At 43.2% G+C, this 68,374-nt stretch overlaps 9 protein-coding genes across 14 annotated transcripts in view; 5 read left to right on the top strand and 4 right to left on the bottom strand.

Annotated features, from left to right (window-relative positions):
* Positions 1 to 545, bottom strand: part of msmb (microseminoprotein beta) — a 2,407-nt gene extending 1,862 nt beyond the window's left edge. Inside the window, exon 1 of the mRNA XM_071521372.1 lies at positions 467 to 545. Within this exon, the coding sequence (XP_071377473.1) occupies positions 467 to 469 (3 nt within the window). The 5' untranslated portion in view covers positions 470 to 545. The remainder of the gene's footprint in view (positions 1 to 466) is intronic.
* Positions 546 to 910: 365 nt separating this feature from the next.
* On the bottom strand, positions 911 to 5,932 carry LOC139645594 (sphingomyelin synthase-related protein 1-like). Its single transcript, XM_071521354.1, has 6 exons — positions 5,844 to 5,932; positions 3,440 to 4,066; positions 3,156 to 3,251; positions 2,698 to 2,815; positions 2,354 to 2,504; positions 911 to 2,241 (listed from the first exon to the last, which is right to left on the bottom strand). Exons 2-6 carry the CDS (start codon positions 4,060 to 4,062, stop codon positions 1,937 to 1,939), a joined length of 1,293 nt encoding a protein of 430 aa, XP_071377455.1. The 5' UTR covers positions 4,063 to 4,066; positions 5,844 to 5,932; the 3' UTR covers positions 911 to 1,936.
* A 454-nt stretch (positions 5,933 to 6,386) lies between these two features.
* LOC139645582 (dual specificity protein phosphatase 13A-like) lies at positions 6,387 to 7,284 on the top strand. Its single transcript, XM_071521340.1, has 3 exons — positions 6,387 to 6,631; positions 6,742 to 6,956; positions 7,076 to 7,284. The coding sequence occupies exons 1-3, from the start codon at positions 6,387 to 6,389 to the stop codon at positions 7,282 to 7,284; spliced, it is 669 nt and encodes a 222-aa protein (XP_071377441.1).
* Positions 7,285 to 7,932: 648 nt separating this feature from the next.
* On the top strand, positions 7,933 to 8,850 carry LOC139645593 (dual specificity protein phosphatase 13A). The gene is made up of 3 exons (XM_071521353.1): positions 7,933 to 8,057; positions 8,263 to 8,480; positions 8,639 to 8,850. Exons 1-3 carry the CDS (start codon positions 7,933 to 7,935, stop codon positions 8,848 to 8,850), a joined length of 555 nt encoding a protein of 184 aa, XP_071377454.1.
* A 2,332-nt stretch (positions 8,851 to 11,182) lies between these two features.
* Positions 11,183 to 18,657, top strand: LOC139645581 (uncharacterized). Its single transcript, XM_071521339.1, has 6 exons — positions 11,183 to 11,307; positions 11,388 to 11,656; positions 16,575 to 16,791; positions 16,944 to 17,066; positions 17,158 to 17,375; positions 18,428 to 18,657. Exons 1-6 carry the CDS (start codon positions 11,183 to 11,185, stop codon positions 18,655 to 18,657), a joined length of 1,182 nt encoding a protein of 393 aa, XP_071377440.1.
* A 1,402-nt stretch (positions 18,658 to 20,059) lies between these two features.
* On the top strand, positions 20,060 to 21,069 carry LOC139645580 (dual specificity phosphatase 29-like). Its single transcript, XM_071521338.1, has 3 exons — positions 20,060 to 20,238; positions 20,384 to 20,607; positions 20,834 to 21,069. Exons 1-3 carry the CDS (start codon positions 20,060 to 20,062, stop codon positions 21,067 to 21,069), a joined length of 639 nt encoding a protein of 212 aa, XP_071377439.1.
* Positions 21,070 to 21,452: 383 nt separating this feature from the next.
* Positions 21,453 to 34,229, bottom strand: adka (adenosine kinase a). Of its 4 annotated transcripts, XM_071521326.1 has the most exons (12): positions 34,106 to 34,176; positions 32,899 to 32,907; positions 31,238 to 31,312; positions 27,336 to 27,389; positions 25,301 to 25,379; positions 24,489 to 24,661; positions 24,287 to 24,395; positions 23,952 to 24,122; positions 23,802 to 23,837; positions 23,587 to 23,701; positions 23,384 to 23,470; positions 21,453 to 23,270 (listed from the first exon to the last, which is right to left on the bottom strand). In XM_071521326.1, the coding sequence occupies exons 1-12, from the start codon at positions 34,174 to 34,176 to the stop codon at positions 23,146 to 23,148; spliced, it is 1,104 nt and encodes a 367-aa protein (XP_071377427.1). In that variant the 3' UTR covers positions 21,453 to 23,145. The 4 variants fall into 4 exon arrangements, with proteins under 4 accessions (XP_071377427.1, XP_071377424.1, XP_071377426.1 ...); XM_071521323.1 differs by lacking the exon at positions 32,899 to 32,907 and having other exon boundaries at positions 34,073 to 34,229; XM_071521325.1 differs by lacking the exon at positions 32,899 to 32,907.
* A 315-nt stretch (positions 34,230 to 34,544) lies between these two features.
* On the top strand, positions 34,545 to 40,866 carry ap3m1 (adaptor related protein complex 3 subunit mu 1). Its single transcript, XM_071521346.1, has 9 exons — positions 34,545 to 34,573; positions 35,002 to 35,279; positions 35,719 to 35,890; positions 35,982 to 36,119; positions 36,351 to 36,436; positions 37,623 to 37,756; positions 38,819 to 39,026; positions 39,287 to 39,431; positions 39,649 to 40,866. Exons 2-9 carry the CDS (start codon positions 35,007 to 35,009, stop codon positions 39,747 to 39,749), a joined length of 1,257 nt encoding a protein of 418 aa, XP_071377447.1. The 5' UTR covers positions 34,545 to 34,573; positions 35,002 to 35,006; the 3' UTR covers positions 39,750 to 40,866.
* A 104-nt stretch (positions 40,867 to 40,970) lies between these two features.
* On the bottom strand, positions 40,971 to 67,890 carry LOC139645571 (vinculin-like). Of its 3 annotated transcripts, none has more exons than XM_071521320.1 (22): positions 67,588 to 67,890; positions 59,579 to 59,649; positions 57,934 to 58,084; positions 56,649 to 56,757; positions 55,615 to 55,737; positions 54,993 to 55,153; positions 53,421 to 53,511; positions 53,171 to 53,318; positions 52,651 to 52,804; positions 52,089 to 52,264; positions 51,872 to 51,970; positions 50,707 to 50,897; positions 49,576 to 49,775; positions 49,105 to 49,233; positions 48,746 to 48,895; positions 48,503 to 48,611; positions 47,916 to 48,218; positions 47,626 to 47,750; positions 46,718 to 46,903; positions 43,402 to 43,605; positions 43,202 to 43,306; positions 40,971 to 43,101 (listed from the first exon to the last, which is right to left on the bottom strand). In XM_071521320.1, the coding sequence occupies exons 1-22, from the start codon at positions 67,753 to 67,755 to the stop codon at positions 42,955 to 42,957; spliced, it is 3,300 nt and encodes a 1,099-aa protein (XP_071377421.1). In that variant the 5' UTR covers positions 67,756 to 67,890; the 3' UTR covers positions 40,971 to 42,954. The 3 variants fall into 3 exon arrangements, with proteins under 3 accessions (XP_071377421.1, XP_071377419.1, XP_071377422.1); XM_071521318.1 differs by lacking the exon at positions 51,872 to 51,970 and adding an exon at positions 45,336 to 45,512; XM_071521321.1 differs by lacking the exon at positions 51,872 to 51,970.
* Positions 67,891 to 68,374: the final 484 nt, after the last annotated feature.

The following is a 68,374-nucleotide window of genomic DNA, read 5'->3' as shown; positions in this document are numbered from 1 at the left end:
ACTAGTCCTTTAAAAAGCATTTTGTAGTTGAATTTTGAAAAGTGCTATACAAGATACAAAGATAATTATTTATGAAATAATCATAAATAGTACTAGTACTACTGTACTAATAATAATAATACAAGTAGTAGCAGTAGTAGTAATTGTAGTAGTAGTATAAACAGTGAAGAGGGCCTAAAGTAGAATATTGCAGCAGTCTTTTACTGAAATTCAGATTGAATGTTATTAGAAAGCCAAACCATGCATCCAGTTTTACTTGGGCTATGAACTATTCACAGGTTAAAGAACTATATGAAAACATAGAACAGCTTTAAAATCCGTATTTTTATATTTACACACCACTTTTTAGAATATTCACAAAAGTGTAGCCATAATGTCCAACAAATTCTCCTAATCCCAAACTCTGTCACTCCATCTGAAACCTATAACCACACTCATAACTGAATGCAAGGTGCAAAGTACCTACCATCCTGAGATGTGATGTGAGCTGGCCAACAGGAAGCTAATGCCTGTGATAACTGTCAGATGAAGCCTATATATTGATGTGTCCACCCAGCATATCTCTATTGATAGATGGGTGGGACACAGATGTGACTTGTATTTGTTTTAAGGTGTGGACGGCTTAATACGTTATATAGGTCAAGTAGACAATGCAGTAAAAGGCACACCTCTTTTAATCTTGACATTTCCACCCATGATAAATGTTTTTTTTATCAAATTCACATTAAATATCAACCACATAAGGATGCTGGAATGCTAATTACATTAATAACCCATTTTATTGCATAAGTGCAAAAAAACAAAACAAACAAAAAACCCGCCAAAACAACCACATTAATGAACAAAGCAGTAAAGGAAATTGTCAATCTGAAATATAAAAGTTGTTTTCCTTTGTAAACTTTTATTGGTGTGCCAAAAGGCAAAGATAAATTACTTGCATTGCAAATAAATACAAATTGTAAACAATTATCATGACAATATAGTGTTGATCAAATATGAGATAGTAAACAGATGGGTTTCTTATAAAATAGTCCTCAACCTCTGTTATCCAACTGTACTGAGACTTAGGAAAACTCTGGACAATCAAACCCTTTCCTCCTCAAAGCCTTGTGGGACTGTAGCCAGGCACACTGTACTGTGCCAGGAGCCACATTTTCTCCATTTCCCATTTTGTATATTTAAAGCTTCACAAAAAAAAATCAGTTCCATACATTTGTTCATATACAGAAGACTAAAATCTTCTTGTTAAAAATACAAAGCTATAAATAACATGGTATCAAATGATGATAAATAAAGCAATTCCATAATACTGAGGGTTAATTGGCAAAAGAGAACATTACAATAAAATTCAGTCAAAATGGGAAAATAAACTTTTTGTGAGTGAGTGAAACAGAACTCTTAAGTGGCGAGAACAAAAAGTGTTTTTCCTGTTGCAAACCTGAAATATTATTCCTTTGGTAGTAGTTGCAAAACAGGCATTAAGTATCTTATTGCAGCAAACAACATTTCTGAACCGTCACCACAACAACCCCAAAAGGTGGCAACAACCAAGCATGAGTGCATTACAGTTGTGTGAAGCCCTTTCAGTGTATTAAAAATGTCCAGTTAGCTAAGCCTAACCCTGACCACCCAAACCATTAGTGAACATCAACCAAGTGGGACATGAATGATAAAAAGTGATAATTCAAAAGGCAAAATATGTGCCTGAACCTGTTTGGCCCTCTTGTCAGGAAATTCTGTACCGGCAGCTCTTAGGCCCCACAATAAACATTTACTTTTTAGTCAGCAGCGTGCAAATAAAATTAAAAACAAGGTAAAAATCATCTATTTATACAAATTTCCAAAAAACCTTGCAGCTGAAAAGCTAACTCAAACGAAAGTCTTCTCACTCACACATCAGCCTTTACAGTCCATACACATTCTAATCTTTAAAACACTATCCAATCAGAGTCTTCATAAAAGCAGGTCTGTTGAAGGGCCAGTGGTATTGGTTGGGCACCGGTCCGTTCACGTTGCACTCGAAGAAGGAGAACATGGGGAACCATATGCGCGCCCGCCGGCTCTGCTGGTAGGCGCGCGTGTTGGCCAAGGTGTGGTAGTAGAGGAACAGGCGGGTGGTGATGTAGAAGGCTATGAACACGTCGATGGAGTAGTGCTCATGAGCCGCCAGGATGAAAAAGATCCCAAACAAGTTCAACACCCAGGAGATGGTGTGGATCAGATTCCAGCTTCGTGGAGTGTCTGCAGGATTGAATGGCATCATTAATTAACCTCTTAACCTTAACTCACACCTATTCCAATTAAAGCTGTACACACAGTCGTTAGGAGCGAATATAAAAGCGTGAACACTCACATTCGGTGACAAAAAAGTTGAGCATTGTGATGACTACAGTATGGCCGCTGAACATGTAGTCTCCACACGTGTGGACGCCGGTCAGGGTCATGCCAAAGCCGCTCCAGATGGCGAGTGCCCTCTGTATCTTTCCCCAGGTGTCACCGTACATCTGGGGGACAAAGGCTCCAGTTATCAGTCATGCTACGTAACTCAGTGACAGCTCTTCATCAGTTATCATAGCTGTAATGCTGACTCAAACAGCATAATCGTACTAACAGCATTTCAATGAGCATTGCCAGCCATTCCAACTTACTGGAACTGGCATACCTTATCTAATCTGTACGTGCATGTGTGATTCCCACCTTACTAGCACACTGTAGATGCTGCCCAGGCACAGAGAGGGAGGTGACAAACATGGTGAAGCAACGAAGCAAAAATACCGTCCCCATCAAAGAGCACAGGCGCCTGAACAGAATGGACCTGAGAGGGAAAAATAATAAAACACACAAAAAAATGAGTTTGTTGTCGTTACCTGATGTTGTTATACTATATTGGTTGCAGTGCCTCAATACGCTAAAATCTAATTTATTTGAACTCATTGGGAATAAATCTCATTTGAGAAAATGAAATGCTCAGAACAAAGAAATGCAGTGAAACAAAGTCACAATTCATGCTCTGTCAAGCACTTCATAAAGTGTATGTAATAACAAGGTCAAAATCAATATCACATCACATCACATTAGCAGATATGTAACCAATTTGCACATATTCTTGTAGCATATCAGTAATGAGAGTAGCTGCAGCAGTGGGCTGTGCAAACCTGTGTTTGTGAAGCAGCAGGATCAACAGAAAGATGTAACACAAGATCAGGCCACAGGCTTCAGCCATTGCAAAAGCCCAAGGGATTCTGGGAACACTGTCGGAGGGCAAAAACATCTATATCAGTGTGTAGATTAGATATCAGTGCAGGAGAATAGTACATGAACTATGGAGTCTGGGTGGTTGCTCAATATACAGCAGAATCTTCAAGGAGATATTTACTGAAGTTATATCAGTGCAAGACTCTTCAAAGCCACAAGAAGACAAAGAATGAGCAGTTTATACCTGTCCAGAAATATGTCAGGCAGTGGTGGATATGTCCTCATGTCCGGGACACGCTCGTGCACGATGACCATGACGAAGGACGTGAATCCGAACACAAACATAACATAGACAGAACTGATGACCGTCTTCCAGACCTCTGGGTCCAGCCGGCCAGCCAGGTGCTGCCTACACTTCCCGTTGGAGTGTGTATGACACAGCACCCCTCCTGAACCGTATCCCGATCTATCACCGTCCCTCAGGCGCAGCTCAGTCCCGTTACACAAGCGATCACCTCCGCTACACCTCCTGTCAACTCCGTTACAGCCCCACTCGAGCCCCGCGGCCCCCAGTGTGGCCCCGGCAGGTAGGCTGTCCGTTGAGCTGAGCCCCAGCTCCTCCAGCTGGGCCTGGTTCTGTCTCTGGAGCCGCCGAAGGGCCAAGGCCAGCCTCTTGATGTCTCCCAGCACACTGAGGCCCAGCGGGGGCCCGCGCAGGTCAGCCTCAGTCAGAGCCAGCAGGCTGGTGCCATCCAGGCGGTGCTGGGTACACAACAACTCCACATACTCCCCGAAGCCTTCTTCCCTCAGCCACCGGGCCACGCGTTTACAGCTCCAGGCACTCACACTCTCCTCTGGCGGAGCCATAACACTGCAGACAGGCAGAGATAGAGTCAGGCACACAGTAGAAATGTTGCACTACGCCTAATCTGGATGGCAGTCAACCCATTCTGTGAGAGGTAATCTGCTGAGCTGACCGGTTAGTCTAGGGCAGCTTGTTAGTGCACTTAGCACTACATAGGTTACTTGGTGTTATTACATCAGCTGTGTTCAGGTCAGTAACTGTACAGTAGGGCATTGGCCTATAATCATGTGTTGACATACTGATCCATATAAAGCAGGCCTACAGTGTGTGTCCCTCCAAAACAAACTAGAATACAACCTAGCTAAGTGTAACTAACTCTATTATATCTACAAACTTAATATGCTTAACTGTTTACTCTGTCTCATGGTAGGCATTACTGCCAAATTAAAACCAAAATAGCAACAAACCATACAGGCTGCTCAGTGGAGCTTCACTCAGTAAACAAGCAGAGTCTATTCCACTATCATGGAGGCTATATGTTCCTCTGCAACAGGAGGATTCAGCTACTGATGAAACACACTCCTGTCCTCTCCCTCTCGCTGCCCTTTGACCTGCTGATAAGCTCACCACAGCACCGCTCTCCATACTCCCTGCTGCTCCAAAGGTCTGCAAGGCTCAGCCAATACTACTGCAGCTTACAGCTGAACTTGAGCAACAGGCTACAAGCTGGCTTGACAGTAGATAAAGACTAAAATAACACACCCAAGAAGGTTTCTCATCAGCAGCAATCCATGAGACATCACAAGGCTTTTAAATGAATATTACACTTATCAATAAGGACTATTTTGATAATAATATGGGAAAACAGAACTCTTCATGAGAGAAAAGTCAATGAGAGTAGCTGGTTAGTATTAGAAAGTGACAGTAATTGGCTGAGCAGACTTACAGACCAGGTCGACTGCATGGTTACCTTAGGTTATGGCCTATATCCAAGAGAAACGCAGGCTTAGATTAGCGCTGATGAAAGCTCTCACTGAGATCAGATATAAGCGCAGCTAGGGATGTCATATATGCAAACAATCATGCAAATAAAACAACTCCAGGGTGGGTGGATGCCAGGACAACTGATCATGCAGAAAGACAAATAACAGGCCCACTAACTTCACCTCATATGTAACAAGCGATAATGTCAGGTTTTGTCACAGTCCCTCATGAGTCAATACCAATCAACTGATAAGTCAGAAATGACAGCTGTCATGCTGAAGCCCACAACCCCAACTAATGTAACTCACCTCAGTAGCTGCTGCCTGTTCCCTCCTCATACACTCTCCAGCTAGGAGACAGATAGCTGTTTCCTTTGCCAAGCCTCACAATAACAGTAGCAACATGCAGCTTCTCTAGCCTGGGGCTTTACTTGGGATTCATAAGTGCCATGTCAGCTTCCCTGGCGGGCTTACAGTGAGTCACACAGAGCAGTGACACAGCTGTGGGAAAGAAAGCCCTTCAGTTTGTGAGTGTGTGAGAGAGCGAGAGAAAGAGAGAGAGAAACTCTGACAAAGGACTGATAGTCTATTCAGTGGGTCAATGTTAGGCTACATTGTAACGTCGAGCTGCTACATTCCAACCAGAGATAAACACTGGGTAAATCCTTTGGGTAAATCATATCAGTATTTGAACGTTGACAACTTGGGATATTATTAAATTAGTTTAGCAATAAAAATGATTTTCTTGACATTAAAAAAAATTAGAATATATGTCAAAACACAAACAAGTCAGAGAAATAGAGTCAGTCGCTTAAATTTTTTTTTTTAAAAGACCACATACAGTAACAGTAAAGTCTTACCAAACTCCACTGTCACTTCGCTACTGAAGGCTGTGGGCGTGCTGTCTGTCCGCGGGGCTTGACGTTAAGCTCACGACAATATTTCATCGCCAACATGCTTCTGACAACCTGGCAACACCAAACAGGAAGAGACGACAATAATAAACAAAATGAAGAAGAGAGCGTCGGGGCCCACGGCGACCCCATGGAGGGTCACACTGACATCTGCTGGTCAAATGCAGGAAGAACGTGGATTTAGTCAATTGACAGGCTACAGTTATATCCTAAAGAGATGGATTTCACAGACTATTTTCTCTTAATTTGGTAACTAATACAGGAAACAGTTCTCCAGTCAGTGCTATGAGTGTGTGTAAAGACACCTAGTCCATTACTGAGTGTTGTCACTTTGCCCAGCTGCACCACCTGTCTTTGACAGTCACAGGCTGTGGAGCACAGCTGCAACAGTTTTCAGTATCAGAGCAAAGGCACAGGGGGCAGCATGAATTAGTTTTAGGTAAAGAACAGAGTGTGTATACCCTAGGCTACTTGCTTAGACTTTCTGAAATGAGTGGCGGAGGGCCGTTTACAGGTGCTGCGTCCGCTGTGAGACACGATACGAGAGACTCTGAGCAGAAGAAGACCGACTCAGAAGAGAGAAACAGGTGTATGTGTGAGACAGAGGATTCAGAGAGGGGGAAGTGTGCGTGGGACATCCCATCTCTCGAGGAGCTGGAGGAGGTTTTACATTCAGCCCCACGCTCCTGTCGCCACGGAGATGAGGTGTGGCCCAACCTGTATCTAGGAGACATGTGGGTATCTGTGCATGTCCTCATGTACTGTTTTTGAAGTGCATATATATACTGTATATGTGTGTGTGTCTGGTTTCTTGTTTATGAGATACACATGCTGTCTCTGCCAGGTATATGTCCCATGACAAGTTTGGGCTGTGGCAGCTGGGCGTCACTCATGTTGTGAATGCAGCTCATGGTAAGATGTGCTGCAAAGGCAGTGATGATTTCTATGGAACCACAGTGACTTACAATGGAGTCCCAGCCAACGACCTGCCGACATTTGACCTTTCACCTTTCTTCTATCCCGCCGCTCAGTTCATTCACCAGGCTTTGATGTCCGCAGGTACCGTAAGCCGTCACATACGTTTTCACACAACTATTGCAAAGGACAGCATACACACACCTGTTCTGTCCTTCTGACACAAACCTGAGCTTTCAGTCTGCATGTGTGATGTTTTCCAGGCAAGGTGTTAGTGCACTGTGCTGTGGGTGTGAGCCGATCGGCCGCGCTGGTCCTCACCTACCTCATGATCCATCACCGCCTCAGCCTTCTGTCCTCTGTGCGCTCTGTGCAACAGAAACGCTGGATTTTCCCAAACAGAGGCTTCCTGCTGCAGCTTATTACTCTGGACCAAAAACTGCAGGAGGAGAGAAATAACTTTGTTGACTGAGCCATGATAAAATGGAGTGGAGGTGGGGGTTAATTGGAACATCCTGCCCACATAACGAGTACCCATAAGGCATGAAAATAAACTAATCCTCCTTATTAAGGTCCCTCTATCATATTTCATACAGTGTGGACTGGAGGAATGGCAGTTAACATCTTCATTTTACGCCATGCAAGTCAGTCTCCAGTTGTACCACTTGCACCATTATGAGTCACGAGCAGTACTGTATGGCAGTCAGATACCATCAATATAACAATTCAACTCTGTTCACCCCCCCGCCTCGTTGTAATCTCCTGATGTGACCTCAGTGGCGACAGAGACTTGCCCTGTCTTTCTGTATCTGGATCTTTGGCATCACTGAACAGCAAAGACCATGACTACACATCTAGTGAGCGAGAACACACTGAACGAAGAGCTAATTTTGGAGCCGGCCGGCATTCAAACAACCACCTGCTCATGTCCCTCACTGTCAGACTCCACACACACACACACACACACACACACACACACACACACAGACACACACGCACACACACAGAGACACACACACACACACACACACACACACAGTTGCAGACTCTGGCATTGAGCGTACACAGACAGTGGAGTCGTATTGAGGTCTGTTGGAGCAGCACTGCCTCTCTGAGCAGAATGTCAGGGAGCAATACGCCGCAGGACCTGGCGCTCATTAAAGAGCTGGAGTTCATCTTGGATTCCTGCACACTGGAGCTTACACCAGTGGACGAAGTCTGGCCCAACCTGTACATAGGAAACGTGTGAGTGTCTCGCCTGTTTGCATGTTCTGTTGCAGGGATCAATACAGAGGACTGACACTGACATTAAGCCTTATCGATCAGTTTTAATGGTCTGAGAAATTACAGTTGCGGTTACAGACTGTGTGTACTCTGTGATACGTTTTCAGATGTTTCCTTCTCATTCACTGTGTTGATCTTTTTGCGTGGGTGTGTGTGTGTTTCCCAGGGCCGTAGCGCAGAACAGAAGCACATTACATAAGCTTGGAATCACGCATGTCCTGAACGCAGCACACGGCAAACAAGGCAGCATTGGTGACCAGAGTTTTTATGGTAACACCTGTTTGTACTGCGGCATTCCTGCAGAGGATTCAGACCACTTTGACCTCAGCCAGTACTTCAAACCTGCAGCTGACTTCATACATAAGGCCCTGAAGAGCAAAGATGGTATGATGTGTGTGTGTGTGTGTGTGTCTTTACAGCAGTGCAGCTACACCTACTGCTATGAAAGTGCAACATTCTCCCATCAAATTTTTTACTTTTCCCCCATTACTTTGCGTCCATTTTCCTTCTCATCCTCTCTCCCCTCTCACCCCGCTGTACAGGAAAAGTGTTGGTGCACTGCATCATGGGTATGAGCCGCTCAGCTACGTTGGTGCTGGCATACTTGATGCTGCGGCGGCGGCTCCCTCTCTCCGATGCTCTTAAGCACATGATCCAACAACGAGCCATTTACCCCAACCGGAATTTCCTGTCCCTCCTCCTCAAGCTGGACACACAGCTGGGACGCAGGAGGAGGCTGTGTCCTCTCCTCTGACACCCCTCCTTCACTCCTTCCCTTTCCTCCTCTCCTCTATTACATCAGCCACCGTCACTTCACAAACTCTCTCCTTCTTCATGTGTTGCATCCCACTCCACTTGATATAAACAATAACTTGTAAATAATGATTTTGTGTGCAGTGTAAATTAGCTTCCAATCAGTGAAACGATACACATTTAAATTCTGTATTTTTATATCCTTGCTCTCAGAACATTTCATGCAAAGGTTTGACATGTCTTGCTGATATGTTGTTGTAAATACCTAAGTACAGAATTGTATAGTACAGGTTCATCTTCATATTCAAACTATAGTATTTACCATTGAAAATGTTACCAGACAAGTCAATCATCTCAGTCATGTCCATAAGCTTTGTACATAACAGCTTTATGTCTTCTGTTGTGAATATCCATTAAATATACCTTTTTATGAAGTTTCATTGAAATATTTTGTCTGACTTGTAGTAACCTATAGTGGAAATAATGAGTTTAAAGATTATATTTTTAGATATTTTTTATGTGCAGTCCATTTTATACAATACAAATCTTATTATCAAGCAATAGTTTGCTTAATTAAGTGCCACAACATATCATTCTTCTAATCCTTTTACACAGGTGAAGCTTTTGCTTTTAGGTCTACCATATAACATCATACATTTATTTGCTGATCCAAAATATTTTTTTCCCCTTAAAATATGACCTAAACATATTTTTCTACCTTTGTCAGGGGACAAGAGTAGGACATAGAAAAGATGAGTAGAAGCAGGAGTGGGCAAAATTTTTAGCACACAGGCCACAAGGGACTTTGTAAATTTGCTGCAGGGCCATACACTTTTCAGTGGCACTTATCAATCGTACTGCGGTTTTTAAATGTGTGTTCTGTTTTCACTTAACCCAGACTATGGCAGCCTATCTTCCTGACAGAAGCCTCCTCTGTGGGCGACAGACAGAATGCAAATAGATAGTGCTGTTAAATATTTTATCTAATTATCTTTTTCATGAGGCAGAATATGTTTGACAAGGGGAATGAATGCAGATCTCTAAAAAGAATACTTACATGGATTCTTTGTATTATAACCAAGAGGTGAATCACTGATAATAAATAACTAATCATTTGACAGTATTTTAAATCAGGATGTAATACCAGATAAAAACACAGTTTCCTACTCGTGTGCACAATGAATAATGTCAAAGCAAAGGAAGAAAAAGGTTGTAATGAGGAATTATTATTATTATAATATTATAATATTATTTATTTTACAAAATCCAATGCTTTTAATGTGCATAAACTACTCTTTTAATGAATTCTAAATAGCTCATGATTTTATCAGTATGCCAAATGGAGCTAAAGTATCCACAGTTCTGGTAAATTTTCCACAGATCATATTTCTTAAAGGGCCAGACCAGCTGGCCTTACTTCACTCCTGGGTGGCAGCAGAGACACACACACTATGTTACATAACAATCTGAGGGTCATGGAAACTGAACAAGTTAACTTTTGTTAATGTTCATGTGTGATGATACCATATTTTCCATATGCGTTCACTTAAGGCATGCAGCTGCAGTTATAATGCATAATAATGTGTTGCACAGGGCCTGCGCTATGGATGAATACAATCTGCGGGATGTTTTTGTCACTAACGAGTATTTGATTACAGAGTTAAAAAAGGAAACAGGCCACAGTTGTGTGTGAGTGTTTATAAAGGAATAAGAACCGGCACAGTAGAGTTTGCGCTGCCTCAGGAAGGTAAGTTCCCATGATTGAATGTGAAAACAGGTTAGTTTTGGGATCTTTCAGCTCTGTTTGCTCAGTCTGTCACCTCTGGCTTTACCAGTGAAGATGACTGTCTGCATCAAGTAAACAAGCTGATGAAGCTGTCTAAGAAAAGAGCTAAGAAAAGAGCATTCAAAGAAGTGTTATGTATCTATATTGTGAAGAGAAGGAATAAAAATAAGAATAATAACACCTTATTTTCTATAGCAACTTAAAAACAGTTTACAAAGTGCCTTTGACAGTCAAAATGAAAGCAAAATACTTGAATGAATGTATAAAAAAGAAAATGAATTTATAAAAGCAATGGAACAGTGTGAAACAGGAATTAAATTAAGAGAAGAGAAGAGGAGGAGAGATGGAGAAGAGCAACATTCAGAAGTGGTAGCGGCTGAGGGACTATATATATAATATATATTTTGATTTTGATTATATATCTAGGGAACATACTCAAGTCATGGTGAAAGCCTATTAGAAGCCTCCTTACACTCACTGAGTGTGTTTGTTTGTTTGTTTGTGTGGTTGTTTGTTTGTTTGTGTGTGTGTGTGTGTGTGTGTCAGTATGTCTCTTAGGGAGCCTCCATACGAACCTCCCACTGTCTCCGAGCTGCAGGACTTCCTGCTGGCAGACAGACGGCCGACTGGGCATCTCAACCAAGTCTGGCCCAACCTTTACATAGGCAACGAGTAGGTTCACACACAACAACATGCATGCACACATGTATGCATGTAATCATTCCCCACTCATATGTGTGGATGTATTTCAGGGTGGCGGCTCGGGACAAGCCCACTCTCCACAGTCTGGGCATAACACACATTGTGAATGCAGCCCACGCTCCGCCCAGCCGCGGCCCGGGACCCTGTTTCTATGTCAACACTGGCCCGCGTTTCTACAGAGACATGTCAGTGGACTATTATGGGGTGGAGGCTGATGATGCGATAGGCTTCGCCCTCAGTCCGTTCTTCTACCCGACAGCACGATACATCAGAGCCGCACTGGCCATGGGAGGCAAGTCAGTCACACTTAGAGCCAAGGGTTGAAGTAACTAATTACATTTACTCACGTTACTGTAATTGAGTATAGCTTACAGTGTACTTGTACTTTTTTGAGTATTTTTTAAACCTTTAAAGTTGGTAATTTTACTTTTACTTAAGTACATTTTCACTGAAGTACTGTACTTCACTACATTTTAAATCACATCCATTCAGTGGTGGAAAAAGTACTCAAATCCTTTACTCAAGTAAAAGTATCAAAACCATAATGGAAAAATACTCCAGTAAAAGTAAAAGTTCTGCATTCAAAAGTTTACTTCAGTAAAAGTATAGCAGTATTAGCAGTAAAATGTACTGAAGTATGAAAAGTAAAAGTACTCATTCTTTCTGAGTGTTAAATTGATGCGTTAACCTGTAAGAAGTATTTTAATGTTGTAGGTCAAACTGCTCCATATACTGTTGGGGAGTTTTAACTCTAACAATGCAACATATTTTATGAGCTTATTGTATGTTTTGCATGTAAAACCGTATTCTGCAGAGTAAGTAGTAACTACAGCTGTCAGATAAATGTAGTGGAGGAAAAAGTACAATATTTCCCTCTGAAACGTCTCATAAAATGGAAAAACTACTGAAGTACAGTACAGTACAGTACAGTTGGTGAATTGCGGAAGTGAAAAGTTGCATTGCTTTGGCTGCTGTCAGAGAGGAAGAAAAAACTTGGAATGAAGGCAAATGCAAATTAAGCTGACATTTCTATAACGCAAGAGTATTCATCATCATCATCATCACCACCATTTTTCTTCCTCTTCTTCTTCTTCCTATTCATGATTACAACGGGACATTTAATAATACATGATCATTCTGGGATAGCAGGGATATTTTTTTATATTTATTGTGGACCCTTAAGCTCAATATTTAGTTGCTTATAATGTTGGCAATTTAAGAATTTAAGGTTCCGCCCTGTTTTTCTCATTATTTTCTATTGGTTGTGATTGGTTGTCATATTTTCGAACTTCACCCCCCTACTGCAAAGTTAAAGTTAATGTACCCATCTATATCAAACTTCATCAATATATTAAGACTTCTTTTAGAGCTGCATTATATGAGTAAATAATTTTGGACTAAATTTTTGGATTAAAATGTCAACTGGAACGTTAAAATAAAAGATAAATGTAGAGTAACATGGAAGCTCCACTTCCATTTCTGAGTTTGATCATTTAGGAGAGAGAGAAGAGATGGCTATGTTTTTAACAGCATTTAAATAGCAAAACCACACAAACAAACAACAATAGTCTAGTTACACGTACACTGTTGACTGTACTGGAACTTACAAATCTCTACAGAAATAAAACTATACAGGCCGCACATTATTTTAGATATCGTTGTTGATATCATTTACTGAGAAGAAATGCAAGACAAAGGGTTTGTGGAAATTTGGGGGATGTGGGGGGGGGGGGGGGGGGGCAGGGGTTGGAAATGGATGGATGGGGGTTGAGTGTGTGAGCACAGGTGTTAATGTGCTCACATTGAAGAGTTGGAGGATTTGTTAGAGTCTGAGTTGAAAGTTGACTCCATCTTGTCCTCCTTGTTCTTCTTCTTTTTCTCCTTACGCTTTGGAGTAAAGGCATCAGCGATTCTACGCAGCAAGCTACGCTTCTTTTTCTTCTTCTCCAAAAGTTCATTGAGTTCCATCTCCAGAGCAGCAAGCTTATCCGCCATGAAGGCTTTTCTCTTTGCCCACTCTCGCTCTTTCTCCTCCAGGGCCTGCTCGTTGTCAATTTTGGCCCTGAGGAGACCGGCCCTCTCCTCCTGCTGCTGGAGGAGGCAGCTCTCTAACTTCTGCTCAGTGTGCTTCAGAGCAGCTGTGATTCTGGTTTCAGCCTGTGCCTGAGCCAGTTCCTGGGCCTGGACCTGGACCGGGGCCTTTTCCTGGACCTGTTCTTGGGCCTTTTCCTGGGCTTTTTCCCGGGCCTGTTCCTGGGCCTGGACTTGGGCCTGTTCCTGGGCCTTTTCCTGGGCATGGACCTGGGCCTGGACCTGGACCTGGGCCATTTCCTTGGCCTTTTCCTGGGCATGGACCTGGGCCTGGACCTGGATCTGTGCCTTTTCCTGGGACTGTTTCTGGGCATTTTCCTTGGCCTTATCCTGGGCCTGGACTTGGACCTGTTCCTGGGCCTTTTCCTGGTCATGGACCTGGGCCTGGACCTGTGCCCTTTCCTGGGCCTGTTTCTGGGCCTTTTCCTGGGCCTGGGCCTGTTCCTGGGCGTTTTCCTGGGCCTGTTCCTGGGCCTCAACTTGGGCCTTTTTCTGGGCCTCGACTTGGGCCTTTTCCTGGGCATGGACCTGGGCCTGGACCTGGACCTGTGCCTTTTCCTGGACTTGTTCCTTGGACTGTTCCTGCACCTGGACCTGTGCCTTTTCCTGGACCTGTTCCTTGGACTGTTCCTGGGCATGGACCTGGGCCTGGACCTGGGCATTTTCCTTGGCCTTTTCCTGGGCATGGACTTGCGCCTGTTCCTGGGCCTTTTCCTGGGCCTTTTCCTGGGCATGGACCTGCACCTGTTCCTGGGCCTTTTCCTGGGCATGGACCTGGGCATGGACCTGGACCTGTGCCTTTTCCTTGGCCTTTTCCTGGGCATGGACCTGGGCCTGGACCTGGACCTGTGCCTTTTCCTGGGCCTGGACCTGGGCCTCTTCCTGGGCCTTTTCCTGGGCCTGTTCCTGGGCCTCGACTTGGGCCTTTTCCTGGGCATGGACCTGGGCCTGGGCCTTTTCCTGGGCACGGACCTGGGCATGGACCTGTTCTTTGGCCTGTTCCTGTGCCTGTTCCTTTGCCTGTTCCTGGGCCTTTTCCTGGTTATGGACCTGGGCCTGGACCTGGACCTGTTCCTGGGCCTCGACTTGGGCCTTTTCCTGGGCCTGAGCCTGTACTTGGGCCTGTTCGGCCAAGCCCAGGAACATGAACTGGAGCTGGGTCTGGGCGGAAGAGTCCAGGTCAAGAATCTCCTTAAGATGTTCATCTGCCTCCCTCATAGTCTGGTATTCCTGGCTGGTCCATTTCCTCTGGGTCTGTTGCTGCTTCTCGGCAGAAGAGTCCAGGCCCAGAGCCAGCATAAAATATGCTTCTGCCTCTATCATCATCAGATGCTCCTGGCTGCTCCATTTCCTCTGGACCTGTTCCTGGTCCTGGACCTGTTCGGCCAGGCCCAGGAACATGAACTGGACCTGGGTGTGGTCAGAAGAGTCAAGGTCCAGAATCTTCCTGACATATTCATCTGCGTCCCTCATCGTCTTATAGTCCTGCCTGCTCAATTTCATCTGGGTCTGGGTCTGTTCCTCATTCTGGACAGAAGAGTCCAGACCCAGAACCAGCTTCAACTGTTTTTCTGCCTCTATCAGCAGCAGATGTTCCTCGCTGCTGGAGACTGGGTCCAGGAGCCCAGTCTTCTTCTCCACAGGGAATTCCAGGTAGATCTGCCGTGCAGTGCTGTAGGCGGGGCTTACCTGGGCATCCTCAGGCTCTGTGTTGTGCTTGATCTCCATGTATTTATTTCTCTTGTCTCTCTTTCTCTCTCTTTTTGTCTTGTGTGTCGCCTCCATTTTGCCAAAAAGTGAAATGCATCTGTGCTCTGTGCACATGGAATTCTAACCTCACACTGCATTCACTGGCCTCATTGTGACACCACAATGTATGAAGTTAGTAAGATACCAAGTTCCCCTTGATTGACAGGACTATAAAAGATTCTGTGTGTTTTGATTTGATTTTTTTATGTGTCTAGCTTCAGTTAAGTGAATAAAAGTGTATTTTCTGGGTTTAATTACAAGAAGTGTAATGTGACTTAAGATCATTCCAGTTAGTGAGTGTTTGGGAAGAGTATTTTGGTTCTTGTTGAGAACCACTGCACTATGTCATCTAACTAATGTCATCTACACACAGAGGTGGTAGAAGTACACAAATTCCTTCCTCAAGTAAAAGTGCAAATACTCATCTAAAAATATACTCTGGTAGAAGTTGAAGTACCGTTTAAAATCCTTTACTCAAGTCAAAGTATAAAAGTACATGGTCTTAAATTTACTTAAAGTATTAAAGTAAAAGTCGTTCTCCAAAATTCATTTCTAATGTTCTAAAATGGTTCTCTGTTGAGCGTTCCTCTGAATGACAGATGAGAAAGAGTCTGCAGCTCAAATCACAAACGATAATTCTAGCAGCTGAATTCACTAACGTTAATTTTCTCTCTCTTATTGCTTCTCTCTTGTTTGTGTGGCTTCTCTCTCTGTCCCTTTCCTTCCTTTTTGGTGTCACTTTGCTGAACAAGCAGCCAATCTCATTTGGCTCTTGATCAGCTGCTTCCGGGATGGAAGCTGTCTGATGTGGAAATTTTTTTTTTTAAATCAGCTGATGATTTCCCGAGAGTAACAAGTCTGTTTTGAAAATGTAGTGAGTAGAAAGTACAGATTTTTCTTTTGAAATGTAGTGAGTAAAAGTAAAAAGTCTTCAGTGAAAGAAAAACTTGAGTAAAGTACAGATACTTGAAAATCCTACTTAAGTACAGCAATGAAGTATTTTTACTTTGTTACATCCCACCTCTGCATCCATTACAGAGTATAAATTTTGTACTCTGTAAGCAACAGAAACAAATTGTGGGCCCTTTGCAGTGAACAGTCAGTCAGCAAAGAAGATAAGAGTAATCTAGCTTTACTTTTTATTGCACTTTATTTTATAATTTCCAAATTTTCCAATTTAAAGAATCTAGTTTGAAGTCTGTCCTCTCATTCTTTTAGAATTCAGATCTAACAGTGTTCTCTTTTCTAAAAAGTTCTTCTATTTAAGTAAAATATCAGCAACATAACAATACTTCTACATATAAGATATTTTTGTACGCACCACTGTGATTGAATCTCCATTTGACTGATGCTGCATATCTGGTGGAGAAAGTGACCCTGGGTGTGTCCTGCTTCAGGACGGGTGTTCGTCCACTGTCTGATGGGCGTGAGCCGCTCTTCAACACTGGTGCTGGCCTTCCTGATGATCGCTGAGGGCCTGCGGCTGCAGGAGGCGGTGGAGGCAGTCAGACCACACAGAGACATCTGCCCCAACCCGGGCTTCCTGATGCAGCTCCGCAGCCTGGACACCGGCCTGGAGAGGGAGAGGAGGAGACGACGGCAGGCACAGACACTGTAAAGACACACACACACACACACACAGTTATTGGTGGGATATCTGAGACTACATTTACACTTCTACATAGACACAGACAGACACACAGACACAGACATGGCATTAACATAGACACACACACACACACACACACACGTCTCTATCACTGCAGAGGTCAGTCAGCCCAGCAGGAGGAAACACCACCTCTAATGGAGTTGCGGCAAATTCTATGGCACAACCGGAGGCCAATGGGCCCTGTCAATCAAGTCTGGCCCAACCTGTACATTGGGAATGAGTGAGTAGAGAAATCACAAGCAACAGCATGAAATATTATGAACTATTAAGATATCATAATGTATCAGTGTGTGTGTGGTGTGTTCCTGCAGGTCTGTGGCGTGGGACAAAGCCATGCTCTCGTCCCTGGGTGTAACTCACATACTGAATGCAGCGGCAGGGCGTCACCGGATCAACACAGGCCAGCAGTTCTACAGCGAGCTTCAGGTGGAATACCACGGTGTCGAGGCTGCAGACCATCCCCAGTTTAACCTCCAGCCTCACTTCAGCCCTGCTGCACAGTTCATAGACAGCGCTCTGAAGCAAAACGGTCAGTGTGCAAATAGACCAACTTTCCCACATCAGTAATTGTAGACAGGAGCACAAGAGCATCTTGCAGCTTTTTCACACTAAAAACAGTACTACCTACAATACAAATCAGTAGAAAACAGAACTGCTTGTTCTCTGGTGGTGCTAACTTATTTGTAGAAAAAACTTATACTGAGGAATGAGCTTAGAATCATCCTTACTAAATATTTCAAATGAACACTACACAACAAAAACAACAAAAACATCCCCATTTATTTCATGTTTGAGAGATGTTAGGTATAAGTATCTGAATGGGCATGACACTAGTTATAGGCATCTGTAGCAATGTTGTACTATTCTGAAATTTTCAAGAAGTTTTTGCACCATATCAATACAGTAATTACATCATTATTTCCATGTAAGTATTATTAAAGAAGGATTAAATGGGAAACAGACCTGGATTACATTTCTGAGAATTTTGACTGGAAGCTGATGTGTGAGAGTGCTCAGGATTTCTCTCATAACAGTTGACATAAACTCTTACACAGGATTTATTTGGCCCCTGAACGCCTCCATAACAAATATAATAGTTATTCCAAATACTGTCCCAGATGCAAGACTGGAACAGGGAGGCTTTTACATATATGAGTGACAGAAACCATTTATTTTTCACCAGTGTTGGGGAGGCTTTCTGACCTGAATGCAAAATAGAGAAGATAATACTGGGTTGGCAGTGGATACATAGATACATATTTCTTGTTGATGCACCTGTGGTGGGAACGTGAATTTTGCCTGACTCACTGGGGGAAAGTAAGAGGGGCGAGTCATACCTTTAAGCTTAGGGATGACAGACATTTGATGCATTCTGTTGAAGGTTATGACTGTGTTCTGCCTCTTTGTTGTTTTGGATGGGGTTATCTAGATACTTGGTAGGAACTGTTACCCCAGTCATGTTAATTCTGTATGTGATGGGTTTGGGATGGGGAATGGGACTGACGTATGATGCAGGTTACAACCTGGCTGTACAGAATCTAAATAAATATATTGTTCAAAAAGTATTACTAAACAGACTAGGGTCTGTGTATCCTCCAGGGAAAGTATTGGTCCACTGTGCCATGGGCGTCAGCCGCTCCGGAGCGCTGGTTTTGGCATATCTGATGATCTGCCAGGGCCTCCGGCTGGTCGAAGCCATTGTCGCTGTGCGTCTGAACCGAGACGTCGGACCCAACTCTGGGTTTCTGGAGCAACTGAGACAGCTGGACCTGAGCCTACAACCTCAGTCTACAGAGGAGGAAGCAGACTGACACATCATGAGGACGGACACACACTCACAGGAACATGCCACTTCACACATACGCACCGGACTCACACTCAGAAGACTGTTTTGTTCGAATACACGTTTTAATAATAATTAAAACTGACAGGAACAGAAATGTGTTTGCTGTTTCATCTGTTATAACAAAAGGTCAAAGTTCCAGTCTATTAGTACCTTGTAGAGTAGCCCAGCAACAATGAGTAAAATAAGCCAGATGAATGCTGTAAGGTCTTTGTGTCCATAAATAACTCTGCAGTGACAAACCCACCCTGATCCCTACACCTGTCGACACATTACTGACATTGTGATGATGACAATGATGCAACCCGCCACTCTTACTAAACCTTTTTTCACTGGCAGTGTGTCTCGTGATTCAGCGGTTTTCTTTTACCATCGGCTGCAGTGAATATGTTGAACTCACATCCAGGAAATCATTGTCACATTAGAGGTCTCAGATCACATTACAGAGGCTGAGATAGATGAGGCACAGGCTGTGTGTGTGTGTGTGTGTGTGTGTGTGTGTGTGTGTGTGTGTGTGTGCTTTGAGTCATGTTGTGGAGGTCAGGACTTGTAGCTCAGCGGCCTAAAAATATCATCTTAAACACAGAGCCTGAGAGAGCAGTTACCATTCTGGATCTGTACTTCACCCTTCACTTTACTGAGTAGTGAGGTCTCTCTAGGCAAACACACACACTCACACACACATACACACACACATGCACAGTCTCCTAAAGAAACATTCACTTGCTGGTCTCTCTGCATACACTCCTGCTCAGCAATTCAAAACGTCTGTAACAACTATAAGAGAGAGGTAGGTTATATTTATTTTCTATATCATTATAACAAAATAGCATCTATTTACAGTAGAGTCTTACTTGTTCTATATTTTGTGTTGCCACGGAGCAGACGGGGATAGCAATCAGTGTATTTATGGATTCATTCTTATTCTGTGAGCCTTAACTCTCTTTACACAACCACTTCACAAGTAGATCTGACATAAAACCAACACTATGGCAGTGTGTATATGAGTCTACACCTTCAGAGTTAATTTGCCACTTTTTGATGGTTTTGAACACTTGCCCCAGAGCCAGATCAGGTCTATGAGGGAACAAACAACACTCCAGTTAAAAATTCTCAACTTCAAATAACTGTCACTGAAAAATCAAAAATCAAAATCATATTTGCTGTGTACCTGTTCCCCCCCCCCCCCAACTGTGTATCTGAGAGTGCAGGGGATAGCAGAGGTGAAGAATGAGACACAAGCTTGAAGTGTCACCTGTGTATGGTGTTAATACATTTTCAGTCTTCATGTTTTGGGTTATGTTCAGCACCTGTGGTTGAAGATTGAGATGTGTGTGTTTGTGTCGTTCTCCAGAGAGCGGAGGTGAACCATGTCGTCCTGTGTGGTGAAGCCCAGAGGGAGGAACCCATACACAGCAGTGCAGGTGGACCCAGACAGTGACTACATCACACCGGGCACACTAGACCTTGAGCAGCTGTTCTGGACTGGCACCAGGGCTCAATACACACACGTCGACCAAGTCTGGCCCAACATCTACATAGGGGATGAGTGAGTAAACACACACACACACACACACACACACTCCAGAGATGTTTTCATGTTTCTACACACTCCCACACACTTTAAGTCACTCAGAGGTTTGTGTTCATGATGACAGCAACATATTGAGTCTGTGTGTGTTATGTGGAAACAGGAAAACAGCTCTGGAGCGGCCTGGCTTGATGGAGATGGGTATAACACACGTCCTGAATGCGGCAGAGGGCAAGTGGAATAACGTGTTAACTGGTGCGGATTACTACAGGGACATGGACATCCAGTACTATGGTGTAGAGGCTGATGACAAACCCACCTTCAACATCTCCCAGTACTTCCGTCCTGCGGCCGAGTTCATCCACAACGCCCTGATTCACTCAGAGAGTACGTCCTTGAGAAAGGGAAGAGTGTGTGTGTGTTTCATTATGGGTGGAAAATAGAATAAGCTGCATATAAACATAAGAAGAAATGCTTTAGCACCTGTCTCTCCCATTATTAGATTAGATATTAGATTAGATTAGACTTTGAGATCATCCTCTAGGGAAGTAGTTTGAATACTTTTCCCCTCTCAATCTGTTTATTTTTGACTGATATTTGCTTTTTGTTCCAGACAAGGTGCTGGTGCATTGTGTGATGGGTCGGAGCAGGTCAGCATCCTTGGTCCTGGCGTACCTGATGATGGAACAAGGCTTAACCGTGGTGGATGCTATTGAGCATGTGCGACAGCGCCGCTGCATCCTGCCCAATCACGGCTTCCTCAAACAGCTCAGAGCCTTGGATATAGCGCTGCAAGAGGAGAGGCTGAGACAAAAGAGAGAGATGCAAGCCAATAATATAGTTAGATAATATGCCAATGTTTACTACTTCAGTTTCTTTCTCTGAACAGATCTCATGTATACTAGCGTTGTCAAATTTCTATGTTTTTCTTTATAACTATTTTTTAATGAAAGTTTTTCACAAATATGTCATTTAATTCTTATGGATTTCATTCAAATTAAAAATTGGAGGATGACGATTCAGGGTAGATGGCAGCAAATTGAAAAGCCTAAAAAAACATTCACTACCATTGACTTTTATCATTGTTGTGCCATAAATTGCAAAAACGTATTTATTTAGCAAATATTTGGTCAGAGATCTATGCAAGGTACTCATGATAAAAGTTTACAAGAAACAAAAAAAACAACATCTCAAAGTATTTAATTATGACATTTAAAGTCTCAAAATAAAGAAATCAAACAGACCATTGAGATTAATCTTGTTATTTTTATTCAGTTATAGTCAGTTTTAGGGCATCAAACAAACCTGGTCTAGCACAAGGATGGGCAACTTACAGCTTTGAGGCCAGAAACAAAACGGCACAGGGCTGTGGGCGTACTAAGCATGTAAAGAAACTGACTAATACTGTGGCTATCTATTGTAGTCATTTGTATTAGTGTGCCGATGAGACACTCAATTCATGACAGAAGATTATATATGCACTGCTTGCCTATTATCATGACATTTTTTTTGGAATACTACTTCTACTCCAGCCAGCGTGGAACATGTTTCAGTACCATGAAGTGTGAGCAGCGCTGAAGTTTACCCTGAGAATTGCTTTCTTGTTGCGCATACCATTGTACAAATTGAGGGAGGCATAAATGGTTTCAGATGTACGATGTAAGAACAGTATTTTTGCTAATAATCTGAAAATCATGAGTTTCGAATCTGTAGCACTTGTATAGTACAAGGTACTCAGATAAAGTAACGGAATGTCAGTTCTACTGACTGCTGTAGTCCTGACAGAGAAAATCAAATCAAAGATAATGACCTTATATTTCCAGCTACATGCATATTGGAGATGAGGTTATGGATCCACTTACACCCACGAGCCACCAGTTGCCCATCACTGGTCTAGCTTGTAGGTTTCCCTGCATTATCAATAGACACACCAGAGAGAAGATGTTAACATCTCACCCTCTAGGCCTCTGCACACCAAGTCTTCAAACTTAACATCATTTACAGAGAAAAAGAAAAAGGCACTCATTACTTTGTGACTGACCTGTTTTGAAACAGTTCCCCTTGAACAGCCTGGGGAAAAACAAAAACCTCCACTGAGGCTGAAACCTGACATGGTGACAACATAGGACTTGGTGGGCAGAGGCTTTGACACATTAAGAAACTGTGCGCTTAAAAGGAATCCATTTGGTTTAAAAACTGGCCTGTTAAATCAACTTAGAGCAACATAACCCATAATCAATAATAATTAATAAAAAAAAAAGTCCAAAACAAATCATCACTGCACGTTCCAATGCAGTATCCATAACCTCCCTAAGATAGTGACATTTCATTGTTTAGTCCTCCATTTATACATATTCTCCCTCCATGGAATCAGCCTCTTCTTCTTTAACTCTGTGTCCAAGGGGAAGAGGCAACAGACTCGTGAGTAGATGTCAACACCAGACCTGTCAGTTGGACGGCAGTGCAACCAAGTCCTGGCAGTGTCAGAGTCATACAGTACAATCAAAAGCAAACTGTTGCTTTCACAAGAATCATATCGACGTTCCATGATAATATTTCCCCATTCAGATCCTTTGTGTACAGCAATATTATTACAGCTTGTGGTGTTAGCATGATTCTCATTTAGTATTTAAACTAACCCCCCTGAACTTTGGCTGTGGGTTGTGTGATATTAGAGCAGCCCCAAGTGGAAGACACAGAAACAGGCACAGATGTCAGCAGGCACCCTATTAACAGCTGACGAGTTAAAGCATGGGTGGGATCAAAGATAAAATGGACGGATTGTTGATTTTTAAAAAACAATTGGGGTAGATGCTGTAGAGGGTGGTAGAAAGTATGGGACAGAGTTGTGTATGAGTGGGGTGGGGCACGTTAGGAGTAAGAACTATGAGGGTTTAGGCTGAACAGAAAGCGGTCCGGGTGTCCTCAGTTGAAGTCAGGTTTGTCTGGGAAGGTGCAACCTGCTCGTCTGATGATGACGTTGGCAGCGTAGTGCCCCGCCTTCACGCACTGATCCAGGGCTTTGTCCTGGACGAGCTCAGAGAGGAATCCTGCAGGACAGAGGTGAAAACTTCTCAGCACATCATTCAGAAATACACACAAATACAGGGAAGACACAAAGTAACCTAAAGTTCTATCAAGTGCAAACACAGGGAGACCTTACCGCCGACAAAGGCATCACCAGCACCATTTGTGTCAACAATGTTCTTGGGGTCAATCTCCAGTACGGGGAAAGTCTCCACTTTGTCACCTGAACACACAATAAAGTGATATTATTCCTCTAACAGAGTGAGAGAGCAAGAGAAATAATAAAGAAAAAAATGAAGAAAGAAAAATCAGAGGGAAGAAAAAGAAAGCAGATCTTACCGTGGGCCATAATTGTTCCGTCCTTCCCCTGAGTAAACACTATGACCCTCTTTCTCTTCTTGTTGACTTTGGGCAGAGCCTGGGTTTCCTTGGCAATCTCCTGAAGGTCCTCAGTCTACAGACAAATACACGTTAACACAACCAGTTGCTAATATATGAAAATAATGCAGCAGTAGCCGTGTGCACATGCTAGATTAAATTGTAAATCTACTCACCTCAAAGCCTTGCTCTTTACCGAATGCTGCTGCCTCCTGGAAAAAAAAAGAGATTCCAATGTTTCAACCACAATGATCACACATAAGCACAACTGTTTCGTGTGTGAATTAGCCAATATGCAGAGTGTCTCAAGAAGCTCAGTGCCTCACCGTCTCATTGCTGAACAGTATGTCCACGTAGGGCATGACCTGCATGAGGTTGTCCTTGAAGAACTGGCAGATGAAGGGTGCGGAGAGGTTCAGACCGAACAGCTTGTTATTTTCAGACGCGTGCTTCGCCACTTTCAGGATGGATTCCAAAGAGACAGTCAGGAAGAAACCCTGGAAGGAAGCAACAGCATTTGGTCAAGCTTGTTCGTGTGGCCATGGGCACAGATGTGAGACCTGAGGGCCATGAGCCAACCTGAATTATACAGGTAAATGGCTATAAATACAGTGATTCATGTCCCAATGCACCACACAGAGCTTTGGTACCTAATACTCACAGCGATGTAGTAGACTTTAGCTTTTTCCACCAGCGCCCAGTTTTCTTCCAGGTCTAGATGCTTATCCTTCTTATAACAGTTAGCAGCAGCTAGGTTAGCTACCAGAGACCTGAGAGGAGAAAGCAAAAGAGACCAAGAGTTACAGACAGATGAGATCCTAATCAGTCAACATACAGTATGTTTAATCATGTTATTAACCTACCTGTTATCTCCGGTGATGCAAGCGGCACACGTCCCTGTGGGCTCTTTGTCTTGCTCGTAGTAGTGGGCGTCGACGTGCGTCTCCTCGGCCTTCTGCTTCAGAATCTCCCCAAACTTGTCATTGCCGATGCAGCCGAAGAACGTGCCCACCTTATGGGGCTCTTGGATCATCCACTACAGACGTCAACGATAACAGCTCTTAATAGGCAAAATTGACAAATTCTACTTCTTGTGGCAGTTATAGTGGAGTTACACTGAGTATTGACATGGTGACAGTACAGAAATTTGGTGAGTTTGTGGTAGGGCTGGGCAATATATCAATATTATATCGATATCGTGATATGAGACTAGATATCGTCTTAGATTTTGGATATCGTAATATCGTGATATGGCATAAGTGTTGTCTTTTCCTGGTTTTAAAGGCTGCATTACAGTAAAGTGATGCAATTTTCTGAACTTACCAGACTGTTCTAGCTGTTCTATTATTTGCCTTTACCCACTTAGTCATTATATCCACATTACTGATGATTATTTATCAAAAATCTCATTGTAAATCTCATGTAAATATTTTGTGAAAGCACCAATAGACATCCCTACAATATTGTCGCAATATTGATATCGAGGTATTTGGTCAAAAATATTGTGATATTTGATTTTGTCCATATCACCCAGCCCTACTTACAACTGAACATATAGCCCACTTCTTAGAAAATACCGAGATATATATCGTGTATCGCCATTCAGCCTAAAAATACCGAGATATGATTTTTGGTCCATATCGCCCAGCCCTAGTTTGTGGTGTGTGTGACTGACCTGAGCAATCTTTATAGAGTTCTGTGTAGCTCCTCCAGCATGGTACTCAACTTTGAACTTCTTGACTATCTCCTCAAATCTACACACACACAGAAAGATGCAAGGTAAGAATACAATAATATAATAGAGAATGGAGTATAAGTACAGAGCGATGGTCAAAACAGCAACAGGAAAGCGGCAAAGCCTTTGTACACAGTTCAGTGTATGAGCTATATATTAGGGATAGAAAATATGTCTTTGTGCAGACGCACTCATTTGTGCAAGTGAATCTGAGTTATCACCATTATTGTCACTCAGACACTCAAGGAAAGAGAGAGGTCACTTCTAACTCTAGCTCTAGTGATTTCTACTTTCCTCAGACAGAGATAAAAAGGGACAATATACATACATATTTAAGGTTCATATACGCCCTGAAATTCTGGGTAAAATCTATTCAAATGAGCATTACTCCACATAAAGGTGAGATAGTGTACATGGTGATGGATGTGGCTCATGCGCCACTAGTCTTCTCATCACTTATTGGACTGTATTGTCCAGCAGAGGGCAGCCTCACAGTTTTCCACATACAATACACTGACAGCTAACCATTCATTATATACCATTTGAATCATTTATGCCTCTTATGTAACACTATGACTGAACCATCACTTTGATGTTCCTCTGAGGCTCAAAGCATCTCTAATTTACCATGTTATGCAATCTAAATATAGCAGTCTTATCAACCTACACACAGATAAGTGTGTGCGTGGTATGTGTGTGTGAGAGCGAGTGTGTTCGTATACACCATTGGAAACTAACAGCCCTACTGCTGTTAAGGTCCTGAGACTGAGGCAGAGGTTGCTGAGAAGGAGACATCTGGGAGAGGAGAGAAAAAGGGAAGGGGAGCGGGGATGGGGGGGGGAGTCTCGGAGGCCGCCACTCTCCACGGTTCTGTTCCAGTTCCTTTTAAAACTATTCTTCCCTTTGTACCTTCTCTTCCTTGCCATACCTATGTAGTATGAACACAAGTTTTCAAGTGTTCTTCTCAAAATGCTAGATGGGGAGGGATGCCAAGCTAAAGACAAGGAGGTCTGATGACCTCACCATACATCTCGAGTCCTGTCTTGAAATTAGCTCACTTTTCTTAATCACTTATAATCCATTCTAGTAGCTGAAGGATGGGCAGGACCAAGCATCTGGCTGTTTTATACCTTCATACAGACCAAGTGACCAAATCAATCTGTTCAAATCAATCCAATTAAATAAATAAAATCATCCCACCCATTTAGCTCCTGATCCCATGACCGACCAACCAACCAACTGCATTTTTTATACAGCATGATAATTTCCCACACCAATAATAATTAATATTTACTTTTAATATATCTACAGATAAAGATTTTCTTTGGTGGTTGCATTAAAGTTGACTCATTTTGTAATTGAGACAACTGGCTGTTTGTCCTCAAAAACCTTGATGCATAAATACTCCCCATAGTGTTCTGTAGTGGTGTAAATGTGATTTTTTTTTGCCAATTTCCATAAGTATATCATTGGTGAAATATATATAAAAACACAGACGTATCTGTGGAAGATCAAGACTGATCGATAATATTGCTCTAAATCTCCCTCTCTCCCTCTCACACTCACTCACACACACACACACACACACAACTGTCTTATCTCCCGTTGTTAAATGTTTGCTTTCTGGCTCAAACTGCACTCTTGTCCCAGAGGGATTGGGAGGTGAAGTGTCCCGTTTTGCTATTGGCTGGGACAGTCTCTCTGTGCTGGATCTGCTGCTCTGTCATTGGCTGGCTTTGAGGAACGGAGGTTGATTGTAGTGAGTTCTGGTGTACGCCTGTTTTGACTGGCCCTCTCCAGAACAGAGCGGAGCAAACTCAATATGAATTCAGAGGCAATGGGTTTCTCCCTCTGCAGACTACGAACCCTGTCGAAAGACGAGTTGAACCTATGTGTGGGAGCTTGAACACGACTAGAAACTACAGGAATTATGTGCTATCTATAGTAAAAGTGTTGCAATATAGGAGATACCCACAGTGCTTTGTGTTTGTCCTCTGCCAAGATCTGGTCGTTGGGCTTCAGACTATACCTGCAAAAGAAAAAAGGGAGAAAAATAGGGGTTAGTTTCTCAAAGTCATCATAAATCTAGAATCATAACTAGAATCAAACAAAGTCTCTGCTGTCTTGCCCATTTTTTTTTTTTTTTTTAAACAAAAACCACCACTGTTGTTATGATAAATTCACAAATTCTGAGATTAGCCCTCATTCACATGCACACAGTAAGGATCTGCAGTGGATTATGGTTCAGACTCAACCACTGTATGCCAGGGGATTTAGCTTTGTACACACAGTGCTGGGCTTGAGTCAAATATCTTATTTATACTTAGTGCAAAAATAAATGTGATTCAGATGCCAAAAGTTTCACAGAGACAAGCTGTGAGAAACTATGTGGGAATGCCTTCAGTCAGAATCAATATGGTCGGTCAATATGCTAAATATGTTGAAGTTTCCTCGAAAGACAAAAGGTAGATTGAGGATTAATGTGCCATTTAAATCCTGCTTTATTCCACGTGTGAGACTGAATTAGAGCAGTGGGTGGTTTAGCTCTAATCCAGGCATTTACGCAAGGGGTTTGAGACTGGACTGAGCTGGAACCAAAAGGAGCCCTTTGCCCTGGTCAACTCTGAGTAGCCTCAGGCCCGGCAGGACCAGAAAACTCAGACTCTGACTGACCTGACCTGCACTGACAGCTCCCACATACTTAAAAAAACATATGATTATCCATCTATTGCATTCATACTCCTCATTAATGGTGGAAATAAGGTTTTCTGTTTTAAAAAAGGAGAATGGGTACTCCACTCATCTAAAGTATATTTATTACATTTTTTTTTTTTTTATAAGACAGTGGGAAAGTAGCAAGGGAAACAGTGAGAGGGACACAGGAGCGGAAACTCTGGAGGGATTGAATCCTAGTTAAAACACGCAGATCACTTTGTAGGTGCTGGGCTACAGAAATCTGACAGAAAAAGGAAAGAGCCCGCACACTTCTACACTCCAACATAACATTAATGGACGAACAACATGTTGTCTGTGTCCTTTTTCTGTGGGTCTGGATCCTAGGTCAGTGGGGGCATACATGTCATCTCAACTATCTCTGGGTACAGAAATTTGTTATACCTTTTGATGTATCACAGAAGATCAGAGAAAATAAATGTAACCCCCTGATTCTGGCATCAAGAAGGCTGACATTTGGTTGCATGCACAAAATCTGTACACAACAACCTTGTAGAGAAGGACGCCCCAGTTCTGGGTACATCCAGACTGTCACTACCTTTTAGCAGAGAGACCACCGTGAGCTATGAATGGAAATGGGGCGAATGGAGTCACAGACTGTCATACTTTAAGTAACTGGTAATGTGATCTCTTACTATATGGCCAGTGCCAGCCTGCACACAGACAGAAAGACAGACAGAGACAGAGCTCTGCCAATGCCAACCCAGACTCTGACGATAGGACAGTGGATAGGGGGAGCAGTGAGGAGAGGAGAGGGGTTAGGAATGAAGACTGGGTCATAGTTTAGCCTCAGTTAGAGGAATGGTGGGACAGTCACCGCTACCTGTTAACTGGCTTCTTACTTGCCCGACCTATGACGACCTTGGGTAAGACAAGCAGCTGTTTCTGCTGCAGCCTGAAGAGGTGGATATGACCGACCTAACACCTCTTGCAGGTGTGGCAAGTCCTTAAGGCCACCCGGGTACCTGGAGCTTTGCCAGGGATGTGGCTGTTTGAGGAGCTAGCAACAATTTCTTAAAGACAATGACATCTGTGTTAAGCTGGGCCACCTAATGAAGGCAACATCAACAACGTTAGGAGTCCTTGGAGAGAGGGCTGGTAGCAGCTTCTCAAGGCTCCTGCACCGGGTTGTGGAGGAGGTCTGTGCGTCCCTGCCAGGGCCCTTAGAGCGTTTGCTGAGAACTGTGCTGTTTCTGACCAATGGGATGATGATCGTGAGTATGCTTTCCCATCCCTGAATGTTGCTCCTACTCTAGGGGAGTGGCAGGAAAGAGTGGAGCATTTTTACGACCCCAGAGCTGGGGGAGTTTGAGACTATTGGGGAAAAAAGTGAAATACTACATCTGTGTAAACGTGTCGCACTTGCGCTCTCTGGCAGGGATGAAAGCATCAAGGTTTTTGGGTCCAGACAGTGGAGGACTGTACATGGGGCAATAGCTACAAACAGACATGTGGCACACCTGGATCCTAGCACAGGGGAGAACTGTCCTTTCTGTTCAGCATCAGAAACAGTAGCACATCTAGTTGGTCAGTGTCCTCAGTTAGGTGGGGCATTTAGACTGTTAAGAGGCATGGTTTCAGGAAGGTTTTTTCTTTTGAGTTGTTCATTTTTGGCCAAAGGAGGAAATTGGTGAAGGTCCTGGTTAACCTCCTGTCAGGAGTGGCCAAGCTGGCATTCTGGAAAACCAGGAAAAACTACCTCAGTCTGGAAGACCAGGAAGAACCACATGTGGGCTCTGTATAACTGGTCTCTATGACCACCGGTTTGCTGGCAGCTCGCCTCAGGGTGGAGCATGCCTATTATAGACTGGTGGACAAGTTGGACGAGTTTACGATCACTTGGGGCTTGGGAGGTACTGTGTATAGTGTTGGAAGATGGCACCTTGTCACTGACTTTTTGGTTATAGCCTCCGTTTCTTTTTTCTTTTGGTCTTATTTTCCTGTATTTTTGTTTTGTGTTTGTTTTTTTCTTTCTGCTTATGGGTGGAGGTAGTAAATGCTGCTTACCTTGACTTATGCACTGAATGGATTTGTAAGATGAAGGGGTTAATAAATGGGTTTTCTAAAATTCCCCAAAATTTGCCTCTTTCTCTCTCTCTCACACAAGGCAGAGTGGATTATTATGGCACAGGTAGTATAACACAGTGGGGTCTCTGGTTATGGTGCCACCCCATAAATGAAAGGCTATGGCCCTCTTCTTGTCTTGTGTCTGGATGTAGGTTCCTCAAATTGATGAGTCACTCAGTAAGAGTTTTTTTTTTTTATATCAGATGTGCAGGTGTTTAGTATCTGTGATTCTCACCTTGGCTCTTTTCTAGATCTCTATCGATGTTGATTATCAATTATCTCCACAGTTTCTTGTGCTCTCTTTTATTGTAATTCACAAACTTCTATCTAATAATCACTAACACTGGGCAATTTAATCTCATTAACAGCTTTACAGGGTGCCATCATGAATATTATTACCGATACATGCAACTGTTTTTCCACCCCCACAATGATGTTTGATTCTTACAACTGTCTGTTCATGTTTGTGTTGTTTTATTACCGTTTTATACTGTGTTGATCCTGCTAAACGCCCTGTCTCTCTCTCTCTTCTTTTTAATTTCCTCTCCCCTTTGCTCCCCTCTCTCCTTTTGTTTCACTGCCTGTTGTTGGCTGTTTGTTGTTTAATGTCGTCTCTCTCCCTTAATGTTGAAAGTTTGTATGTTTAAGTTTGTATTTTATCCCCTCCCTTTCCCCCAAGAGGCTATGTGTACATCTGTGCAGAGGTGTTTTACAACAGCTAAGAGGTGTTGCCGCATGTCTTTTACAAAACACACCACTGGAATAAAAAATAATACAAATGTTCAATAAATCCTAAATCTTAAAATCCATATTATGTCATTATTATCCCTCTGCCGATATAGTTCTAGTATTAGTATCAGTGGTGATTTTTGGTATGTGCATTAATATTTAAATTTTAAAAAATGGGGAGTAACAGGTGTGTGTATACTGGGTATTTACAACCACTTCAAAAATGACTCAGCCAATCAGTAATTATGTGAGGATCAGAACTATCCATTTTACAACATTACTTTCCTCAGGTGAGAGTTTTTTTTTTTTTTTTTTTTTATTCCAGTGTAACTGTGCCCTGTAACTCACTTGTCCAAAAAGTCCTTGTCCACCACAGCAGAAATGTCCAGTAAAGGGTTTCCCATCCCAAAGAGTGAATTAGGGCTGAAAAACAAAGATCAAACGTTAAACATAAACAACATTAACAACTCAAACATTACAGTACATCTCTGTTAAGCTTGGCTTTAACATAACAGAAAAGAATAGCTATTTTGTTTCCATTTCTACATACCAGTTAGCATTGTGACATTACTTCAACTGCCAAAAAATCTTAATGTTATATAGCCTACACAGTCAAGTTCGCAAAATATCACACAATCCATGTCTCAGTCATCTCAAGGCTTATAAATCCTTAATTTATCCCGTTTACTTCCCTTTCTGTATTTCCCCATAATGCCACAAGGGGATTTAGCCTAATATTTGTCCATTATAGCTTTCGCCTGGTTAGGTGATTTCATGAAAAGAGCAGGCAGCCCTAGTATCTTCTGTACTCTGTGTAGATAGGTTAATTTCATGGGTTTAAAAATCCACATATGTACTTTTCCTGACTGTCTGGGTTTTATTCCAGTGTTTACAATACATCTGCAAAACCCACAGACTTTTGTTTGCATGTGACTTCAAAGCACATGACCGTTAAAACATGAGCCACACAGAAAGAGGAAATAAAGGTCTGACATATATAATTAGGAAACAAGCACAATTCGCCAACAGATATAAAAAAAAAAGAAGAATATGAACACAGATGGTGCTGAAGTCCTAGTCAGTCATGCGTGTAACGTCATGTTATGACATTCGCAGCAAGGCAACATCAGGAGAGCAGCTTCTGAGTGGGTGGGCATTGGGCTGTGTACATCTGTGTGTGTGCAGTCAGTGTGTTCATTCCTTGGACAAACAACTGAGCACAGAGATTGAATACTGTAGCAAAACATAGTCTTGTGATGCCAAAAAAAAAGAAAAATGCATTCCAAAGCAACACATTTCCACCGCAGGGGCCAAACAGAACGAGAGTGTATGCACTAAGAAGCGCCGTTGTGCCTTGTGTCAAAGCATAACACACATTCACACTAGAACTGGCACGTCAATAAGCATTTTCTTACAGTCAATTAGAGTTACAAATGTAACTCTTCTACATACAAATCACATACGTTCTAGGGTGGCAGTCTGTGAGTACTAAGAGCACCAGGATGAGTCCCTGAGATTACTGTAGCATGTCCATAGCATGCTTACACTGTCTGGGTTTGGCATTTAACACAAAGCAGACATCTGTGTCTTAGTGCCCTCTCTCCTGCATGCTTGTCCTTGATGTCACCACTGGCTTATCACAGCGTTTCTGGGAACAACCCTGATGGAAACAAGCGTGTGAACACAGTCCACGACAGGTGCCACCTGCACACAAACAGATCTAAACAATGCATATATTACCCATCTACCCCTCTACTGCACTCGACTGAGGAAAGGCTTTAACGCAGCAGCATATGGAAAAGATAATGAGGTGGCATCAAAGAATGACTATTGGAAAAAATAAGAGAAGGGAGACATATAGAACCAGCAGACGGTGCCTTAATGTAGGAGATGGCATTTTCTCCATAAAATAAATTCTCACTATCCAGTAGATGCCACACCCTTACTATCAAGGCATACAGAACATTCTTCTAACCATCCTCTCAATGTGCTGCCACATGATTACTGACCTTATGCAACTAATTACCCTGAACCAAACAGGATGAAACCATGCCTTCCAAGAATACTAATCAAATCAATTCTCCATTTGTCAGTGTATTCTTACCTTGCAGCTGGCATGGTGCCTTTCTCTGTGAGTAACAGTCAGACAGTGACAGACCTGTTGAGCAGCCTCAAATCGGCTCAAAAAGACCTCAGCATGCAAAAACTCCCAATTTCAGCTCAGTGTCCTGCCAAATCGATTTTCGCCTGCAGCCAGAGCTCCTCCTACTTGGGAGGAACTGATTGGTCGCATCCAAAGAAGGCGGGGCGAGGAACGCGTACCTCTGTCCGTGATTGGTCGTCTTCGCTATTTTAGCTTCAATCGACTCATTCTTCAGGAGCTGAATTACATCGTGAGAAGTGTGCTGATGACTGAGGCGACTGATCAGACAACACTGAAATGATAACACCAAGTATCATCTACGCTGAAGCGAGGAATGTCACCGAGTGATGCACCTTGTCAGGACCAACTTAGTTAGTCAGAAAAAGCACCAAAATATTAAAGATTCACTACCAGACGAAAGGCGTGTATGTGTTTCCTGTTCGCTTTTTTTTAGACCTGGTATCGGATGGATCCAACTGGCTTTCTCCGCAGCAATGACTGCTATATCAAGCAGCAGCGCAATCCTTGACATTGAACAGTTAACGACAGGACGGACGGAGTGCCCAAATCGGTTCAAGTATTTGTTTCTGGAGCCTTGACCATGCATGTCAGTAACATTAGATATCCAGGCGACAGGTTACCACGTTGAACTCACAGCAGCATTATACCTAAACAGCAAGTTCTAACTGCTAAAAACTGAATTGCCATTATTTGACAGCCGTGTCTTAACTGTCCTGACCTAACAGTTAGCTAACTCGCTACATAACACAAAACATGTGGGAGGTCCAACGCCGCTGGGACTTTGCACGTTGAACAAACGACTGTCACAATCTGCTCCTCTTCTGTCAACAGCGGTGTTTCACCAGTATCAAATAGCCTCAGCAAGACTCTAATTTCCAGCCTCACCGTGAATGCATACATGCACACTGATTTAAATGAAGATTTGACCTGAGAGGCACCCAAGAGCAGTGAAACAACAAGCAAGCCTGTCTCTCCTCCATGAGAGAGAGCGGCAGTTAGTTAGCTTTGATTTCTGTCACCTTAGTTTGGCAGGAGTCTGTTTGGTCGGCGACTCTGTCTTCTCCTTCTCTTTCTCCTCCTCAGACAGCTTAACTTTCTTTGCCTTTGGTTCTCCTGAAGCCATGGTTGCACAGAGCACGTTGGGATCACCTTTACCGGGAAATGAACTAACGGCCGTACATCAATGGAGACGCACGCGCCCGCTAACAACAGACAGGCAGAGCCGGGGTTTAGCTGTCCGCAAACGTCGCCTGACCTAAAAGTTTAAAACTTGCTCAGAAAGCATAGTTCTGGGGATTGTTTGTGGAATTGCGTAATATTTGATCCGATAAATTTAATTTATGTTTATAAACATAGGATTTAGGTCACATGTTTTCAATTTATCAATATGAATTGATGATTAGGTTATGTTTACGTGTGCATAGCACTTCAGGCTTCTGTTCAACAGCTTTCACTGGTCGGAATATTCTGCCATATTGCCACAAAGTAACATTCCTGGCACAGTCAACTGGAGTTAGCAGGTAAAACTTTATGCTATCCGTAAAACTTCAGATACGTGACAGTCAGTTTAGAGTTTTCATGTTGCCGTATAGTCTTTCAAAGAAACATTAAGAAACCTTAACTGTTTCGTTTGTTTTACTTATGATATGAAACTGCAGACTCAGAAATGTGGTCCGAATTTGCCAATCTCTGATTGCTAGCTAAATGATTAACATACCTGATGACAAGTTAGTTTATCAGATTGACAGTAGGTAAGTAGCAGTATTGACATGTGCTTTGCATTCAAATGTGCATTGTTTTGAGTTAGTAAGCACAAGTTTCCTGAGAACACTAAGAATTTAAGGACTAGTCAGCTAATTTGTCTGTCTGTCTGTCTGTCTCTCTCGCTCTCTCTCTCTTACTCACACCACCACCACCAACAACAACAACAACCACCTCATTGTTGCAGTTGAGATGATCCACAGTCTGTTTCTGATTAATCACTCGGGAGACATCTTCCTGGAGAAACACTGGAAGAGTGTCATCAGCCGGAGTGTGTGCGATTACTTCTTTGAGGCGAAGGAGAAGGCAGTGGAGCCAGAGAATGTGCCCCCTGTGCTGCAGACCCCACACCACTATCTCATCAGTATATACAGGGACAAGCTCTTCTTCCTGTCCGTCATCCAGACTGAAGTCCCTCCGCTGTTTGTCATTGAATTCCTGCACAGAGTGGCAGAGATGTTCCAGGTCTGATTGAGCTCATTGTTCATTTTGCTAAAGAATGTCTGGGCTGGATATTTGTGTGGAAGTGAATGTGTAGTTTGTTGTGTGTGGTGGGTGAGGGTGAGGAGGAGGAGAGGCAAATTCCCCTTACGCTCAAATGGACGACTATAAATGAATCATAATGAGCAGAAAACCTTTCAAAATGAACACTAGGAATAGTTGGCCATAAGTTGACGTTTACTCCTGTACTTTATGTACCGTGAAGGCTGTTAAGGTGACTGCCCCACTCCTTCATCCTCCCTCATATTGCCCCTGATCATAATCCTAAATCACAGAACTCAGTCATGGTCCAGAATATAAGGATGATTTTGCACTCAGACTGCACTTCTCTCTACAACACTCTTTTGTGCATATGTCAGTCTAGTGGGAGCTCATGGTGTAACAGCTTGCTTGTTGTCTACAGGACTACTTTGGAGAATGCTCAGAGATGGTTATCAAGGACAATGTGGTGATAGTGTACGAGCTGTTGGAGGAGATGTTGGACAATGGCTTTCCACTGGCAACAGAGTCCAACGTCCTCAAAGAGATGATCAGGCCTCCCACCATCCTGCGATCAGTCGTCAATACACTCACAGGTGAACAGAGGGTTACATCAGGTATCAGGCAGGTTTATATTTGTGTGTATATTTTCACGTGTTTACAGATTTTGTTTTGTGTGTTTTCCAGGTAGTAGTAACGTTGGAGAAACGTTGCCAACAGGTCAATTGTCCACTATCCCATGGAGGCGGGCCGGTGTTAAATACACCAATAATGAGGCATATTTTGATGTGATAGAGGAAATAGATGCCATCCTGGACAAATCAGGTATAATCAACCACTTGCATAATGGCTATAGGTGAAGAGTGTATCCATGGTAGTTATATAGAGATGAACTGTCCTGTTGGTTCCTTAGATATCAACCGTAGTAAATGCAAGTTCTAGGCCTAACTGTAGCCTAATTAGGATGTGGTCAGTCCTTACATTTGCTATCATCTGTAGAGAGTCAAGACAGTTAGAAATATAAATCTGCTTTGCTTTAATGTCATTGTTGTTCAGGTACGACAGTATTTGCAGAGATCCAGGGCGTAATCGAAGCCTGTGTCAAACTCACTGGGATGCCTGACCTGACTCTGTCCTTCATGGTGGGTTCCTTTCCTCTCAGCTCTGTACTGTGCATGTTTGTGTGTGTGTGTCTGTCCAAGTGTAAAACTCACTGTGAAGGAAAGAGAAGAGAAAATCCAAGGCACTCTCCTGAAGCTCAAAAGCCTTAATTGGCCGTGGCTATTTCATGTTAAAACCTAAGAAAACGCACCAACGCGTTGCGGCCCCACCAGACCTTCTTCAGGGTGCAGAGAACAATGGCCCAATCCAAATGTCCCGACTGCAGACTCGTGGACTGAGCCCTCGCGAACTATGGTTTTACGTATGCTGACGTTGACTGAAGTGCTCAGCATAACTATGTGAGTTCGCAAGGGCTCAGGGGTGCGGGACTGCATACAGGGGCGAATAGGACGGGACTTCTCCCCTCGCTCATTGCCGTGGATACCACCGATGCAAAATCAACGTTAAACAATCAATCACTGAAGGGTGCAGAGCAGAGGAGTCCATTAGCCGTTACAGGCTGATTACAGTCAACACTGGCTGAATATGTGCTTAGATGTTAATAACTTACTGAGGAAAACCCTCTTTGCCTGTTTTCCCGTTTTCCATGTTTGACATCTGCCTTTGTTTGTGTCAGCTGATGTATCATCTGTCATGCAATGAAAGATGGGAAATATTGCCAGAGAAGTCTGCAAGATAGCGGACTCGCTGGAAGTCAGCATGGATTGCCCCAAAAGTCCACATGAGAGCCCTTACAGACTTGATAAAATTTGACAGTGGACAGCCCTAAACCCTCCTCGACTTCACGGGAGCGCGCCGTAAAGTCTGCAAGTCTGCAAGTCCGCCGAAGTCTGGCCATTTGGATTCAGCCAACGAAACATACAGGAGGCTATAAACACAGGTGTATATAATCAGACAGAGACTGACCCCCCCTCCCCCGCCTATATAACTTAACTCCTAAACCCCTCTAAAAAAAAAAAAAAAAGCAAACCCAAATAACTGTACACAATATGCAAACCCAAATCACATTTGCAAATCTAAATAACATAAACCATTAATGTACAACCAAAGTATTACAGGAACGGACTGTAGTCTAACTCCTCATTAAGCCCCGGAAATGTTGTGGCTTTGAGATGAAAAATCCCCAAAGTCTCAGCTCTGTACTGTGCATGTTGTGTGTGTGTCTGTCCAAGTGTAAAATTCATTCACTGTTTGTTTTTGTTGCAGAATCCTCGTCTTCTTGATGATGTGAGTTTCCACCCCTGTGTGCGGTATAAGCGCTGGGAGTCGGAGCGCGTCCTCTCTTTCATCCCCCCAGACGGCAACTTCACTCTCATGACCTATCATGTCAGTGCTCAGAAGTAAGTATGTCTGTCTCCAAATAAATCACAGAATCTTCTTATTCTGAATAAGTCAGCTTTTTCTGCACTTCAAGATGTTGAGTGTGCTGGTGTTTCCCTCTTATCCAGAGCCAATCCTGGGTTTCTCTGTTTTCATGAGTAGGAATTTGCAGAACTTAAGACTCTCTGAACCTTTTTGAATTGAATTCAGTTGAGTTGAATTTATTGAAGTTATTTTACAACAATGAATAATCAGCAGAAATGGTCTATATGTGAATTTAGTGTAGTGTAAATATTTGAACTGGTGATGGGTTTCATTGGGGTGGAGTGTGCAGCCTTACTGAGGAAATGAAAACAGGCCTGCTAACAAGGCTTCAACCATAAGCCTCTAAGCACCAGCTGGCTGCGTTTAGAGTCTAACCATTCACTGGCCATGCTGTTTAGAAGTGGCTAATGAATGTGTGTTCTTGACTCTGTCGTGGAAAGAAGTATCTTTCATGAGTATCTTTTAGCAGTACAAGTGTCCATTAGCAGCGCTGACCTCAAACCCAGAGCTCCTCCATTCACTTGCTGTTCATCAGCATTGGCTATACAATTGTAGCACAGTTCCATTAGCAGTTTTCCAGTAATGCTGGATCTTATTAACCAGCCTTAGAACATTTTTCTATTGTTTGACTTATGCTTTCAAATTCTTCCTCCACAGTCCCCCTTTTTATGCTTATGAGCAGAATTTATAATAGGATGTCCTGAGGGGAGAAAGGGAGCTCAGTTAAAGGAAAATTTGAGATCATAATGAGGAGCCGAAGGCTGTGAGGCCAGAGCGGTTACAGAAGCAAGTCATTATCCAGAGGAGAGTAACTGAAAACCAAACAATAGACACACAAGTCCTAAAACCATTTACAAGGACGCCATCATCCCATGAGAAAAGGCTACACCAAAACTGTTCTTGCAGTACTACACATTGGAAGTGCAACATACTGTATTTTTGCTGAATCTTATTACCCATCCTTAGAGCATTCTTCTATTGTTTAACTTATGCTTTTGAATTCTGCTTCCACACCTTGCTCTGCTCCTTCTGCTCAGTCTTGTGGCAATCCCAGTGTATGTGAAGCAGAGCATCAGTTTCTTTGAGAGCGGTTCTTGCGGTCGCCTGGACATCACAATCGGACCCAAGCAGACCATGGGAAAGACGGTAGAGGGCATGATGATCACCGTCCACATGCCTAAAGCTGTGCTCAGTGCCAACCTCACAGCCACACAGGGAAGCTACACCTACGACCCTGCTACTAAGGTAACCACTCACAATGCAGTGATAGGTCTGTTTAAACTGATGGGCTGTAAGCTTAGTTACAGCATAACTCTGGCCTATTTTCCCATGTACCTGGGCAAGCAAGTCGCAAATAGCTCTACAGTGAAGCAGTTGACAAGGTTTTGATCAGAATGGATCAGTATGATGGGGAAAGTTGGGGAAAATAGCATCCAGGTTGAAAAAGGCCAGAGTTAGGCTTTAATGTCTCTCTGGATAAATTCAGAGCATATCTGTTTTGGTAGGTGTTGGTGTGGGACATTGGGAAACTGAACCCCCAGAAGCTTCCTAACCTGCGAGGCAGTCTGAGTCTGCAGGCGGGAGCCCCCAAACCTGAGGAGAACCCCTCACTCAACATTGACCTGAAAATACAGCAGCTGGCTATATCAGGTAATCCTCACCCTCAAGAGCCAGAAACTTAACTAGAGGAGTCCTTACAGCCCCACTCTGCCCACCCCCTCTTCTTTGTCAATGAAGGGCAATGAAGCAGTATAGTATTACCCAAGTCTTATCTAACTTTTCTTCAGTTTTCAGGTTTGAAATGCTCAACAATTGATTAAGGTGTTTTATGTTATTGCTCACTTTGCTTCTCTAACCTTTGTTCCAGGACTAAAGGTGAATCGTCTTGACATGTATGGAGAGAAGTACAAACCTTTCAAAGGGGTCAAATATGTGACTAAAGCGGGGAAATTCCAAGTGCGGACATGAGTAGTGACTGTGTCAGGCCAAAGGTCAACAATCCAACGTGCCAAATATGGGGCAAGGTTATCACCCCCCAGTGTCAATTTTTCTATAAGCCTTTAATATCCTCCAGCTCACTGTTATTAATGAAAGATTTTGCATTGTCTAACGGTTATTTATTACGTGTATAGCATTATATATGACTGGATGGTGTTTCTAGCCTGTAAAGGGAAGCCTTAATAATCAATGTGTGAACTTATTGAAGTGCTATCAGTTTCTATCCAGTTTTAATATGCTGGATTATATAGATCATTCCTCCTCCTTTTGAAAACCATCTTCTTCTTTTTTCTTTGCTTTTCTTTGTATGCCTTCTGAGTGTTGTCTAAGGGGATTATCAGAGTATCATGGCCTCTAAAGGGACACCCACAGCTCACAGTCTACACACTCACAAGCACACTAACACAGTCTCGCACCTCGCCTATAAAATCTTCACTTTCATGTTGTCTGGGCGTAATCCGCCAACCTTTTTACATATTGTGACATAACCTATATATATATATAAATATATATATATATATATATGTGAAGTTTATTTTTGGAGAATTTACTGTCTTCGCTATTTTCTGAGGAGCTGCAGTGTGTCTTGAGTCACTGTCTTTAATGCAGGTATTTTCACACACTCACTCTTAAATGTGGCCTTGAGGATTGTCAGGTACATCAAAGTGCCATATACAACACACTACTCATCATAAGTGGAATATTGAGGAGGCCCGAGGGAACTATTTATTTAGAATATATTGAAAACCTGTCAGTTTGCCCTGAGGGGAAATATCTGCACACTCTTAGACTTATCAGCGTTGGAGTGATGAAGTTTTGATAACCTCTTAAAGATTGGGACTTCGAGTTGGTTTATGATTAGCTGTGGGACCTAGATATAGACTAGTGTTCCAGCCCATCATCCATGGTGGAACAGTTGTGCAAAAAGCACTCACTCAGAAAATCCTGAGATCCTCACTTAATCTGGAATGCAACCTCTTTACTCAGCACAGCATTTGCACAATCACTTGTCCACATGGGAAAAGTTTAACTACTTTAAGCTCCTGTATGAAGTTGAATCTGTATTTCAGTGTATTAGCGGTCTTATAAAGCTTTAAAATGACGTGTCTACATGTGTCTCATTTCCCACAACACTCAGGTATTTGAGTTACTTCATGTGATGGCAAATGAAGAGACAAAGTCAATAGTCTCTACATTATTGTCCTTTATTATTCCAAGGCACAGCAGATGTGTTGGCAGGGCTATAAGCTATCATAATACATTCAGGGTGTGAAACATCGGGTACACACATCACTACACCCCGTCCCTCTCAGTCAGGGGGTCAGTGACTGCTACATGCTCAGTAGGCCATAATATAAATAAAATGCAGTAAACAAACATTCTGTGCTGCTGTAGCCGGAGCTCTGTCCCCAACCATCCTTGTGACGGCCCACTAATACTGTTTAAGTGAAGAGGTTTCACACACACACACACACACATACAGATTCTCCATTTAACAGTTGTGCTAAATTTGCCCAGCCATCATAAAAATATCTAAATTGCCATTTAGGGGATGGAATCAATTAACAGCATAAGAAAATACCTAAAAAAAATCATTCACTGAACAGCTGGCATGAAATGTCGAATAATTACCAATCATGAATTCATAAACCGCTATTTAGGTTGTATGTTGACATGGTGTCTAAAATGTGTTGCTCAACTGCTCCACACAAAAACACTCCTATGAAAAAGTTCCCAGACTTAAACATAAATACTAGATTGACAGCCATGCCATGATATCGCACAAAAAGTTTCATATTATTCACAAACCACCAGGGTCATCTAGAAATTCTCTCTTCAAACGATGCTTCAGAGCATCCAGTGAGACTGCTAAGCTCTCACACAAAGAGGAGTCTAGAGGACGGGCTGTTGGGAGGCTGTCCAAAATCATTGGCTTTGATCATTTATGAAAAAGTCCTAAATTAAACAGTTCAACTGTTACAGAGATTGTGCAGAAGTTAAGCACTACAATTAGTTTAAAAAAAATGACAGCAGAAGAAACATTCATTGTTTTTGCTAGAAAATGACCGACCTCAAGAAGGACTCCAGGGTCTCTGAACCAAAAGGTCTATCTTGCTTGTTCTCTCAACTTGTATTAACCAGCATTTTAAGAGTCTTAAAAGAACGTCAGGTAGCTTACAATAATGTAAAACAAATCCTTTGGCATTGTTCATTATGAAAGTTTAAATAAAATGAAACAAAACAATAAAGAACTCAAAGCACTCTTGGAAAACACTCAAGTTTAACCTTAGATAATCACGGATACCGCCACTGTCGGGTGAAAACCTCATATCAACGAAGTATAACTTTCCAGCAATCAAGAAAATCAGCCTTACCTTTTTATTGACAACCATACTTTTTTTTTTAATTATACAATAGGTTTTGAAAGGGTAACATAAGCTCAAGAGTCATAAAACTCTTAATCGAGAGGACCATGTAATCCTTCAAGTAAAAACATCACCTGACAACAGTGATGTACAGTGTCATGTATCACCTTTCACTTCTCCAATTAAGAACAGTGTCACCACTTAAAGTAAACATAAAGAGCTTGTGTGCAATCAGCCCGGACAAGGCTACGCACTCTAGTGGCAAAATCAGTGAATAAAGCTCATAGCTGAGTGCTGTCCATAAAACAATAAATATATACAATAGACGATAAGAAACTCTGACTGATAAAACTGAATCAAAAGTAAATGTCCTCTGAGAGTTACTATCTTCATGTCATAATTTGCCTTTAGAAAATAGAAAAACTTTTCATGCAAAAAATATATACCTGGGATTTGGATAAACTCTTGTAACCCAACATACCAAAAATATATATTAAAAACTGTCTCAGATTAGCCGACGTGATTCCATAGTTACAGATAAAGGGAACAAAGCTGAACTCACTCCAACAGGTTAAAGGAAACCAGTGGCCTGGTGCCGTATCTTATAGTTCCTGATGCTACACACCCAAACTACAGTGGAGGATGGATAGAAATCACCTGCACCAGGTTAAGTTTCCTCTGAAGAGGTGTGTATGTTCACTCATAATGGGTGTGTGTGTCATCCGTAAAAGGGATTATTGTGTGCTATTTGGAAGTGTGAATTGTCGGTGCCAGGTTGAGAGTGTGACTAGTTTCAGCAGCCAGGTGGTTTATTGGTACCAGGGGGTCTTGCGAACCCAGCGCAGGGTGAATCCTGCATCTGTGCGAATCTTGATGGATGCTGCCTCTGCTTCTCTTACAGTCTCCTTCACTGATTGCATCAGGTTCTGGGCATTGTGGACCAGCATATCTGTGGCCTGGTCAGCGGGATAGATGGAAGTGAAAAAAGGTGAGGAGTAGAATAAGAAGAAAGACAGGACAAAGTGAGGAACCGGTGTGAGCAATTTGTGAGTTTACCTGCTCAGACTCCTCTTCACTAATGTTGGTGCGTCCCAGCATGGTGGCTTTGACAGTGGAGAGGATCTTTAACTGAGTGCTGATGGTAGGGATGCGTTCACACACCTTGGGAAAGACAAGGAAATGCATTTTACAGACTTTGTGTACATGACGTATAGATTTTTCAGGTGGTTGTTGTGGATGTGTGTGTATGCTGTTACCTGCAGCAGGTTGGTTCTGATGCGTCTGTCAGTGCACTGCTTGGCCACCTCTTTAGCCAGTCTTGTCACCTCATCGGAGGCCTTGGCAATGTCCTTAGCGCACTGAATCAGAGCTCGTTTGTTCCCGCTGCCGCCACGCACCAGCCGAGACATTTCTGCCATGAGCAGAGCCATCCGCTTGGCTGCTGCAATGATGTCGTTACCCTACGAAGAAGAGGGATGGGATAGAGGAGGAACAGGTAGGAAATGTGAGCAGGTTGCAGGGGAGGAGGCATGGTCGTTGGGTAAAGGCTGAGAATACACTGGGATTGGATTGTATGTGACACGTTTCCACATGCCAAAGATTGTCTTACACTGGGAAAGAGGAAATTCCTGCAACACTTGCGGTACTGAGAACAAATATTCATTTACCAACACATTTCACCACGTGCCTTTCATCTAACAATTCACCTAAAAGCCTATATAAAGACATACGGCACACTAAAAATCAACCATTAGATTAAAAGACAATGAAAATGACAAGCAATAGATTACTAACACTTTCACTGAAAACTGAAAACAGAGGATGTAGTCATGTGACAAACTAAAGACCCACCCATTTTTTACCCATTTGTTACCTACAAGAGACAGCAGCTTAGCAGGATGGGGGAGGGTGGGGGATACTGCCAAAACACGTTTTACTCATAAATATTTGTTCTCAGTACTGCAAGTGTTGCTGGAATTTCTTGTTTCACAGGACCTGCCCATCCCACACACCTTGTCAATGGGTGAAGTTGTGCCAGAATGCTTCTTCAACCACATATTACAGAAATTGATGATGTTGTTGTTTTTTTAATCAATATCTAAGAAACTAATTAGAATAATCAAGATACAAAACACTGAAAATGCTTTATAAAATAGCATCCAAATGTTAAGACTTTTTCTGTGCTTTGTATTAATGAATTTGAATTACAAAAGCAAAACAGGCACTGTGACGGCAAACAAATTATCAGCGTGTTTCACAGTAAGCCGCATGCAGTGTCAATGCAAGTTAGCTCATATTCTTTATCCCTCATGAGAGGGGACACTTATGACATGTTGCCATCAGTGAAAGTAACATCTGTGTTATACCTGATTGTCATCGTCTCCCTCACATCACAAGCAGCTTAAGGTTAGGTCTCAGGATGCCCTGCTGTTAGCACCCATGAGGTGATGCTCACAGCGGTGCAGCGATCAGTACACACCCTCAGACTAAGCAGAAGCAGGTGATCACAGCAGGCAAGCAGGCAATCTAACTTCAGAACTACGTCACCCAGAAGTCTTTGGGAAACTGTCATCCTTGGCTTCACAGGTTGGTCAGACAACGAGTGATTGACAACAGCGATAGCGAGCCAGAGCGACCGGCTCCTCCTTTAAACCACTTTACCTAATCATGAACATAAGGGAGGGACTTGTGAAGCCAGTACCAGTTTATCCATCAGGTGCAACAAACAAAATTGCCATTCCAACAATCCTTGACCTTAGTACAACCTTAGCATGACATCAGCATAACCATGTGTCAACCACGAGTCTGAGTGTGATGCAACGACAACAAAACAGCAGCCACAGCTGGTTGGAGGTTTCCATAGTAGTGGCGGATGCAGAGCTCATCGTTCCCACAGCCGCAGTGCAGTCAAGACTGTGGCCAGTGACTCCGGAGGCCGTTTCTGTGACTTGCATCAGTCTGCTTGTGTAGCAAGTACTGTATGTGTATCTGTCTGTGTGCATGTGTGTGTGTGGATGTGCATGTATGCGTGTGTGTGTGTGTGTGTGTGTGTGTGTGTGTGTGTGTGTGTGTGTGTGCATACCAACCCCGGGGTCAAACAGTACTTTGCAGTACACCCAGCAGGTTAAAACAAACATTAAATATTAATACTATTTGCCCCAGGTCCGGTTGTGCATGTATGTGCGCAGACCTTGCTGGACCACTTGCGCGCCTCCTGGTGGAGAGCCTGGGCCGCAGCCAGAATGGGTTGATTGACAGGTTGGTTGGAGGGCATCATCAGCAGTTCTGGCTCATAGTCATCCTCACCATCAGTAAACTCATCTTCATCATCTACCTCTCTCTCCTCTATTGCCTCCTCATCCTCAGGCTGGCAGGGGCGAGGGGGGGTAGTTGGAGGAGGAGGGTGGGAGGGAACAGAGGATGGGGAGGAAGGCAGAGGGGATGGGAGAAGGAAAGAAAAGGAAGAGGGATGTGGAGAAGAAGGGGTAGGAGACAGCCAGGGATGGCAGGAGGGGAGGAAGCATGGGAAAAGGAGGCATTTAGTATAGTATGAGAGGCACTGGATGGAAGAACAGAGGACAGGAGATCTAAAGGAAGGAGGAGAGGACACAGGCACAATGAAGGAGCAGGGAGAGGGGGAGGTGGAGTTGCGCGTACAGACAAAGATGGTTTTACAGGAGTGTGGTGGGAGAGAAGAGGAAGGAGGAGCTGGTTTGGGCGGGTAGCAGGGGGGATGCTACGTCTGGCCCTGAGGCAGCGGTTGGACTGGCAGTATGTAAAGCATTTGTACAGTCAAACAAGGCCCAGCTGTAACCTAAATGAGTGTTTGCTGTCCTTCCAGCTTTTTTTTAGGGGTCTAGCAGTCTGGTTTAGTCACTAATCCTGAATAAACATAAGTCATTTGCGCAGAATAACTGGTGCTGCATAACTCCACACAAAAACATACAGAGACGCACACAGAACAGAGACACCAACAGGGATAACTGTAAACCAGAAAAGAGCACAAAAGCATACTGCAAATATACTGGGCCTCTTCTCCACTTCTACTGTAGATAGAAGGTTAGGATTCATCAGTCAGTCCCTGCTTGCGCACACATCTCTTCACAGATGATTTGTGTGTACTCTTGCGTCTATTTTTCTTTTATTCACTGTGTGCATGTAAATGTGTGTGTGTGCGTATTAAGCCATTAACAACCTTACATGCAGACACCTCTACCAGATGACAGTTTCCAGTTTCCCTCTGAAATTGGAATCGAGCCACTGATCTCCACATTTCAGGATCACCATAATTTCAGGAAAAACTTTATTTCAGAACCAAAACATTCACAGGATATCAGAAGACATAACATCACTGGACAAATGGATTATACAGTAGAAAGTAAAATCCAGTAAGAGCTCACACAGTACTTTAGTCCTAACATTTTCATGTGTGCTCAAACACACATCCGGTATCACGAGCATAACTAGCTAGCTCGTATACCCAAAACTGTATGTGTACCACTGACACTGAAATGATATGCATATGTTTTGGTGAATATGCAAACTGTAGATACTGTATATGTGTGGACTGACCTTGCTGGACCACTTGCGCGCCTCATCATGCAGCTGTCTGGCAGCCACCATCATGGGCTCGCTGAGCACCTCGCCTGCCTTCTGCTCGGGGAACTCCTCGTCCTTCTCCTCTGGAGGGGGGGGCCGAGGGGGGGGCACCTCTCCCTCTGGCAAGGGAGGCTTGGGTGGTGCCTGCTCATCGCTAACCTGGAAAAACCCCACACACACATAATGTGTTAGCTACAGATAGTTCAGGATCAATACAGAGTGTTTTTATTTCAGTGATGCAGACAATATCATATTTGAACATCTGACGCTTTTGGTTGCTTTAATTAAAAACCATTTTCACTCTCAAATTGATTAGCTGAGCTATTGATGCAAGGAGTGATAGTATGTGATCGCCAACACATGTTTTATATGTATTTAGAGGATGTTGATAATGTTTGAAAACCTTGATGTTAACAAGCTAGTAGTTTTAGTTACTTATTTTTTATTTATTTAATCTTTCATCCAGGGAAAGTCCACTGAGTATGCATGCTCTTTTTCAGCAAAACACTACTTCACATTCACACATGGGAGCTGACCAGTACAACCACAGTCTTCTACTGTTGGTCACTGAGCAGTTCCACTGAAGCCATTGAAAGTTAAGTGCCTTGCTCAAGGGAACCTCCACAATAGTTGTTGAAGAGTTACTTTTTCACTTTCCCAGCACATTTTCTCAGCTGGTCTGGTAATTTGAACCAGCAATCTTCCAGGCACAAGCCCACTTCTTTAATCTACCCCCACAATTGGTTATAAATATTGCAAAAGACTATGGACAAATACCTTCTAGATTGAAGCACTGATACATGTAGGTCAACAGGAGGTCCTTCAAAGGTTAACTGCAGATTAAAATTAATCATAGAAAGCGTGTGTGTGTGTGTACTTACATGGAGCTGGTCCAGATCAGGGGGTGGAGGGGGGAAGTCAGGCTCCTGAGGTTGGAAGGCTTCTCTGACTTTCCCAACAGCACCCAGGATCCTCAGACAGGAGTCCAGGTAGGCCTTCTGAAGAGCTGAGGCAGGGAGCAGAGCCGAGAGACAGGCTGAGTTAAGCTGTAACTACTGGGAGGCAAAAGAACACTAAGTGTGTGTACAGACAAGCAGTATAAAGTGAGATAATAAGGTGATAATAAGGATGATGCGTCTATCTCAGAAGTTTGCATAGTTTATGCCTGTACCTTTATCTTGTATGTTCCCAGCCACTGCCTTGGCGTCCATCACCATGGGTGAGATGGTGTGTGAGAGGATGTCTGAGGCGTGTTTCACCGTGTCTCTGAACCGCGGATCCTCAGAGTTCTCCACTTCCCTCTTTGCCACCAATAGGACCCGATTAGCTCGTCTTGCTATGCTTGTTGCCCCGGCAACAAGCATTTGGGGTTGGACATTCGCCATGGCAACACGGCACTTGTCGATGTCCTTCTTTATGGCCTCCTCAGAAGCATCTAGCAGAGACTTGGTGTCTATGGCCTCATCCACTAGACCTGTGGTCCGAGAGAGGCACCCATGCATGTGCACACACACACACACACACACACACACACTAAACATCAACCCGTCTATATCCTAACTCAGTGTTTCAACCAAGTTCTTCGGTCATTTGTGATGGTTCCACACTAGGTTCAGGTTGCATAAGATACACAGAGAGAGCAGTGAAAAAGACTGCACAAACAACACTAGAGGTGCGGTATGTAATTGCGTCACTACTTTAAATGGTTAAATTAACAACAACAGTGTCAACAATGTGTCAGTGTAGGAAAACTCTTACCAGTTAGTCTCTCCACATTGTCGATCCACTGGTTCTTCATGGTGTCGAAGTGCTCATATGCTGCTTGGTTTCCAGGATTCTTCAGCAGGATTCGTGCAGCAGAGGTCACCTACACATGAACAAACGTGTATCACACTCACACTGTGTATGCCAGACTCTAATGGCTACATTTCCATTTCATCACTTATGCAATCATGCAAAACTGGACAGAACAAAACTAGACACCAAAACAAACCGAGGCACCTGTGGTGTGAGCTCCCTGGCGTGTTTGACAGCAGCATGGATCCCCTCTACTGTGCTCTTATTGGCTGTTCCCACAGCAGCAGCCTTCTCTGCAGTTGCCCCCAAACGGCCTGCGTGGGCCTCAAAGTTCCCTGCTCGCTCTTCAAAAACCTACAACACACATTAACGATATATAGTCCAGCTATAAACACAATGACCTGAATCTATCGGGCTACCATCCCTTACACACACAACATTTGAATGGTTTATCATCATTGGATTATGTATTAATCTGAATGACAGTTAGACGGCTGAATGGTTAGATGGGATGGATCACTGACAAAATATTCAACCAGAATAGACTGTTGTACATCACTGACCTCCTCCCTGTTGGGGGCGTCCGGGGGAGCAGTCGCAGACACGGCCAGCAATTTGATAGGGGTGGTGGTGTCACTGAAAACATCAGACACTTCCTGGGTCATCACCTCCTGCATGCGCCCCCTCAGGTCCTGCCAGGAGCAGTGGAGACAACATGTGAGACTATTTAGATGGAGAAGCCAACATGCTATACTAATGCTGGTGAAAAAACACATGACAGCAGTAGATATACTTTTTTCCCATCAGAGTGCTCCATGGTGGTCCACTAGATGGAGCTCTTTACCAATAAAGACTGAGGAGGACAGAGTACCAGATTTTACTAAGGATTGCTCATTTTACAAGTTTTAATTACTCACACCAACATGCATGTCTTAAGCCCAAACTTTGACTTGGTGAGAAAGGTGTTGTGCAATTAATTACAAAATGGAGGATTGCATGTACGCATGTGTGTGTGTGTGTGTGTGTTGTGCTACCTTGAGGCTGTCCTGCAGCTGTGCGGCTGTAGCTCGTGCGTGAGGAGCCTCAGCCTCACCTCTGCCAGCCATGTCTGCCAGGTTTGTCATTAGAGCTTCTGTGCGATCGCAGCGTCCAATCAGATCCTGCCTATACGGGCCTACCAGGCCTCCCGCCAGCCTCCTCCCCTCCCCCACCATTCCTCTGATTGCTGCCTGACCTGGGAAAAGACAAGGGTCAGAGGTCATTCTCTCTCACTTCACACTTGGCTACCCAATATCACACAGTCTTCTTGTACTTGTTCTTGACACTGAGTGAAAGCTCAATAACAGGGCTACAGGCCCATCAGTAGGTAAGCTGGAGCAATCTTGCATTGCTACACATCCAATGTTTTCATATATATTGGTAACGTGTACTGTAGTTATAATAGGTACTGAGGATAGAGAGGAATGCATGGAGAGTCCATGGTTACAAAAGAAATGGCTGCAATACGTTTGTCTTTCCCAGTATTAAAAATAGAGAAGATGTTCTAGGTGCTTGTTGTCTGGTCTGAGAAAATGTCTAGCAAGTAATATATAGATGTATAGTGTTTGGTTGTATCTTCTAAGCAAGCATAAAGACATCAGTAGGTAGGTACCTTCGTTGCTCTGTAGTCTCTCACATTCTGCTCCCATGGGGAAGCATGGGAGATAGGCAAAATAGGAAACAATCAAACTACAAAACAGACATACAGCCACAGGCACAGAGCATAGTGTAAAACGATAAAAGAACGCTCTCCGAGTAAGTGAGTGAGTCAGCCAGTGATTCAGAGAGTAATGTATGAGATAAATCACTGTGGGCATTTAAGGAAATGGCTTCAATTGCTTCCACTTGCACAGTAAGGGTTTGATTCTCAGTGCCAGGTTACAGGCTGCATGACTGAGACACTTGACTCTCTAAATCTCCCCCTGGACTGAAAACACCTCACGTCTTTCACAATGCTACAACTGCCAGCTAATACTCATGCAAAGAGTCCCAGATGCTGCCATACCTACTTTCACACAGTATCCAACATGCACAACGGCTGACAGGCATGGAAGGTCAGAGCATTTATTTTCAAACCAAACTACTATGTCGTCTCTCCCCAGGGGGCATCACTCAACCCCACTCACCTACTCCTCTGTCATCCACCCCAGGGTTGTTCACCCAACGGAGCGCCTGCTCCATCTTGCCCTCCAAGGTGACGGCAGGCTTGGCTGGTCTCATGTTGGCCACGGCCCGGTTGGTCTTGGACTGCAGGGTCAGCAGTGCTGCCCCGATCTGCTTGGCCAACGCACGCGCCTCCGGACTGTCACCTTTACCCCTGACACAGCCACACACAGAGAAACACAAGTTGAGGGAGAAACAAAGAGGCATGTCCGCCAAGGTGCAGAAATGAGCCGTCAAACACTCCTAACCCATCAAATGTACCAAGTCTCACCAATTACCTGTTAGATCACCCTTCTTCACCATTAAGTTCAGTGACACTCTCTTAAAGGGAAATACCACAGGATTATGTCACAGGGTAGCACTTTACCCTCTGCATTAGTCAACATTTACTATCATCTCCTGTAACCAGAAATAAAGAGGAAGAATTTGTATTGCTGTGTGATCTATGATGTTTTACATGGAAAATGACCTGGAAATATCCTGTATTTTTCCAAAGGGATAAAAGTACAAGTCCTGGTTCAGACCACAATAATATAAAGCTCTTTTGGAACAGTTCAAGGGCATCATCCAATGAGTTTACAAAGTTAATGTCCCATTTATTGACAACTGTCCAAGGTCATAGGAATAGAATATATTAATATTCTAACTGCAGGACTAAAATACAGTGTATGAATTGGAAATATTACCCATTTTTTTTTATTTGACAAAATGTAGGATCAGTTACAGAAAAAATACTTTCATGACTCTTCATGACATATCTTACTGTGATTAGCTGAACTTAACTTGTAGTAAATGAATTGTTCTGCGGACCAAGCCCATCTAGCTTTCCAGTGGGTAAAAGGAACACTAAAAAGTAATTACATTTATTATGTGACACGCTGCAGCACCAGACATACTTCTCCCTTATTTCTTGCTATGGGGGACAGTAGTGAATGTTCACTAAATCTGCCTAAAATGTCCTTTAGGTATAGGGATGACAGCCGAAATTCAGTGTTATTAACCTTAAACTGAGTGGTATTTCCCTTTAAGTTCTACCCATTTTCAACCCTGAAACTGTTACTGGCCCTCCACAGTCACTGAACACCAGAACCACATCTGGCTCCACACCATATTCAAACAGTTTGAAACCTTATTGTAGGACTGAGGTCCCAAGCTGACAGGCAACAACATGTTTTCCATGCAGCTGAAACACGCCACCTATTGGTGACATGAGTTTGCAGTTTGAGCCTGTGAACAGAGGGTCTAAGAATTACACATAATATTCAAAATGCTTGTTTTTCTCATCACGTCAAGCATGCGTATGTGTCTGTGTGCCTGGTTGTGTTTAGGAGAGAGAGGAACGTACTGTTTGCGTAGCTCTACAAGTCTGGCAGTGAGGCCCGCAATCTCGCTGATGGAGCGCAGAATGTCATCCCTCTCTTTGGGGTCTTCACACAGATCGGCAATACGTTTGGCCTCTGCTAGCAATGCTCTGATGTTCTCCTCTCCCTCTGGACCGCCGTTAGGATCCGCCAGCCAGGCCTAAATGATGCACATATATCCGCCTGTTTCACATCTAATAGAAGAAGCAGCATGTATACTGTAGAAATCTGTACAAAAACACAAGCGCTCTCTGCCTGATGAGCATTAAGGATGCTTAGCCCTACATTTTAGGCATTTAGCTGATGCTTATCCAGAGCAACTTACAGTTAGTGCAACAGTAGAATAAGCTTCATTTTTAAAATTACAAGCCACCAAAACTCTGGAGTGTGTAAGTCAAGGTCTTACTGTCCTTACAATATCCCTGTGACCAGAGAACGATCGTGTAAGTGCTTGGAAATTAAATAAAATAAAATGAACAGAATATAGAGAGGAGGTATGGTTCAGTGGGGAGAGGGTTACCAGTGATTACTGTTGTTTTGTCTGACCTGTGCAGCGTCCAGCCTCCTGGCAACGGCCTGCTTGGCATTGATTAGAGCCTCCAATCTGCGGGCGGCACTGTCCACCTTGCCAAACAACAGGTCTAAACCCTGTGAACACTGTGCTGCACGCTGCACACACCCTGGGGACGGGCCCTGGCCTCTAACAGAGACAACAAACACACATATATATCAAATGCTTTAGGACAAAATACTTCTCCTTTGCCACAGAGGAGAGCACATTACATGAAGACACTGAAGTAAAGCTTATGGAAAACAGCTTAACAACACTTTTCCATGTAGTGTATGATGAATAGTATATAGTAAAATAATGTATATGAAGTATGTATATATGACCTAGTATAGGGTGTAATGATGTGTATATATATGTAGTATGTATGTATGATGTAGTATGGTATATGATTGTATGTTAAGCCCTTTGAGACGTGCTTGTGATAAAGGGCTATATAAATAAACAAGACTAGACTACACTAGACAGTCCCTCTCTTTTCTCACACAGACACGCTACCTGGCACGTAGATCTGACACCTGGTCAGTCATCTGTCCCAGAGCCTTAGTGGTGGCCAGCACATCTTTCCTCTCCTTCCCAGCACACAGCTCTCCCACCTTACCGGCCTCATCCAGGATCACACGCAACGCAACCTCACCTGGGTCGCCTAGGAGCAAGGACACACCGCAGGATGAGATCATGGAAGGACATTGTAGATGGAAATCACTGATTGAGTGTGGCAGCAGGAGGCAAGATGAGATGCAGTTACCTGGCTGTCCATGGGGGTCTTTGAGCCAGCTTTTAGCTTGTGCCATCTTAGACTCAATCAGAGCCAGAGACCTCTTCATAGCCTCCATATCCTGGGGTAAAGAGAAGACAGAGCATCGTGCATGGCTTTCAGAAATTTTGTATAGCTGTATAACTGGACAAGTTGTTTAAAGCTAAAACCTTATTTTCAATAAGCAATGGCTTCAGTTTATTCTTACTGATGATAAGGGGGAAAGGGGGCATTAGAGGGAAATGAATCACCTCAGATGTAACATGCTGTAAACTTTCCATTGGTTTCTACCAGGTGAAATATCAGGTGGAGACAAAAGCTTTTTCCAGCTCAGTGGATGATGAACCCCTTAAGTGGAACCGTTCAATACTGCCCATCTATTATGGATGTGTCTGGACATCAACCAGCTTAATTCTATAATTCATGACCTGAGAGGACACTCATCCTTTGCCAGTGTTTCTCGCACACACTGACAATAAGTGCTTATCATAGGTGCACTTGAGCTCATACACGGAGTATGCGGTATACCCACAACACACACACACACACATACACAGGAATTCAGACACACACACACACAAACACAGACAGGTCCTTGGAGCTAGTTGTGTGCAGAGAAACATGCAGGGTTACAGGTTAGACTAGTGAAACAGATCTTATCTTCACCAGTAAATGATCTCATGTGCCCAAAAATATCTCTCCGCCAGATGGATTGAGTATATCTGCCCAAAATAATATGCTAACATTTTATTGTCCCATTGACAGCTCTATCACAAAGTAAACTACTCCCAGAAACACGAGGAAGAAAAATAAAAAATATCATGACTAAAGACAAGAAACGCAGGATAGATTAAAGGGCTGAAGCACTTATTGTATGTTAAGTACAAACGCAGATAAATTATCAAGCTGAGAAAGATAAATAACTGTCATCTGTTTCAAGCCATTTGATTCAAATGGACACACTGAGAGACAAACAGATGCACATATAACAGTATAGTGATGAGGTACGTACTGTATGTACAGTATAACATCACATCGGCTACAGTCAGCCAAGTAAAACAGTCACAGCACACTTACTGTTATTTACCAGCATGACAGGTATAAACACACAGACATATTCCCTTTCTCACACACACCCGCATGCTGCAGCACTGCAGAGGGGGAGAGAAACAGGCTTACCTTCTACAGGGGGGAAAAGAATGGAGGAGGAAGGAAAAGAAAGAACAGAAAAAAGAAAAACCAGGAGTTATAATACCGAGCAAAAAGAAAAGTGGAGACAGAAAGTAAAGAGAGTGAATTCTGGAGATGCTCTGTGCAGCACAGAGGGGCATGTGGGTAACACCTCAACTAGTTTGGGACAGAGTGTGTGGCTATGTGTGTGAACGGGCAGACTGACATGCTTCCTGAGAGCAAGTTTGGTTAAAATGAAGGGAAGAAAGTGAGTGTGTGACTTAAGGGGGTGATTTTGCAAATTTGTGGATTTAGGGTAAAGATAAAATGATTGTTGAGTGAGTGTGTGGATGTGTGCACAGCTGAGTGTTGACATGAGGCGTAGGGTTGTACCTTGTTAGCCCAGGCATCTTCGTCCCATGTGGTGAGCTGTAAGACTCTTATGATCTCGCTGATTTCAGCACTCATCTTTTCAAAGGTGAACCTTCTGTTCCTCTCTGCCTCCTCCACACCTGCACCTCGACTGCTCTTGGTTGCAACAAAAATCTTTATAGCTGAGGACAGACAGACAGGATGCTTCTGTATGATCACACTCATACAGAAGCATGGGCTCATCACAGAGTGGATACTGTAAACTGTCCATTAAGGTGAGAAATGGGTCGTGGCTGATGTTTCAGTACATATAAAATCGGCTGCAATCTGCTTCTTAAACAAGAATGTACAGTTTGTGAGTGCTGTAACAGTGAATCTTTGCTTGTGCAGCATACAAGAGATGGCAGCCAGTGGGTGGTGTGTGTATGTACTGTATGTGTGTGTGTGTGTAGTCAGTCTGCCATCCCTAGCAACTAATGACTGTAATTATCAGCGTTGCTATAACAACTGTTGGAGGCTCATTGACCTGCTCTCCTCTGCTGCTGTGCCACTGTCGTTTGCCCACACACGCCCACACTCACACACACACACACACACACACACACACATACACACATACGTATACATACACATGTGCACACACCTGATATAAGAACAGGCAGCAGTTCTTTGACAGTGTTCATGGAGCTAACTAGCATCTGTCTGTGTTCTTGGTGCGTCAGCTCCTGCTGTCTCTCCTCAATCATCTTTGACATTTTGGTCATCCCTGAGGAAAGACAGAAATGGGGAGAATTCAGTGGACTGCAAAAGTTAGAGGTTAGAAAAATCGACCAATCAGCAGGGGAACACAGGAAATGGAATTGACCTTGGCTGTGGCCTTGGCAACATAGTTTTAACATGCTTGAAAGATCTGAGTCCAAGCACATCCTCTACTGTACTCACCAACTGAACAGTGATAACACAGCCAAGCAGATCATTACTTTATCATGACTGGTCTAATACAATGACAGCATCAGTCAAGTGTGAAACTGCCTTAGCATTTCCTCCAGCCCATCATTCTACACTGACAACACAATTGACCTTTTGCTTTGAAGATAAAGTGTCTTCTTATGGTCCAACAATATTCTTGTGCCAATGGAAAGGTTCTGATGCTGGACCAAAGTTTCTTAGTGTCCTATCAGGGGTCACTGGTTAAATATATAATATTTTTTATATGACAGATGGACATCTGACCAGAGAATAGCCTAAAAAACATGTTAATTGCATGGTTTCCTCTCTCGTGGTAACCCATACAAAGATTTGAAACATGTCACAGTTTCTCCCAGGACTCCATTTAGCAACTGTGGTTGTTACTAATGTTAAAAAAAACTATCCCAAGCTTATGTTGTGCTTCATCAGAATACAGACATTTTTCACTGCCAAATTAATAGACCACAATTTTGATACACAGGCTGACAGCTAAATATGGGTTTTACATGTATTTTGGGATGTACATGGTTTGCTTTCAGACCTGTATTTAAAGTTCTAATGGATTTTCTACACCTTTACATTTTGTGTTTCTCCCTTTTTCTAACTATCGTTGAGAACAATACGTCATCCTCGTCATTGAAGAATGGCGAATGTGAGCAGTACAGTTTGGTTCAGTATTACAGAAGACCATAAAAAGCCCCAGCTGACCTGGTCCCAGGTTCTTGGTGTAAGTGATCAGGTCCTCCATGGTCTCCACCACTTCAGCTACTGCCAGATACTCTAGGATGCCTTTACACACACGGATAATCTTACGCACCTACGAGACAACACAGACACAATCACATGCAGAAAATAATGTATATAGGTAAAAAACATAAAACAATGGTTGATTATGGTTACAGGCAAATTTCTGTTGCAGCTTATAACCAAATCCAATGTGTGGGTGAGTTTCTTTTAGATAGGCCTTGAAGTTACCCCAGTGTTTGGTGTCTTTGTGTGTGTGTGTGCAGTCTTGTGATGTGTGTCTTGTGACTGTGAGAAGTAAGGCCTTCAAAAATGAGGCTAGTGATGAGACATCGTGTGCATATCACGGGCTCAATGTGATTCCACTTATGGTGTTGCCATTATACATCCAAAACACCCACCTCCCACTCAAGCACATACATAAACACACACACAGCAACACAGCCACACACACACACACGTGCACAAGCTCAAATGCACTCATGGGTCCACACACACACACATCAAGAGTTATGATGGGGGAAAGTAATTTGATCTAAGTGATTAGATCTGGCTACATTTGAGACTCCATTACAGGCTTGCTGGAGCTCTAGGCTGAGTTCCTGCTCCTCCTCCGTCTGTATGTCTATATAAAGCAGTGGAAGACACACTTTATCTCTCCTTAACCACACAGGACAGACAGAGACAAGGTGGTACCAAAAAAACTTCACAAAAAAAAAAATATATATATACTATATATATAATAAAATAACTATAATAAAATAACAAAAATATCACACCTTTGGAGTAAGAGAGATTCACAGTTTGGAATAAAATGTCTTATTTAGCAGATTCATCTCCCTCCTTAAATGTATTTAAAAGAAAAATGAAAGAGGTTTTGATTTCAGACAGCTGCTAATGTGATCGCTTACCTAATATCCAGGAGATTTATATGATTTGTTAATATTTGTAAAATGAACTGCCAATGTTTGTAACTTGAGTGAGTTGAGGTTTTGATATAAGCTCATCTTGGGCTTTTTACCTCAAATGCACATGTGCATTTGTTTCCATTTCTTTCTTTGGTAATTTTCTTAATGTATTTTTGTTTGTTTGTTTTTTTAATATGTGCAAATAAACTAAAACTAAAAAAACTAAATACTTATTGTTATTTTCAGTGAAGACAAATATGCAAACACAAACAAAAATACAAACACACACGTGCGCACAGATGCACACATACACACAAACACACACACACACACACGCACACCTCGGCCTCGTCGAAGGTGAGCAGCAGGTCGGAGGTCCCGGACAGTATCCCTCTGGACCCGTCGATGAGGTAATCTCGTGCAGGAACAGAGTACGGATCTGCCTTCAGCATCTGAGCTGCCTGGACAAGCTTGGAGCAGGAGTTCTCCACCCTGCAAACACACACAGCCGGCTTTCAACAAGCGAGCATACACAGATACCAACAAGAGGAATTCATCACCTTGTAAATGGAATAGATCAGATCTCACATCGACCACAAAGGAAAGCAAACATCTGCCACTCAGTCAAAGAAGCCCCCCCTCCCTGGTAACAAGAGATGGTTAGGCTTACAAGGTCTCAGGTAAAGACACAGAGGGAAACAGATGTTCTGCACCTCAAGAAAAGTGAGACACATTTGAACAGATTTTCACTGTTCTGCAAAGGTGTGGGTTTTCTCTGTTTTCTCCGGAGAGAAAGCTGAGATTATCTTGTAACTAAATCTAGCATTTAGAGCTTGTTGTGGTTTAACTTATGCAACATTTAATTCTTTAGTAATTTTGCACTAATTCCTGACTAACAAAGTTGGATCGGTGAAAGTTGTGGGGTTTTCCTTGTTTGCTTTAATGGCCTATTGCTTAGAGATCAATGAGTAGCTTATCTTGGAGAAGGTGATGCATTTTAAGAGTGCTTGAATAAAGCCGAGTCCCTCCCCTTTCTGACCTGCATTGGTCAGGGTATCGATGGCTGCTGGTTCATCTATATTTAGGTGGGTTCACATTCCCACATGCCCCCTCCTAAGCCCTGTGTGTGAGATTTATGGTGTGGTGCTGTGCTGTGTGTGTGTATGTGTGAGAGAGAGAGAGAGAGAGTGAGAGAGAGAGAGAGAGAGAGAGAGAGAGAGAGAGAGTAGTGTGTGGATCTAAACCCCTCTTGTGATTGCTGTAAAGAAGGAGGGAGAAAGTGAAAAGCAATGGGATGACAGAAATAAACAAGGAACGATTGAATGTTAAGCAGATAATATCTAATGCACTGTGAATGCTTGGCCTGATGTGACCTATATGGGAGGCCGATTAGGGTGAAAACATTGAAATATGTGCACATACACGTTGAAAATGTGCACATATTTCAATGTTTTCACCCTAATCGGCCTCCCATAGACCTCAAGACACTGCGTGCAGATGCATGCACATAGGCACACACACACACGCACACACACACAGCCTGTCTGAGCACCAGGACTGCTGAGTAACAGTTCCCAGTCAGCACCAGAGTCCATGTCAGCTCTTTGGGTGCAAGCTGAAAAACAACAAGCAGCCTGTGAGCGGTCTGGAAGCCGGACAGACAGCCAGGCTCGGCCTCCAGCTGAACAGAGCAGAGTGGATCAGAGTGGAGCGAGGCCCGGGGAGATAAGGGCCTCAGAAGTGCCTCTTTGTTGCAGCTGGGAACGCAGCCACACTTCCTAACATTAAGTTGCATTAACATCACAGAAGCCTCACATCACAGAATCATCTCTCTGCCGAGATAAAGCAGATTATTTCTGTCATTTTCTGACCGGGCATGAATGAGAGCGACCGAGAAAGACAGACAGAGGGAATGACAGAGGGGAGGCATACAAAGAAGTAGCACTTCACCTTTAGTATATCCTTTTTTCAGGAGGAGAGACTTACTTAATGAAAGCAGGAGGCATGTCTCTCTTCATCAGCTGGTCCTCTGTGGTTTGAACAGTCTCCTTCCCCACCTGAAACACACACGAGGAAGGGCTGTAATACAGTTGAGCCGTTATTTTAATATCATTATCCACAGCAACAGAGGAGATACTATCACTGACAATCCAAATGAGCACTGTTAACAGTCTGACAAGTGAACAGGTATGTATCAGTTCACACCTATTTCAACCACCGGTGCATGTCATGTCTTTCAAGCTTAATAGAGGAAACGGCTTCATGTAAGCCGGGCTCTGGCTGAGTCTGCTGTCTGCTGGTCTACATCAGTTCCAGGTCGGGACAAAGAACCTCTATGTATCCTGAACCTGCTCCTCTTCTTCTGCCCAACTGGGACGGGGAGCTTGCCAAGCGCCCATATGGGGCCGTCAACTGGAGGGCTGATTAAGTGCCGCTTTCTAACATCTATTCATCACCTCTAGAGTCAGCACATGTCCTGTCTTGCACTCACATTCAAATCTGAGACCGGTTAACAAAAAGAGAAACCCACAGAAACCCAATTTGATTATGAATATTGATTTTTTTCTGTTAGTTTCTTTCTTTTGCATCTATTTGTCACACTCTCCTTTGTGAATGTGGCTGGAATTTATGCTGCATTTTTGTGACGTGGGAATATTCAATATTCAAGCGTGTTTTGAAGACGTTGAACGCCATGATGAAAGTTTTCTGTAGACTTTGTTTGCTCATAATTATTCTCACACTTAATGCACTTAGTGAGTGATATGAATTCATGTTTTACAGCAAACCACACATTTCAATGTCAGCCAGAAAACAAACATAAGTTTCTGTCCTTTTATTCTATAATGGCATTCTGTGAGAAATCTTTTTTTTTGGTGGGGCGGAATGGAATTTTCATATTTTTAGCAGTGGATTGCTGAATTGCTGAAAGAATGTAAAATATGGGGACATTAAGAAATTTATTTATGCTGTCAAACTCCAGAGAAATGTCAAACAAAGGCACGTTGTGTCAGTAAAAATGCGCGACCGATCAAAAATTTCAGTTAGTTGGATGATGTTGATTACCACCCAGAGTCCCAACCAAAAAGAGTCAAAATAAGGACATAACAATAAACTGCAAACTTCCCTGTATTGAATCACTACCTACATGTTGAGATTCATACTGAATTAGTCTAAGAAAGAGAGATTCACATCCCTTATATTTAGCATTAATGTTGTGAGGAGAATGTTGAGCTTGACATCTTCTCGACATTTGGGGTTTTGACTTGTCAATCAACACACACTGATTGTCATTTAGCTGTCATTCAAGTCTAAGACAGTGACTCCCACACACTGTGCTCTCGCATATAATTTAATTTTCTTATTTATTAACGTTTCGGTACTACACCCTTCATCAGAATAGCTGTCATTCAGGTGTCATTTAGCTTCTGTATTCCTATTCCGTTGTGTTTTTCTCCGTTGTCTTGATTTTTGGTTTTCTTTCCTCTGAGGTGAGATATTCTTATAAGCCTCTGAGGTTTTATTAGCAGCACAGAATGAAACTCACTGCATCTTATTTGATGTGCAAGCTCAGACTTGTTGGTGTCTAGGTCTCGACTGATGCAAATATAGAAACCTGCACACTATCAGAAATTGAGGATGAGAGATTTCAGATTAGAGATGGTTGCATTTTATCTCTCCTGCAGAATCTGTCATTTTTCCACTGTTTTATCATTTAAACTGTTAATAAATAAAACAAATACACACACACACACACACACACACACACACACACACACACACACACACACACACATACACACATAAACACACGAAGATGCACAGCAGGGTGACATTGCTCACTTCTTTTGCAGATGTTCATATCACCATAGTGATGCAGCTGGTTATCTGAAAAACCACATGGCCCTGAAACACAGATGCTTGCACACACACACACAACCCACCCTACACACACGCGTGCACACGTCCGCCCACACACACACACACACACACAGATACACACTCAAGATGCAATTACAGTGAGATGATGACATCAGTCTCTCTCTGCTGTGTCGGTGGAAGCCAGTTAATAGACTTTCCGGCTCCAGAGACCCAGGAGGCAGCCATCATACAGAGCATCCGAACATCACAGCTTCGCCCAGAGAACATTAGGATGCTGCCACTCTCCTCTTCATAATTCAGTATTTCAGCATTGCCTGACAACTTGGCAATTAAAGCCATTTAAGCTGCTGTAGAGTTTTCCTGTTTATGTCACAGACTCTGGCTGATAGGAGCAAAAATGTAGTGAGAGAGAGAATTTCAGAAGCTCACTCTTCATTTTGGTGCTATATACGACAATTATGCATTTCATTATCAGAGACTTTTCAGTGAGATGCATTGCCTAGATTTGTGTTTTTGTTAGTGCCTCCATTTTTGTGTAACTTAAGCTACACACCAAAAAATAACACTCACTTTAAAGGGTCCAGTCAAGCTAAATTTTTAAACCTGAACTTGAGTTTGACCAAGTTTCCAGAGCTAGAATCCAGGCTCCAATCTGTGATTCTGTGTCAATGTACAATGCAGAAATCCTCCTCTTTACACCCAAACAAGCTGTATTTCATATTCATGCCAACCCTTCTAAACTACAACATATGCCTTAATCTTAAGAAAATCCTCCCAGGTCCTGTCATTGTCACCTTTCCCATCTTTTCAAGTTCATTTGCTATGAAGCTCTAAATCAGTACGATATGACCGGCGGTAGCCCTATGTGTCTCACAGTGGGATACGGTATTGAATGTTCGCTAATACTGTGAAAATGTCTTAAGGCAGAGGAATAAAACATTTGAAGGTTTAAATGTGTCTTAGTGATTTTCCTTCTTCTTTTCCTTCTTCTCCTTAAAAATGCAGTGAGATTCTCGGCTGCATGAGGAAAGGAATGCGGCGGTACGAGTAGAGCAAAGACTGATGACACCCTCTGGTCGTCACCCAGTCATGTCAGGTGACAGATCAAAGAGGGAAGCAGGCCGTCGGAGCATTTCCCGTAAGCAGCAACAGTTCACATTGATTATTCGATAAATAATTAATGCACAGTTAAGTGGTTCTCTGGACAAGCCAGGTTCTTAGTTCAGATGGCGTGCGAGAGATGTGTGTGTGTGGGTGCGTGTGTGTGTTTGATTGGCTTGAAAGGTGTGATTGCTTCCGTAGGAGATGATCAGACAGCTGTCAATCAAAGTTAACCCTAACACAGACAGCCTGGCCTCACTTCAGCGCCAGGAGCTGCAGTCATCAGCTCTAAATTTGTGGGTATTGCTCTCATACTCTGTTTTCATCAACTTTTTTTTTAGAATTTCATATAATATCCCAGAATAATGACAGTACAATAAAAAGCGACAGTGCTGCCACTCTCCTTCTGTTTATTTCACTTCTTCTATGCCTAGAGAGTTTGGCGCCTAATGATGTCAGCTCTGCTTTGGGATCTAAGGGGCAAAGCCAAAGATAAATGTAAAGGCAGACTGAGAAGCAGAAGGAATCCATAGACAGACAGCCGGAAAGCAAGACCGGTCCAGAATCTGCAAATAAGAACGAAGAGATGCCTCATATTTACATGGGAGAGCAGACTGAGGACAGTTGGTGTGTGTGTGTGTGTGTGTGTGTGTGTAAGGAGGGTGGAGGTGGGGGGTAGATTGGGTGGCTTGGCAGAGTCTAGTTTGGAGACACAGACGCCAGAGACACTTTCCCCCCCTCGCAGGGTTCCGGTGTCCCACTGCAGTGACTATTCCTCTGCCCCCCCCCCTCTGTTTCTTATTCTGCACCATGCTGTTCGACAGTTTTAGTCAAGAGCTTCACTCGACCCTTCTCCTGTCGTCTCCTCGCATCCCTCCCTTCCTCTCTTCCTCTCTCTCTCCTCCTCTATTCTGTCAGTGTGTGGTTACTTCACCGAACGGTAAATCTATTTATTCCTTCCCGCCCCCTCCCCCTGGCATACTCAGGCTCTGTGTTGACGACTTGAGGAACATCAGACTTCAGACGCAGCACTGAAGCACCGGTGTCATCAGCACAACTTAAGCCCTCTGACACACACAACCAAATACACCCATAGCCTCGCTCAAATCTTTAATTGAGTCAATCCGCGCACGACTTCTGACAGATTGAGACTGACACCATCTATGTGTGTGTGTTTCAGTGTCTCAGTGACCTAGTTTTGCAGCACACCCCTCTGCCAGCCCACCCTGGACAGGGTTGACAGTGTAACCGTATCAGTGTGCAGTGGGACTCTTGTGGCGATGGAGGAGCGGTGCTGCAGACCATGACAGCAAGTCAGCAGCTGAGAACTCTATACACTGTGTTATATCTCACCTGCCAAAGTAATAATATACACACCCATAAAAACACTCAAACTGCGCAAGTGTAGAAATGAATCAGCTTTCTAAAATAAAGCATATGCGCTCAGAAGTGCATTTATTGAGCATTAGGTGTCCTTTAAGTCCAATTAAATCGCTCTACCCGGCAACCCGCTGCTGCCGATTTTACAAGCCCTGTCCTCAAGCACCTTTTGTCCTCTCTTTCAACACCTTCTTTTCACCCACTTCACTCTATTCTTCATCGCTCTCCTCTATCAGTGAGCTACACACTCATTAGCGCTCCCTCTTCTTCAACTTCAGATTTAGCTCAAGTTGTTATCCAGAGTGTTTTACAGTAGGTGCCTAAGTAGAATAAGCTTCAATTTCTGTATCACCAAAAATTACAAGCAACCAAAAATCAGGAGTGAAAAGCTCAGAAATGTCCTTCACAATATTCCTGTGACCACAGAATGATCATGTAAGATATGTAAGAAATCGAATAAGAGCTAAGGTGAGATAAAAGGGATTTTTTCACATCCTCCTTTAACTCTGTGTTAACGTTCAGTTCAACATTCCTGTCAACATTTCCTCTGTCTGACACCTTCCAGTGTCAGAGCGACCTCGGCTCTTATCTCTCCCCGCAGCCATGCATCCCCACCGTCTGAGACCCAGCCACACGCCTAAGGCTGCCATTAGCCTCCTTCTGCTCTCCGTCTGGATGGATCAACTGAATGGATCAAGTAGGACAAGCAGAAAAAGGACAATAACAGAGAGAGAGAGAGAGAGCACGTGCCTTATAGAGAGGTGTAGCCAGTAGCAATGGGACATCAAGGACAGTGACTCTGTGTAGCAGGACGGTATCACAGAAAATGGCATTTTTCTTTAAGGGAAACCACCATATTTGACTTTAAACTGAATATCCCTTTTCATTCTAAGTCAAGGAGATGTTTATCAAAATGATGGTCTTTTTCAAGATCAGATCTGGTCTTGAAAAAGACCCTTTAGGGTCGAAATGTCGATTAAATATCTGATGGCATCGGCATGAGTGTGCGGTTATCTTCCTTCTTTGGTATCAAAATGCTCCTCCATGTCCTTGCACATCGAGTCAGCCATTTTGAATAGTACACAAAACTGTGATAAGCTAAAGATATTAACATTTATGACTAAGAACTGTGATTTTGTCTACAGTTAGTATTCAAAGGTGATGCACAGTAGTAACACTACAAATTAGTGATTCAACAATACCAATACTGGTATCAGTTACTGGACCAGTATCATGATAAAATAGGGCATCAGTATCAGAGCTTTTCACAGATATTGATATCCAAAAATAGAACCACTTAAGAAAGAAATCAAAGTTAAGTGCCTTGATTTTCTACCTTTTTCACGCATAGAATGGCAGATCACTCTAATGGAGGAAAATGGACCATATTCCAATCCTTTTTGCCTTATGACTCCAAACTCATGATCTACACTGAATGTACAAAACAGTAATACCACCTTCCTAATATTGAATTGCATCCCGTTTGCACAATCCAAATCTCAATTGTTTCAAGGCTTCAAAAAAACCTTCTCCCTGTCTCTTCCCCTTCATATTTAATAGGTGAAATCAATTAGGGATCCAAGCTTTCTCCTGGGGCTTGTAATATTTTTTTTAATAATACTACATATTTCAGGTAAAGTAATAGTTTGGACTGGTCCTTGGTTTTGAGCGATACTCTCATCCTTTTCAAAGCTATAAGTGAAACAGAGGTCAGTGCATCCCAACATCACATGCTAGTGACATTTTTCACCTTAATTTAAACAGGTAGTCTGAATGAGATCGAGAATCTTTTTTTTTTTTAAGGGAGACTTAGCCAAGAGAGCAGCATCAAGACAAACATCAGTTGAAGACAAACAACAATGTGCAAAGGTAAAATCCAATCAAACTCAAATAAAAATGAGAGAAGTAATATATAAGTAATATATTAGCTATAGAAGCGCTCAACAAGGCAGCAGTCCATTAGCAAACCAGCAGGCTCATGGGCCAAACCTGTTTAAATCTTGACCAAACAAAGCACAGACCGCTCCTGACTGAGATTGCCACAAGAGCCCTCATTAACAGTTTAATGTAATGAAGAGTGGTGTACCAATACACTAAATCACAAGTGTCAGCAGCCCACATTTTCAAATACTTTTTGACATAAATTAACTATACACTAACCTTAAATACAGCAGACATACATATCTATTTTTAAGTCACAACATTCAGGTACACCTAATAGGTACAGTGGTCCTTGTGTGCAAAATATGAGGGAGAATAAATCATTTTTACTCAGGAATGATCAATGTCAATTTCAGTACACAGCACTCTACAGTTATTTTAGTAGCCTTAGGTCAGATCCAGTTCAGCTTAATGCAACAGAAATAAACACCTAAAAATCTGGATGGGACCAGGTTCTTTCCTCCACAGCAGGCTCAATGTGTGTGTGTGAGCGAATGAGTCTTTCTCTCTGTCCACTGTAGCTAAGTGTGACTGAAGCCCAGTTGCCCCTGCGTCAATAACAATGACCCTGGATCAGTGATAATGATGTGGTCTGTATTGATTTTTCCAGTAAGAGGACACAGAGCAGACATCAGTCACTGGCTGACTGTAGCGTAGCCTCCTCTCTCTGTACCAAATGACCATATAGACACAGGATGATGGAGTAGAGAGAGGAGAGAGGAGGTGAAACAACAGTTGAATGAGGGTTAAAGATATATGTTGGAAAGACAAGAGAATAGGGCAGAGAGTAAGAATAGGCAGGAGTTAATTAAGCAATTAGAAGGGGAGAGATGGGAGCTAATGACAATACCACCTGATCCATATATTCTCTATGGAAGTTATTGCACCGTGGGAATGGACTGGGTAGCCTATATTCACTATAGAGACTGCATAGTCAGCAATAATCCACCTGGGCTAATTCTACCTATATTATGAAGGAGAGGTGAGAACAGAAATAAACACCTACACATCTCCCTCTGGCACAAGTGACATTTCCGTCTCCTGCAACCCACACACAGTGACAAGTGTGTGTGTGTGTGTGTGTGTGTGTGTGTGTGTGTCTTTCTCTCTCTCTCTCTCTGACACACACACACACACACACGCACTCGCTCACACTCTGTTAATTCAATCAACACTCGTTTATTCCGCCCCACAAACTTCATGCAGTTCGGCGGCCTTCTGATTATCAATCAGGGCAAAGTTTGACACGTTGCTGTCGTTGTGTGTGCACACAGGCGCGTGCCAGGCCGGAGGGACGGAGCGCACAAAGCGCCTGGCTTCTGCAGGAGATGTGAAACACGCATGGGCGTCAATTGGACATGGCAAGGTAGTTTTTATCATTATAATGGAGAGCAGAGATCAAGCCTGAACTGGCAGAAATCTATATTGGGGGAAAATTCATCTCCAATGCTGCATCTAAACTGTGTGCGTCTGTGCAACATAGTTTGATGATCTATGTCTAATAATTTACCACACCGACTAAATAATAATATATTGCCAGTCAGCGGTCATTGCTCTACTTTGTCTCCAGAAATGTAGTCGATTTAAGCGGGTTTGGAAGTTTTGATGGCCAATGACATCAGATGCAGGGACTTTGCCATACCTTGGGGTTCAGTGAATTGACGCCCTGGTTCTGGTTCAAACACGGGACTCACCCGTACGAGGTTGCTGACTGCCGCCTGCACAGCCGCCACCGGCACCGTCAGATCCGGGATGGCTTTACCGTCCACTTCCCCCTCCTCGTGCATGATGACCAGGTGGGAGATCTGCTGAGCCACCGGCTCCAGGATACTCTCGATGGTCTTGGTGTGAAACACCGGCATCGTGAACGACTTCTACCGCAGCCCCGACAGAAGAAAGGCGGCTGGTCGCTCCAGCACAGATGATCCCCTCCTTTCCCTTCCCTTTCCCCGCCGACACAGACAAAACGGACAAATCCCGAGTTATCAGCCCAGCTTCTGGCACGAAGCCTTCATGCGTCTCCCCCCGGTGTGGACGGGCTCTGCCGGTGACCACGGTAAGGCTGGACTCTGGCGGTCGGTGTCCTCCGGTGGGAGCGACCGAAATCGTGACAGAAGGAATCACCGCCCTCCGCCCAATCACAGCTCAGCAATACAGCTGCCAAGCGGACTGGTGCGCACTGACGCTTTCCCTGCACACGCACGCACGCACGCACGCGCGCGCACACGCACACACACACACACACACACACACACACACACACACACACACACACACACACACACACTGCATGTAAGAGCTCTTCCCAAGTTACGTCATGCATGCCAGTGGCCCCAAAAAGGAAAGTGTCACTTAATGGGAAGAGATTGAGATTCCAAGATATAGAAGAGGTTTTTTTTTTTTTTGGGGGGGGGGGGGGGGATTAAGTTGCAACACCTACAGCAGGGAGAGGTAGTAAACATAGTTGTGGACCTGCTCTCT

This window comes from Centroberyx affinis, unplaced genomic scaffold, assembly GCF_046629955.1.
Source record: "Centroberyx affinis isolate AG114_WGS23_722 - 3 ecotype Tasmania unplaced genomic scaffold, CSIRO-AGI_Caff_v1 ptg000885l_1, whole genome shotgun sequence".
NCBI lineage: Eukaryota > Metazoa > Chordata > Actinopteri > Beryciformes > Berycidae > Centroberyx > Centroberyx affinis.
Note: the sequence above shows the minus strand (reverse complement) of the source record. Positions and strands in the feature narration are given on the sequence as shown.

Bases quoted from the DNA above. Each gene is read 5' to 3' on its own strand.
- LOC139645594 (XM_071521354.1), bottom strand. From the start codon at position 4,062: ATGGCTCCGCCAGAGGAGAGTGTGAGTGCCTGGAGCTGTAAACGCGTG. The intron at 3,252-3,439 runs GTATAAACTGCT...GCCCTCCGACAG, and splicing joins CCTGACATATTTCTGGACAG to TGTTCCCAGAATCCCTTGGG. The intron at 2,505-2,697 runs GTGGGAATCACA...TTTGTCCCCCAG, and splicing joins ATCTACAGTGTGCTAGTAAG to ATGTACGGTGACACCTGGGG.
- LOC139645582 (XM_071521340.1), top strand. From the start codon at position 6,387: ATGAGTGGCGGAGGGCCGTTTACAGGTGCTGCGTCCGCTGTGAGACAC. The intron at 6,632-6,741 runs GTGGGTATCTGT...TGTCTCTGCCAG, and splicing joins AACCTGTATCTAGGAGACAT to GTATATGTCCCATGACAAGT. The intron at 6,957-7,075 runs GTACCGTAAGCC...GATGTTTTCCAG, and splicing joins CCAGGCTTTGATGTCCGCAG to GCAAGGTGTTAGTGCACTGT.
- LOC139645593 (XM_071521353.1), top strand. From the start codon at position 7,933: ATGTCAGGGAGCAATACGCCGCAGGACCTGGCGCTCATTAAAGAGCTG. The intron at 8,058-8,262 runs GTGAGTGTCTCG...TGTGTTTCCCAG, and splicing joins AACCTGTACATAGGAAACGT to GGCCGTAGCGCAGAACAGAA. The intron at 8,481-8,638 runs GTATGATGTGTG...CCCGCTGTACAG, and splicing joins GGCCCTGAAGAGCAAAGATG to GAAAAGTGTTGGTGCACTGC.
- LOC139645581 (XM_071521339.1), top strand. From the start codon at position 11,183: ATGTCTCTTAGGGAGCCTCCATACGAACCTCCCACTGTCTCCGAGCTG. The intron at 11,657-16,574 runs GTTGAAGTAACT...GTCCTGCTTCAG, and splicing joins AGTCACACTTAGAGCCAAGG to GACGGGTGTTCGTCCACTGT. The intron at 17,376-18,427 runs GTCAGTGTGCAA...TAAACAGACTAG, and splicing joins CAGCGCTCTGAAGCAAAACG to GGTCTGTGTATCCTCCAGGG.
- LOC139645580 (XM_071521338.1), top strand. From the start codon at position 20,060: ATGTCGTCCTGTGTGGTGAAGCCCAGAGGGAGGAACCCATACACAGCA. The intron at 20,239-20,383 runs GTGAGTAAACAC...ATGTGGAAACAG, and splicing joins AACATCTACATAGGGGATGA to GAAAACAGCTCTGGAGCGGC. The intron at 20,608-20,833 runs GTACGTCCTTGA...TTTTTGTTCCAG, and splicing joins CGCCCTGATTCACTCAGAGA to ACAAGGTGCTGGTGCATTGT.
- adka (XM_071521323.1), bottom strand. From the start codon at position 34,176: ATGGCTTCAGGAGAACCAAAGGCAAAGAAAGTTAAGCTGTCTGAGGAG. The intron at 24,396-24,488 runs GTAGGTTAATAA...TTCTCCTCTCAG, and splicing joins TGCATCACCGGAGATAACAG to GTCTCTGGTAGCTAACCTAG. The intron at 24,123-24,286 runs GTGAGTATTAGG...GCTTCCTTCCAG, and splicing joins CTAAAGTCTACTACATCGCT to GGTTTCTTCCTGACTGTCTC.
- ap3m1 (XM_071521346.1), top strand. From the start codon at position 35,007: ATGATCCACAGTCTGTTTCTGATTAATCACTCGGGAGACATCTTCCTG. The intron at 35,280-35,718 runs GTCTGATTGAGC...TGTTGTCTACAG, and splicing joins GAGTGGCAGAGATGTTCCAG to GACTACTTTGGAGAATGCTC. The intron at 36,437-37,622 runs GTGGGTTCCTTT...TTTTTGTTGCAG, and splicing joins ACCTGACTCTGTCCTTCATG to AATCCTCGTCTTCTTGATGA.
- LOC139645571 (XM_071521318.1), bottom strand. From the start codon at position 67,755: ATGCCGGTGTTTCACACCAAGACCATCGAGAGTATCCTGGAGCCGGTG. The intron at 58,085-59,578 runs GTAAGTCTCTCC...GTGTGTTTGCAG, and splicing joins ATGCCTCCTGCTTTCATTAA to GGTGGAGAACTCCTGCTCCA. The intron at 55,154-55,614 runs GTGTGTGCACAT...GTCTGTCCTCAG, and splicing joins GCTGCCTGTTCTTATATCAG to CTATAAAGATTTTTGTTGCA.